The 70,726-nt window shown below is 45.0% G+C and overlaps 2 protein-coding genes and 2 pseudogenes across 3 annotated transcripts; all 4 read right to left on the minus strand.

The window, feature by feature from the left end:
- Positions 1-330: 330 nt before the first annotated feature.
- Positions 331-5,170, minus strand: LOC119259890 (T-cell surface glycoprotein CD8 alpha chain-like). Of its 2 annotated transcripts, XM_037528870.2 has the most exons (6): positions 5,128-5,170; positions 4,688-5,041; positions 4,110-4,223; positions 3,776-3,886; positions 3,153-3,183; positions 331-794 (listed from the first exon to the last, which is right to left on the minus strand). In XM_037528870.2, exons 1-6 carry the CDS (start codon positions 5,168-5,170, stop codon positions 743-745), a joined length of 705 nt encoding a protein of 234 aa, XP_037384767.2. In that variant the 3' UTR covers positions 331-742. The 2 variants fall into 2 exon arrangements, with proteins under 2 accessions (XP_037384767.2, XP_037384766.1); XM_037528869.2 differs by lacking the exon at positions 5,128-5,170 and having other exon boundaries at positions 4,098-4,223; positions 4,688-5,035.
- A 17,047-nt stretch (positions 5,171-22,217) lies between these two features.
- LOC119259891 (RNA transcription, translation and transport factor protein-like) lies at positions 22,218-22,932 on the minus strand (annotated as a pseudogene).
- A 12,003-nt stretch (positions 22,933-34,935) lies between these two features.
- On the minus strand, positions 34,936-36,226 carry LOC119258599 (heterogeneous nuclear ribonucleoproteins C1/C2-like; annotated as a pseudogene).
- A 7,084-nt stretch (positions 36,227-43,310) lies between these two features.
- Positions 43,311-57,140, minus strand: CD8B (CD8 subunit beta). The gene is made up of 6 exons (XM_037527785.1): positions 57,060-57,140; positions 54,729-55,070; positions 50,929-51,012; positions 47,890-47,979; positions 45,904-45,940; positions 43,311-44,067 (listed from the first exon to the last, which is right to left on the minus strand). The coding sequence occupies exons 1-6, from the start codon at positions 57,100-57,102 to the stop codon at positions 44,055-44,057; spliced, it is 609 nt and encodes a 202-aa protein (XP_037383682.1). The 5' UTR covers positions 57,103-57,140; the 3' UTR covers positions 43,311-44,054.
- Between the last annotated feature and the right edge of the window lie 13,586 nt (positions 57,141-70,726).

Genomic DNA, 70,726 nt, shown 5'->3' on the forward strand with positions numbered 1-70,726 from the left:
CAGAGGCTTTTTTTGAGGTGGAATGATTCCTTTTCCAAGAGTTCACCTACTCCGGTTTATTTGAGGAATTCCCGCTGTCTATATAATTTTATGCTTTATTATGTAAAAGTCTGATACTATTTGGTTACATCACAGAACTCTGGGAAAGGCAGAAGATCTCTTGCCTATTTCATTCCCTCCTCAGAGCTCTGAGCACAGAAAATGTCTATCATAGGTGCTGGAGAAGTTGCTTGTTCACCTGCAGTCTGAGACACAGTGCCCCAAGAGGTCACAGAGGCCTCTGTGAGAAAGATCCCCCACCCAATGCTGTGGAGGACCCCCCCCCCCAGCCTTGCTGTGACCCTGATCAAGCTGCTCCCCAGAGCTGGAACTCGGTCTCTCTTGCAAAATGGGTGGGGTAGAGGTTTGGACTGAGTGGGTGCACAGGCCCCCTCTAGCTCTAGCAGTCTGGTTCTGAGAACATGGCTTGCGGTTGCCCACCTTCACCCTGGTTGATGTGTGCAGAACGGAATGATAGCTCTTGTGGTATATGTAGACATTGTATGGTCTTGTTTTGTGTCAATTAAAGGAAACACATAAAGAAAAGGTAGTCTTCCCACCCCACCCCCATGAAAAAAATAATGAGAATGACACATAAGGAAGGAGGCCGGGAAAAACCAGAAGAGAAGGATAGTTGCTCTCCTCAAAGGAGAGTTCTCAGTTGAAGTCTTGTAGTGGCTGCGGCATGGGGCCTGTCGCCATGTTAGACAAGTCTCTGAGAAGGAATGGGCTTGCCCCCCTGTCTCAGTTGCGGCCTGAAAGAGAGGCAAGCGAGCATCACTGCTACAAGGGGCCATGGCAGGTGCTGCAGCATCCATCCAAGCCCATCCTCACCCCCAACCTCCCAGTCTCTAAAGGCTGGAAGGCTTGTCCCGGGGGGGCCAGCATGGGACTGGGTGAGTGACCTGCCAAGTACCTTATTAATACTCACAACAACCCTGGGGGTAGACACTGAAAATGAGAGCTTAGAGGACATCTCCAAGGTTAACTCTCTAGGTGATGGAGTAACCATCTGAAGCCACTTAATCTAGCTTCTTGAGGACTTTGTCAAGGTCCCCAGGAGGTGGAGAGGAGGCTGATAATTAAAGTTCTCAGTTGACCTGATTTTCAGCCCCAGGAGAGGATCACAGGAGACGGGGAGGATGTGAGCAAACCACCACCATCAGCCAAGTGGAGCTACTTTATCTAAAAGTGCCTTTGACAACCTAAGTGTGATGTTACACTAAGACTGTGCACTTATTCAGCACTGGGCTACCTCCTCCTAAATGTGCTAATTTGCACCCGATCTGCACCCGCTGTCCTCCAAAACCTCTCTGTTGAATCTGCTCTTGACCATCTCTGTGTCTACTAACTAACGCTGCAGAGTCTTCACATATGTTTAATCTGCAGAGTTCTGAATTTCAGGGCAGAGCTTTATTCGCATTCATTTAAAAATGAGGATTTTTAGTGAAGTAAGGGATGATTCTCCTCCCAAAACTTCCAACTGCACCTGTTTTGAAAAGGCTAAAAATCCTGTGTTTAAAGAGTCTTGGCATATCACCTGCATCAAGGCATGGAAATTCTTTACATTGGAAATTCTTTACATTTTTGCTGCTAAAAATAATGATGTATAACATGTATTTGGATTCCTGCAGAAAATATCAAGGACTGTGAAATACAAACCCTTGGTATAAGGTTTGAAATATTTTCATTGACTGAAAGGAACTAGTGAACACAGCTGTTTATCCTTAACACCCCCACCCCCACTCACTCTGCCCCCATCATAGAAGGAGCCTGCAGCTCTGCTCGTCAGGCAAGTCACTAAATGTCCTAAGCTTCGGTTTTCTCATCTGTAAATTGGTTGTCGCAGTAATTAAAGATTGCTGTAAAACTTGAAATTAAAAAAAAAAAACACCAAAAAACTACATATCCTTCCACTGCAGCAGCCATCGCTGTGTGCTACCCAATAGCCATGGTCTCAACAAGGGCCATAAGGTGACCCAAGAACCCAGCAAGCCGAGACATAGCCACTGCTGCAGGCGGGTGCCTCACCAAGGTCTTGGGGAACATGCACGAGGAGGTGTGTGACCTGCCATGGAGTCACTCAAGGTCTCCAAAGACAAGTGGGAAACAAATTCACCAAGAAAAGTTTTAGGTCACAAATTCATGCCAAGAGGAAGAGAAGGCAGTTGAGCAAGGCAGCTGCCAAGATAGGCTGGACCCCTCCCTGTTCCATATGCACACATAAAATCTTTAAAAAATATACATATGGCAAGTCACTGGTATTCTGCCAGCTTTCATCAAAGGGTGGTGGTTTGTATCTGTAATCTGATATCCTGCCCTCTGTGCCTCCCTGTCTGATGTCAGAGCCAGTGATCTATGATGTCATGGTCCATGGTGTCTACCACTGTGTTGCTATAAGGATTAGACATCCTGAGTGCGACCCCACACACACACACATTAGTGTGGGGCTAGCATAGGACTGTTAGATGTGAATATCTAACAAGGTTAGATGCCTCTCCCTAAGTACCCCAGAGAGGAGACTGAGAATGTGGTGACTCTTCCAGATACCTTTTTTCCCCCTGATCCATGAGGATGGTTTTTCCAGAACAATCATAGGCTGGATTGGATGAAGGAGTTACTAGAGCTACCTGACCCTGCCTCTGGTTCCCTTTCTTCCACTCTGCTCCTTGGCAGCAATTCAAGGCCCTGCCAATGCAGGGAAATGAGGGACTGAGCCACTACTTTTTTAGGCGATAAAAGATCATCTTTCTAGGCTAAACAGGGAAAAAAAAAAGTTCTCTTAAGAAAACACCAAAACCTAGCTGGAATCATCCAGATAAAGAGACCTCAGGTCTTTTGAGGAGCTACAACGAATTGGGGGAATCCTTCAGATGGGTTTTTTTGTTATGAGGCCAAATAAAATGGAGATTTACTGAAGTCACATGGCTCCCCCATCAGCCAGGCTGGGCATTCATTTTCTCCACGTGGCCAACCTTCGTCTTCTCTTGTCTCCGGCCCTATGCTGACTTCCACCCCCAGGACTCTGCTGCCATGTCTTTCTCAGGGGAAGGTCCCCAATATTTGTTGCTGGGGAAGCCAGGATCTGTGCCCAGGGCTTATAAGAGACTCACCTGGGACATTTGCAAACACGTTTTCGATTCCCTGAATAAGGAAAAACAGAGGGGGTAAGTTGACTGCTTCCAATACCCTATAGTTCACATGTGGGATTTTTTTCCTCCCCCTTCCCTACTTCTTTAGGATTATAACTCTTGAGACCCCAACTAAGGGCTTCTTTTCCATTCTTCTCATCAATTTAAGAAACACTGCAAATGCAGTTGTGGGTGAAGGTGGGTTAGTGCACCTCCCGCATGGTACCCCAGCAGGGTTTTCTGGAAGGTGACTCTCTCCCTTGGAGGCTTCGACTCAACCCTTCACCCTATGGGGAATGTTCCCAGGCCCACGATGGCCCCCTCTCCCTGGGGGAGTTTGTGATAAGACTGGACCTGTGTGCTTGCTTAGAGCTTCCTCTGCTGCAGCTCCTGGAATAGGGAGCTGTCGTCCTAAAAACCTCCCAGAGAATGGAAAGAGGGGCAGGGAGAATTTTTCTCAGTTTTATCTCTTGGAAAGAAATGGCCTGTACCTAGCCCTGCCGTGCAGCTCAACATCCCATCACCCCACCTCTGCTGCCTGGAGTCAGCAGCTGAAAGGACAGTCGAGGGGCAAATGGTGCCCAGAGTGATTTCCTAGGACTTACTGTTGTTACAGATGATGGCGGCGATCAGTGACAGGAGAAGGAGCCCACAAGCCCCAGCCAGGGGCGCCCAGATGTAGATATCACAGGAGAAGTCCAGCCCCTTTGTATTCACTGAAGAAACCCGAAGAGGCCAACATTCAGGAGCTGATGGGGGATCCCCTCACCCTATCCCGCCAGGCCAGCCCCGTCAGGTCTCCTGGCTCAGGGTCTTACTTGCCCCACCACTAGGAGAGCCCTCCACTCCATGTCCATATTAGAGGTGGCCCTGGCTGGGGCTCTCCCAAGGTCCCTACCGTCCCTGGCTTCCCCCATCCAGGCCCACCTCGTTTCTCACCATGGTCCCCCGCAGACGGCCGGCACCCCTCTGGACGCAGAGTCACGGGTTGAGACGCGTTGGTGGGCGCCTGCGTGGGTGGTGGAGGCCGCACCGTGGTGGTGGTGGGCTTAGCTGCGGGAGCAACAAGAGCGCGCGCTTGGGGACTGGACAGGGCGGCGGACGCGCCTTTGCCCGAGTGGCGGCTTCTGGGCTTTCCATCTGCGCCCGGGGCGGGGGAGACGGGGCGGACACGCAATGGCCTCTCCAGGCGGAGGAAGGCGTCGCGTGCGCCCTGGGCTGTGCAGAGCGCACCCGCGCCTCCCACCCAAAAGCAGATCCATCTCCCCCCACTCACCCCTCCCCCCGGGCTCGACCTGCAAGCTTGTCTCAGGTCCACGTTTTACTGGTAGGAAACCCCGAGGCTCAGAGAATGGAGCCATTCACCCAGGGCCTCACAAGCCCTGGACGTGCCAATCGCATCTAGGCTTCCCGCGGGGCGCTGAGGCTGGAAAGCAGCGCGTGCGTGTGATAAATGGTTTGAGGTGACCCCCAACCCCACGCCGAGCAGTCCCACACCATGGGTCCCGGGCCCGCACCTGGCAGGAAAACCGGCACGAAGGGACTGAAGTGTATTATCGAGTTCTGAATGGCCGCGCAGAAGTAGTAGCCTTGGTCCTTCTCCTGGAAGCGCTTCAGGGTGAGGGTGTAGCGGCTGCTACTGTCCTTTTTGCCGGATATCTGCTCGCGATCCACATCCTCCGCCCACTTGGGCGACATGCCAATGTACATTAGGAAGCGCGGACGGGAGGCGACTCCGCGTGCCTGGAAGAGCCAAGAGCAGCCAGACGGCGCGGACGGCAGCAGCACTTCGCAGCTCAGCTCCACGGTCTCCCCCGGGCTCGGGTGCACCTCCTGCTTCGACATTCGGAACACCTCTGCCGCGGCGGCGTCTGAGGGGGCCGGGCAGGAGACTGAGCCGGGAGTGCCGCGCCCCGCGCGCCCCCACCCTCAGCTTCCCCCAGAAGGGCGAACTCACGGAGCAGCAGGGCCAGGAGCAGGGCGGTGGCCGGGGGTGCCATGGCGCGCGCCCGGGGAGGCGGGTCGGACGCCCGCGGAGCGCTCCGGAGTCGGTGGCACCGGGAGGCTGGGCCCTTGGCGTCCTGGCGGTGGAGCCCGATTTCGGGTTTGAGGATGTGATGTCACTTCAACTGGCGAGAAGAGAGTCCCCTCCTTCCGCGGTTGCCGTCTTCCCATCTACATGGTTTAGGGGATGGGGCCCCTGAGTGGGGGCCCTGGAGCAGCCTTGCCGGGCTGTGGGGGAAGCTGAGATGGGCGGGCTTGAGGAGGAGGGAGACAGACTTGGAAATGACCCCTGGAAATGTCTCCCAGAGAGTGGAGATTTCAAGAAGAGGGGGTGAGAGCCGGCAGGAAAGCAGAGGGGAATGTCCACCTGCTGTGCCTTCACTCAGTGTCTCTAGCATTGTCGCCTGGCTTTTTGTCTGCAAAATGGCATGAGGACTGAGCAGGAAGAGGAGTTGGTGACTTTCCCACTTCTTGGGACCCAGGACAGGGTAGTTGGAGGTGTTCACCCAAGAAAAATCTTCTGTCCTCACTGAGAACTCTTCAGAGGGGCAGCAGCGTCCCAAGCCTGGTAGGGGACAGGCTAACCTCTGCTGACTGCGTGCTTGGGGCCTGCTCCTACTGGCTAAGCCTGAGCACACAGCCTCATTCTTTTTTGGGGACCTTGCAACAACCTCCACCTGTCTCTCCAATGACCCAGTCCTGGAGCTTTCCTGCTGTGATCATTATTCTTGTAAAGGGGGCCTGAGGTGTCACTCCTGCATGCCCCCTAGACCAGCAGGACCAGATGCAAGCTCAACTCTGGCTTGACTCAGAGGCTTTATGTGCTGGCTCCTTCCAGTCTCTGTCCACCCCCTTCCCCGCCTGTACCCCAGCCTGCATCCACACAAGGCTTGAGGTTATCTAAACTCTGGGTTCCTGCTGCTTCTGCGCTCCCTTTGTCTGGATGCCATTCTGTTAACCCAGAGGCCAGCTCTGGTGCCATGGGACTTGGAACTCATTTCTCTGTATTCTCAGCTCTGGGTGCCTAGCAGGGACATGTGCATGGACTGGGTGAATGCTTGGGTAGAGACAGTTTTTCCTCCCCTTCCTTTAAAAATAAAAGATTTATTTATTTTTATGTGTATAAGAACGGTGGTACAGGCCAGAGGTGCAGGGGTGAGAGGATTCACCAGAGACAGAGTGGGGAACAGAACAGGCAGATCTGCTGACATACACTGCTGAGGGGAGCAGAAGGCAAGACAGGAGAGGTCTGCTGGGACATGTGTGTAGCTCCCTGGACAGGGATCGAACTTGTGCTGCAGAGGCTGAGGATAGCCTCACAGTACTGTGCTTACCCGCTTGCGCCACCCTTCACTCCGCTTCCTTTTTGCCTATTGCTGTCCTGAAACCTTCCAGCCCCAGCAGATGCCCTTCTCCTACTTCTTTGAATCATAGTGGGTGTACCTCATGTTGCTGCTTGATTCTAGAGTCACATGGCATTATTAGTTCTAGGTGCCTGCCCCACCGGTGAGTTCCCCCAGGTGAAGACTGTGTCTTAGACTCCCCTCCACCTGCCACGACCCCATCACATCACATCCTGCTGAGCTGTGTTGAAGAGTTGTACCCTGATCCTGAGGTTCAAACTTAAGTGTTGGACTTTTTATTATTACCACTTTGAATTCAATGCTCTTCTTCCTTCAAGGACTCCCAAAGTGCTTATGCTAAGGTGGAATATTTAACATTTTATCTTTTTAAAATTATTTTTATTAATAAATTTTATTTTTATATTCCCCATACAATTGCAACCCCCTTATTTTGATCCTAATCCCTCCCTTCCCCGCCCCCCACCCCTCATAGAGTGTCTCTGGTTCATAGTTGTTGATTTTGATTTTCACTTTCTTATAATTATTCATTTTCCTGGTCCCTTATTTAAGTTTTCTAGATTCCTGCTATGAGTGAGACCATCCGGTGTTTTTCTTTTTCTTTCTGGCTTATTTCGCTGAGCATGATCCCTTCCAGCGCCATCCATGTTGCTGCAAATTGTATGTGTTTATCTTTTTTGAATGCTGAGTAATATTCCATGGTGTATATGTACCACATCTTCTTGATCCAGTCATCTATTTTTGGGCATTTGGGTTGTTTCCAAAGCTTAGCTATTGTAAACAGTGCTGCTATGAACATAGGGGTGCAGGTGCTCTTTGGAACTGATGTTTCTGTGTCCTTTGGGTAAATACCTAGGAGTGGAATTGCTGGATCCTGTGGAAGCTCTATGTTTAGTAGGTCCAGAAATCTCCACACAGCTCTCCATAGTGGTTGGACCAGTTTGCACTCACACCAGCAGTGCAGGAGAGTTCCTTTTTCTTCACACCCTCGCCAACATTTGTTTAACATTTTATCTTTAGAAGTGGTTCTTAAAATATCTTTTAAATGAGTTGTACTTTCTTGAAAAACTTCAGACATTATGAGAATAATAGAATATAGGGAAAGTTCCCTGCCTCAACTCTCCTCACCATTACCACTGTCGCACGGGAATGTGTCCTTCACAAGGTAGCTGTGCACAGAGGTTTATATGTATTTTAGACACATGCAGATATGCTCTGTATATTTTTTTGCAACTTACCTTTTTTATCTAACAGAAGGAAAGCTTTTCATGTCATCACATGTGGCTATTTTAGAGGGGTGCATTTTATATGGGTGTCCCATATTTTAGGTTTCCTATTAATAGACATTTAAGCAGTTTCTCATTTTTTTGTAGTTACTAGCAGGGCTGAAGTACATGCAGTATCTGTACTGTACATGGAACATTTTCAAATGGGAGATGAGGGAGGTTTTCCTTAAAACCCTTTGTAAAAATGGTTATGACCAAAGTACACAGAAATGCATCCCCCGGCATACAGAAGTGTGCATGTGTGTGTTTGCATGTGCCTGTGTGCCAGCCTGTGTAGACACAGTGCTGTCTCTTAATTCACATGAGTGAGGGTGACAAGAAGTAGCCAAGTCCAGATAGGCCACTGATGTGGCAATCATCGTTCCAGACAGCAGTTCCCTGTTCTGCTTTGTCTCTGCTCCCACTGCGGAAGGAGTGGCAAATGACCTTGCTGGCCCTGGGTGCAGTTAGGGGATGTGGTAGAGAGAATGACTGGTTAGGAAAGTATACCTTGCTGGTGGAGGAGCCATTGGAGTGGAACCTGAGCCAACCTGCAGATATCTGGATCTTGGGAATCAGACCCCTGAGTATGATGATGCTCAGATTCTGGGATGCAATGCTTGAAAATAGAGTAGTCCCCCCTCAGTCTCCTGGGAGTGAGCTGCAGCTGGCTTGGAGGTCTTCCAGTCTTGCAGCTAAGAAAAGTGTCACCCATGGGGGTGGCAGCCCTTTTGTACAGATCATGAAAGAGAGTAGAGGGGGGATGCCAAGGCAACATGTCAAACCCACCAAGGAGGCTCTGTGACCCCAATGATGTTTTTCTCAAAAGGTGGTGATTCTCAATGTAACCACAAAGACATCCGCCCTGCAGCAGGCAGGAGAGCAGATGCAATTGCGCAAATTCTGGGGATGCTTGCATGCTTGAGGGCCAGGTGTACAGAAGGCTGGGTGGGGCCTGTCCATCACTGCCAGGTAAGATCCCACACTCCACAGTGTGGTACTCATATGGCATGGCATGAAGAAATGGGAGCAATTGCATGCCATCAAGCAAGCCCTTTGTTTTTAAAATATCCAGATAGACAGGAAAGAAAGAGTAACTAGTTTTCATGTTAGATTTAAACAGGGCTGCCTTTCCCTCAAGGCCTTTGTTCTTAAAACATGGAAATAGGGCCTCCCCGGTGGCGCAGCGGTTGAGCACTGGGTTGCAAAGCTGCCCGCAGCCTCTGTGGCACCAGTTCGATCCCCGGCTGCTCCCCGGCCACCAGAGGAGGGTCCCGCATGACGCGCAGACCTCTCCTGCCGCCCGCTGCTCCCCTCAGCAGTGTACTTCGGTCCTTCTGCCTGCTCTGCTCCCCACTCTGGCTCTGGTGAATTCTCTCACCCTCCCGTGCTTCTGACTGTACCCAGTGCTTGTATAAATAAATAAATAAATAAATAAATCTTTAAAAAAAAAAAAAAAAAAACCATGGAAATAAATACCTTTAATTCAGAGTGCATAAGAGGCAAGGCAGTGGTAGAAAACCAACCAGGGCTCTGTGCCCTAGCTTCTAAGATGCTGACTTCAGGGGCAACCTAGAATCCTGCCCAGAAGTAGCCGGTGTCATTGTTCACTTGGACTATTGCAATGGTGTCCTAACGTTTTCAATGTGACTGGTGCTCCTAGTCTCTTACAGTGAGAATCTCATCCTGCCAACATGCAGCTTCATCTCATGAGGGCATCCCAGGGTCCTAATGTTGGTCCCAAGTACCAGCACTGGGTAATCTGGAATTTCGCCCTCCACACTTGGCCTTGTGGCCCCATGCCCTTCCTCTCCTGCCTGTCTTTCACTCCTCTTAGGCTTGGCTTCTCTCTGTTTTTCAAAGGGGCTCTGCTCCTTTCCTCCTCTGTTCCCTATTTAGTAAACTCCTCTTCTTCAAGACTCAGCTCAAGTATCTCATTGTTCAGAGCTCAGTCCCTTGCCCAGTCCCGCCCCCAGGCGGTATAGACATCTTCCTTTTTGGAGTCATTTAGACCTTGGACTTCTCTGGACTGGAACATTTATTCTGTACAGCAATGATTTGTTTGCTCATCCAGTTTGATGACCCAACCTTTGGTCCCTTGAGGAAGCGACCTTGTCTGGCTCCTGTTTATACTGGGGAGTCTAACAGAAGGTGTCACACACTTGGCCTTCAAGAAATCCTTGTTTAGGGCCTCCCCGGTGGCGCAGCGGTTGAGCGCTGGGTTGTGAAGCTGCCCGCTGCCTCTGCAGCACCAGTTCAATCCCCGGCTACTCCCTGGCCACCGGAGGAGGGTCCCACATGGTGCGCAGACCTCTCCTGCCGCCCGCTGCTCCCCTCAGCAGTGTACTTCGGTCCTTCTGCCTGCTCTGCTCCCTGCTCTGGCTCTGGTGAATTCTCTCACCCTCCTGCGCTTCTGACTGTACCCAGTGCTTGTATAAATAATTAAATGTTTAAAAAAAAAAAAAAGAGTAACTACTAACCCCTGGGGTACAAGATTTAAAAAAAAAAAAAAGAAATCCTTGTTTATAAAAGCTAAATGAAGGCAAAGCAGAGCACAGCAGGCCAGGGGAGGTAGAGATAGTCAAGTTCTGATAAGAATGTCTCTTTCAGGAAAAGCTTTACGGAGATTGGTTTGGCGATAAGGTAAACATTAGAGAGAATGTTGCATTTCACTTCTGGTCACTATGGTGCAGATACCATGCTTTACCACGTAGTAATAGTATATGACTGAAAGTAAAAGGAGGAGGAAGAGGAGCAGGTGTATGTACTCACAAGCAAGGGAAACATTCCTGTGACTGTAGTGGCAGAACCAGGGCAAAATCATGGCTTGGACTTGCTGGGGTGTGTTCTTGGGTCTGGGTTTGAGGGTGCTTTCTCATAGCAAAAGCACTGAGAGTTTGATTTCTTTGACTAACAGGTGCCTAAAACATTACACCCATGGAGAGGCTGGAGTCAGGCTGTTTCAATGAGGGCTGAGGTCAGGATTTCAATTGGTGAAAGGGCGGAGAAAGCAGTGCACACCCCCAGAGTCATGGGTCATATGAGGCTGCTTCCCTATAATGATGGGAGAGCAGGTCAGAAATGGAAGCTGCCTGATTCCCAGTGTCACCACTGGTTGGGAGCCCACAGCCACCAGTATAAGTCCTAGTTCTGACGGGGGACTCTGGAGAGTATGAAGCTCCCATAAAACCCAGGAGGATAGAGTATAAAGAGAAGGAAAGGTTGGGCCTCCCTAGTGGTGTAAGCGGTTAAGCGCAGCACTATGAAGCAGCCCGCAGCCTCTGCAGTGCCTGTTCCATCCCCGCTAGCAACGGAGCAACCCACATGGCACAGCAGAACATCTCCTGTCTCGCCTGTTGCTTCCCTCAGCAGTGTATTTCAGTGAGTCTGCCTGTTCTGCTCCCCACTCTGTCTCTGGTGGATCCTCTCACCTTCCCGCACATCTGGCCTGTATTTCGTTTCTTGTATAAATAAATAAATCTTTAAAAGAGAGAGAGAGAGAGAAGGAGGGTTTAAAAACTTCCATTCAGGATGATCCAATGCACATGTCCAAAATACCCAAACTATATATATGGATATTTAACTCAAATTAGAATGTGAATTCACTCTAAAAGAGAGGCCGATTATGGCACAATCTTAAAAGAGTTTATTAAATAAAGAGAACAAAGACATACAGAAAATGCAGACTTTAAACAAATGTAGTTGAATAAGACAAACACTAAATATTCTGGAAATGAGATGTAAACTAGAATATACTCTATATTGGACATCATAGAAGGGATAATTAGTAAGCTGGAAGCTAGCATTGAGGAATTCACAGAGACTGCAATGTAGAGAGCTAAAGACACAAGCAGGTTGAATGGCTGTTGAGAGGAGGCTGAGCACTGTGGAATGTTTAGTAGAATTTCAGAAAGAGGAGAATAAAGGGTATGTGAGAAAGAATCTTGGAAGCTATCATGGCTGAAGATTTCCCAAGATTAAAGACATTAGCTGCTCAGATTAAAATGCTCTCAGTGCCAATAGAATAAATATAAATCTCCATCTACATATATGTCAAAGTGAATCCCAAGTCAACAAGTACAAAGAGAGAAAGGCCTTCCAGGGTGTCAGCAGAAGCTGGGACTGTGTTTGAAATATGTTTGGGGATCCTTAGTCAAAACTTGGATGGGGCAGAGAGAGAGTAAGAAACTGATCTGTGATGGGGAAAACCCACCCATCTGTTGACAACTTGTGCCATCCTCCTCCCTCCATGCAGACACGAGCTTGCTGGGAAGTTGGGTTGGGTTAAACTGCGACAGATCTTGAATGCCAAGAACCAGCAAACAGCAATGTCCCCAATGCAACCAGAGTGCCAGGATTTGAGTTCAGGAGAGGGGTGGGGCTGGGGATGCAGTCCTGTGAGAAGGTGATGATGATGTCTGCAGAGTATGACTACAGAGGGGGTCAGTGAGGCAGCGGGGAATGGAAAAGTTTGGTGAACTCTTAGAGAGAACCCACATTTATGGAGAGGGAGGAAAATGTCAGCACAGAATCCAAGTGCTTCTAGAAGGGGACTTTCTGAGGGGGCTTGAGTGGGTGAAAAAGTGTCAACGGAAGGTGGGGCTGCAGGTTGGGGCTCTCAGGTCATTTTGGGAGGGCGAGGAACTTGGGGCTGGTAGCCTGTGGCAGGAAGAGGTTGTGAGCCTTCGGCTGCTTCAGGCCCACTTCAGGACACCCACTCCCACGTGTTTGTTATTGATAGATGACAAAATGAGGACTTCTGGGTAAGGAGGAAGGCCAGGGAGGGAGGATAGAGTGGGCGGGTGGAGAGTTGTAGAGATAATGCTGGAAGAAATGTTTCTGATGGGCACCCCCTTTTAAGTTGTGAAAATATTTGAACACAATCAAATACAGCAAATAATGAAAATTGTCCATAATCTCCTCAGAAAACACCCCTCAGAACGGATGTGGTGGCATTTTATCATATTTGTTTCAGATGAATGTTACAGATATAATCATACTCTCCCAAACTCCCTGCCTTCTCCCCAGAAACAAAATTTGGGGTTTTATTTCTCAAGCATGAAAGAAGGATGTTGAATTAATAACTGTGATTCTGGATTTGTCTATTTCCTCCTTTAATTCTGTCCATTTTTTTGCCTTGTGTATTTGAAGCTTTGTTACTGGATACAGATACATTTAGGATTGTTCTGTCTCCCTGCATTGATGCTTTTATCATCATAAAAGGTGCCTCTTTGTCTCTGCTAGATTTGACATTATTGCGGGCACTCCAGCTTTCTTATGCTTTTAGCTTGCACAATGCATTTTTACGCTATTATTTTCAATTTATCCTTCTTTGTTTCAATACCTTTATTCTAGATGTATATTTCAATATACAGAAATGTTGTCATATTATCTCTTTCAGTATAAGTATACTAATACAAATAGATTTAATCCCCTAATTTTATTTATTTATTTATTTATTTTTAAGATTTATTTTTGTTTATTTATACAAGCACTGGGTACAGTCAGAAGCGTGGGAGGGTGAGAGAATTCACCAGAGCCAGAGTGGGGAGCAGAGCAGGCAGAAGGACCGAAGTACACTGCTGAGGGGAGCAGCAGGCGGCAGGAGAGGTCTGCGTGCCATGTGGGACCCTCCTCCGGGGTCTGGGGAGCAGCCGGGGATTGAACCGGCGCTGCAGAGGCGGGCAGCTTTGCAACTCAGCTCTGAACCGCTGTGCTACCTGGGAGGCCCTAATCCCTTCATTTTAAATGCCAAACAGTAGTATTATGAATAAAGCATAGTTCAGTGGTCCAAGTCAGTTATTCATACATATGAGGGTACATGGAGTCTGTTTTGGGGACTCATATAATTTTAAGGGTTTTTTTTTCTAGATCTTTAGCTCCCACTGGTCCTCTGTCCTAAAGCAGGGTGCCCAGGGGCAAATACATCTGATTAGCCTTCTGGCTGTTTCCCCTTCTCTACCTCCACTGCCAGGATTGCTCTTTTCCTGCTAAAACAAAAAGTCAGAATTCCCACCTTTTACTGTGGTGTAAAACCCTTTGGGGCAGCAATCACAGGAAACCATCCAAATATTATTCATTATTCGGTTCTTAGGAATTTCCCAAAGTGCATTTCTCCTGAGGGCAGTTCCTGTGATCCTGGTGAAGGGGTGTCTAGGAGAGATGTGGGGGTGAAGCTCCTCGTGGTTGTCTCCTAGGCCTCATCATCGTACCCAATCCCCATAATAAAGCAGAAATTCAGAAGTAAGATAGTTATTATTGGATGTGCATGTACATGTTCATGAGGATTGCAAAAGGAATCAGAGCTATTTTTAAAACAGAAAATAACTGAATTGTTAATTAGACAATGAAGACTGGCTCTGCCATTGAGGTTACTTGACAGTATTTTTATTTTCTGGAAATCAAATGGGGCAAACCTTTAGCTCCAAATTTTTCATGAAAATAAGGTGTAAAACCTACGATAAAATAAAAAAAGATAATCAAAATATCATTTTGGTAAATTTGTAATGAAAATTAAAATAATTCCATTTCCCTAACTCTTCCTAAGTTTATCAGTGCAGGCAACTGCTTTTAGGTGACAGAGTAACAGCTACTTCTTTGGCTTCATAGTTGACTTCTAGAAACTGAGAAATGAAGAACTTTAAGGCTGGTAGCCAATTCATCTGCAGGTCGGTGGTTCCCAGATGTTGTCAACAAAACTGGAAGGTCTACTAGAGTTGGCAACTGTGCTGGGTTGAATTGTGTCCACCTCAAATTTATATGTTGAAGTCTTTATAGAGACAATCAACTTAAAATGAGGTCATTGGTGTGGGTCCTCATCCACATAACTAGCATCCTTATAAAAGTGGAAATTTGGATACAGGCACACACACACACAGGAAGAACATTGTATGAAAATAAAGGTAGGGCCTCCACTGGTGGCGCAGCGGTTGAGCGCTGGACTGTGGAGCTGCCTGCAGTCTCTGCAGCGCATATTTGATCCCTGGCCACTGGGCGAGGGTCCCACATGGCATGCAGACCTCTCCTGCTGCGCCTACTGACCCCTCGGCAGTGTGTTTCATCGGTCTGCCTGTTCTGTTCCCCGCTCTGGCTCTGGTGAATTCTCTCAACCTCCCGCACTTCTGACTGTACCCAGTGCTTGTATAAATAAATAAATAAATCTTTAGGAAAAAAAAAAGAAAATAAAGGCAGCGATTGGGGTGATGCTTCTACAAGCTAAGAAACACTAAAGATGGCAGGCAAACCATCAGAAGCAAAGGAACAGATTCTTCCTCAAGCCCTCAGAAGGAACAAACTCAGTCAACACCTTGATCTTGGATGATGAATGGATAAGCAAATGTGAAATAGCCCTACAATGGAATGACATTCAGCATGAAAAAGGAAGAGAATTTTGATATACACCACAACATGGATGAACCTTGAACACCTTATCCTAAGTGAAATAAGTCAGCTACAAAAAGACGCTGTATGATTCTCCTATGAGGTAGGCTGAGTAGATAACGTCATAGAGAGAGAAGGTAGAAGGGTGTTGGCCAGAGCTGAGGGGAGGAAAAGGGGGTATAGGGACTCAGTTTCACAAGAGGTAGAGACTTCTGGCGATGGTTGCAGAACAATGTGAATGTACGTAATGCCACGGAACTACTGTACACTTCAAAATGGTTAAAATGATAAACATTAGGCTTTTTGTATTTTAACACAATAAAAATTTTAAAAAATGGCTGAAGGATTGCGTAGTCTCTCATATTTTGGGTGAATACAAGAGCAGTAAGATTAGATGACAACTGCCATGTTTATGTATTTTGCAGACACATAAACAGTGTTACAGTGAACAGCCTTGCACATATCCTCTGGAGTTTGTGTGCAAGATTTTCTTTAAGGTGTTGGCTTAGAAGAGGACGGACTTGAAGAGGATATTGACTTGCGCGCAATGACTGACTTGCTACTCTTTAACCCCGGGTAAACTATGATTCTCTCCAAAGTGATGGTAACAGTTTATATTCACACCAGGGGGAGTTTGTATTTATCTGTGTGCTTTATACTCTGGTTCTGTCAGTCTTTTCAATGCTGCCAATCTGAGAGGTGATACCTCATTGTTGTTTAAACTTGCATCTCCCTAGTTAAGGATGAGATGATTTGTTTTGCGTTGGCCATTCAGCCACCCCCCTCTGCAAAGTGACTACATTCTTTGCTCATTGCCCCAGTGGGCATCAACAATGAAAATTTCCCCACACCAGGTATTGGCCCAACCTTCCAGAACTCACAAGTCTTTAATGTTTTGCTGGTGTTTAGAGAATCTGATGTCTCTTCCACCAATTGTGTTCTACTAATTTCAACAACCAAATAAACTGTGATTTTTTTTTTTTTTTGCAGACCATTCTGAGTCCTTTGTATTCACAGTTTAGACCGGCAAAAAAAAAAAAAAAAAAAATCAACACCAAAAAAAAAAAAAAAAAAAACCCCAAAACCCAAACCTAGCATGAAGGAAAATAAACCTACTAAAAGGCCCTGCTCATTTCCTTTTTCTTCCTTTTTTTTTTCTTTTTGTTGAGACATGTTCTCTTGAAACAGTTTACCCAAAATAGAAACTTTAAAAAGTCAGTGGAAATTTTTCTTTTTACACAAGATGGTTACTTTTTTTTTTTTTTTTTAAGATTTATTTATTTATTTATACAAGAACCTGGGTACAGGCAAGATGCGCGCGGGAGGGTGAGAGGATTCACCAGAGACAGAATGGGGAACAGAACAGGCAGACTGATGAGGGGAGCAGCGGCGAGACAGAAGAGGTCTGCGGCGCCATGTGGGACCCTCGCAGGCCGGCCAGTATCGAACCCGCGCTGCAGAGACTGTGGACAGCTGGGCAGCTTCACAGAGCAGCACTCAAACCGCCTGCGCCACCAGGGGAGGCCCCAAGATGGTTACTTCTTTATTTGGGTATTGTGGAGGATCTGTTACCGAATGCCAGCCTCAGTTTCCCTCAGCCAATAAAAGGAAACTGAGTTTGAGGTAAAGGAAACAAGTGTTGACTCAATCATGAAGTTTTTCACTCCCACATTTTATAAACCGTGACCTCACAGGTAGAACTCCACCTTTGCAGCTTTTGAGGGAATGGGATCAGTTCTGTTACCTGCCAAGTGAGCTGTGGAAGTCAGAGGACACCACAATGGAAATGCTGCAAGAGAGGAGGGTGATGGTTTCCAGTGTTAACTACCAGGCTTGACACAGCTGGAAAGGTTCAGACTCTTCTACAGGGTGACCCCCTTCAGGGAGCTTTGTCCTCAGGAAGAGGAGGGAGGAGATCTGAAGAGGGGAGGGAGAAGAGGTGGAGTTTCCAAAGGACAGAATAGAAGCTGGAGAAACCATGGGCCTTTCCCTCTAGCCTCCTCCTTTTTGTTCTCCAGCTCCTCCTCCCTCTCCTTTGGATAATGCTGAGTCGAAGTTGCTTTTCGAAGAAGTTTTTTTCTCTTGGAACTGGTTGTTCTTTCAACGCTGCTTATCAGGGCCTTTGCAAATTGGGCCGAGCCAGCTCCGGGGATGCAGGTGGCAACAGCTTCAAGTTGCCCCACTCTGCACCCCATCTCTGCCCCAGCCTAGACCTTAAGTGTACAGATTCCTGTTCTGCAGCTCCACTGCTGAGGGACACTCTGGGAATGAGGACAGACAAGGGAAAACAAGATGCCACAGTGGGGTTGGGGTGGGGGAGTGCCAGGATGTTGTGATGCAGCTGGGGACAGGAGCTGGAACACAGTGGGTTCCCACAGCAAGGGGGTGAGGGCAATTAGAACCAGCTATGCCTGAACTCTGTCTTAGAAGAGGCAAAGGAGCCAGGTGGTGGGAGTAGAATGGCTGGCGACATATGATCAGAGGCAGGGTTGTGTGTTTGGGGAGGCAAACACCCACCAGGCCTGTACAGGCAGGGTTGATGGCAGAGAGGAGGCTGCCAATTCACATCAGCTTTCGGAGTCTGCATTCCCTTCCCTTCTCAGTTGCTCATTCTGGACATCCCTCTGGGCCAGCCTGGACAGAGGTCAAATTAGCCACCTTAGTTGATCCAGGGCCTGATCCCTCCCACCGCCCAACATTACTTACAGGAATTTATTTTTCTGAGTACTGCAGGCCTCTGATCAGAGGTGGCAACACATTTCTCACTCTCACCCCAGGAAACAGTGACCCCTAAGGAAGGTCAGTCCTGACTCACCCTGGTTTTGCAGTGAGCCCAGCGCTGTACATCACTGAGGAAGTGGGGGTTTCCACAGTGGGGGGCTGGACCCAGGGCAGGGGAGCAAAGAGGAGGAAGACCTACTAAATGCCCCTCCCAGGGGGAAGAAAGAGGGAGAATCTAGAATCCAGAGATGGAAGTGACCTACCTCAGAGAAGATGCAGTCCCACACAGTCTTTTGACAGAATGGAGGCCCGAGGAGAGTGAGCATGTGACAGCAAGGAGCTCAGGTCGCCCTCATTAAACCGGGACTGGGAGCCCAGGACACTCCCCACCACCTGGCGGGTTGTCCCCTAAAGTAAAGTCTAACGCCACTTGGGTCCAGGCGGGGGCGATGTCACCTTAGTTTTGGTTTGGCTGGGGCGGGGCAGGTAGGAAGGGAATCGGCATTCAGACCCTGGGGTCCGCCTGCAGAAGTGCCCCAGGCGCACACCCCCTGCCCCCCGGAGCCCCGCGTCGCCGCCTGCCCCCGTCTCCCCGCGCTCCCCTTGCTTCTCAGGAACTGCACGGTAACTCCCAGGAGTTACCTCTTAAAATTGTACTTTTTCTATGTACTCGGCTGAGGTTACCGGGGTTCGGGGTGGGGGTGGGGTGGGGGCGGCGGCGGAGAACTACAAGAAGGCTAGGACCCGATTTGCATTTTGACAGGGGATCGGATGACAGGTGCCAGGGGGGACTCTGGCGCGAGTTGGGGCGTGGAGATATTTCGTGCGCAGCCCTCGCCCACTCCCTCGGCAGCTACCAGTTAGCCCCAGGCCACCTGCAATTCATCGTCCGTGGAAAGAGCTAGAAGGTCAACGCTATCATGGTGGTTAGGAGTCCCCCGTTTGAGAAGCTGTTCCTGGGCCAAGCTAGGGGTCCCCACAAATCTCCCTCCCTCCCTGGTCAGACTGGAGAAGGAGCCGGCCTGGAGAGCTCCGGCGGGCCCGGCGCGGGCGCCCCTCCCGGGACTGCTCTGTCTCCGGGTCTCCCCGCGGGCCGGGCGCAGGGGGCCGCGGGGGTGGGGGGTACCCCACTGGAAGAGGCCCCCCGCCGGGTCGTTTAGGGGGTTGGGGGGCAGGTCCCACGCCAGGGTCGCTGTGCAGAGAAGGGGCAGCGGCTGTTCTCCGGGCTTGGGCGGTCTGGGGGCCTGGACAGCCCCGAGCCCCCCAGCAGGTCACAGAAGTCTTGGCCGCGCCGACGCTCCGCCAGTTCCATTGCGCTCGGGATCGTCGTTTACTCGACAGGCGCGGAGGGTCTGACAGTGCCGGGATCCAGAGTCCCTTGGTCAAAAGGCGTCCTGCTGCTGGCGACTGTGCAGTTGTCAGGCCCGGCCTGTTCCCTCCAGTTCCAGAACTGGTCGCTCCGGGAATTCTGGGCGGTTTCGGCACAGCCGTGGGAGTGGGGGGCGGAGGATGGATGCGTGCTGCGTCTGTGATTTTAGGGAATCCTTACTTTTCTCTTTGCTTGACATGTGCACAGTTAATATTTAATCTAAGCAAGTGTTCCTTTTTTAGGTTAAAAAATTTGGGGAGGGCCTCCCCGGGGGCGCAGCGGGTTGAGCGCCGCGCTGTGAAGCTGTCCACAGCCTCTGCAGCGCGGTTTAGATTCCTGGCCAGCCAGGGAGAAGCCCACATGGCGCGCAGACCTCCCCTGTCGCGCCCTCTGCGCCCCTCAGCAGTGCATTTTAGTCAGTCTGGCTGCTCTGCTCCCCGCTCTGTCTCTGGTGAATCCTCTCATCCTCCCGCACATCTGACCTGTACCCCGGTTCATGTATAAAAATAAATAAATCTTTAAAGAATATTCTGGGAAATATAAAATATAAAAAAAGAAGAAAAATTACAGCTCCAATATCGAACTACAATCACTCTTAACATTTTGGTTTTTTTATTTTGTATTTTTGTTTGGATGCTATACTTGTATTTTTATTATTAAATCTTTATCGTCATATTTCCTATTCAGGTTTAAAATTATGCTTTTAAATTTCTTATAACATGTCCTTCACTCTCACTTGCTGTCTGCATAATATTCTGCTCATTTTGCCCAATTTGTTCTCAATTAGTTGCGCATTTAGGTCTACTTTTTCATCTACATGGTGATTTCTAAATGGTATATAATTTCAATTTTTATTTCTTTGTTACTCTAACAGTTCTGAAAAAATGGTACAGTTTTTAAAGTAGACAGATTTTCACCATTTGCTTATAATTGTATAGCCCTGTGGTCTGAGAATGTAGCCTGTATTTATGCTTTTGGAAATTCATTGAGCTTTTTTGGTTAATGTTTAATTTTTAAATAACTTTAGGCATAGTAGAATGAATGATTGAATATAAAATTCTATTATAGTAGATCAAGTTTGGTAACATATACTATCCATACCTGCTATTGATCTGTTCATTTCCGAAAAATCTGTAAGCTTTCAAATTTGTTTAATATTTGACAATTTGTGTTTTACATATGTTATTTATTTTTAGATTTTTAAAAAACTTTATTGAGATACAGTGGACATATATATTGTGTAAGGTCAAGATCTACATCATGATTTGATATTTACACATACTGGGAAATGATTACTTTGATAGTTAACACATCCATCACCTCACATAGTTACACCTATGTGTATGTATTGAGAACATTTAAGATCTACTCTTTTAGCAACTTTGAGATAATATAACGCAGTATTATTATTATTTTAAAGATTTACTTATTTATGCATACAAGAACTGGGGTGTAAGCCAGAGGTGGGGGTGTTGAGAGGATTCACCAGAGAGAATGGGAAACAGAACAGAAACACACAGCTGAGGAGAGCAGCAGGCAAGGCAGGAGAGGTCTGCCGCTCCCTGTGGGTTGCTCCCTGGCCTGCCAGGATCCAACTTGTGCTGCAGTGGCTGGCTATAGCTTGTTAGTGTTGTCTTTAACCCCTGTGCCACCAGGGAGACCCAATATAATGCAGTATTATTAACTGTAGTCACCATGCTGGTGAATATATGCTGTCCTAGATCCCCAGAATTTATTTATTTTATAAATCGAGTTTGTACCCTTTGAGATTTTTATTTTCATATATTTTTTAAAGATTTATATATTTATGCACACAAGAGCTGGGGTACAGGCCAGAGGTGTTGGGGGGTGAGAGGATTCATCAGAGACAGAGTGGAAAACAGAACAGACTGATTGACTGAAATACACTGCTGAGGGGAGCAGCAGGCTAATCAGGAGAGATCTCCTGCGCCATGTGGGTCACCTCCCTGGCTGGGGATCAAACTTGTGCTGCAGTGGCTGCAGATAGCTTCATAGTGCTGAGTCTTAACCCCTTGCACCAACAGGGAGCCCCCTGTTAAGATAACTTAAAAATACACATTGGCATATACATGTCTTTATACATTTTGAAGCACTCCTTTGGTTTGGATTTTCAGAAGGAATTGGCCTTGAAAGCACATTGACCTTTTGAGGAGTTGATAAATGCACTTTTGGCTGCTGCATAGAGATGTTTGCTTCCCTGAACCCTGGTCCAAAGTAGGTATAAAAAGAACAAAAGCAAAAACAAGACAGGATAATTTAGAGAGAAGTAAGAAATGGGGATAATTTAAAATTTGCCGTGATTTTTTTTGACATTGACTTGACCTTTTCTATGTGATAATTAGTTGAAGATTTTGTTTTTGTATGAGATTCTGTTCTTCTATTTCTGACTTTTAACTTGAGGAATCTGATCTCTTTCAGCTCTTCTATTCTAGGAATTATATTTGTTTGTTTTACCAAAAAATACCTCATTGAAAAAGAAACCAAATCCAGCCCGCCAAACCGACTCCCTAGTGCTGCCCCAGACATTGAGCAGGCACAAAATTCTGTGGGGATTTTGGGCAGAGTGGTTCTTCTTCAACTTTTTTTCTTTTTGAGTGATTTTAGAGCAATTGGGCTGAAGGGCAGAGAAAAGTGACGTCTGTTGAGGTAGCATGATGTTCCTGGGATCCAAAGTTTCCCATTTTCATGTCCCTCCGATGAAGTGAGTGTGGTGGGGAGCAAGCGTAAGGTGTGGAGAGTTGGAATTCTTAGCTGTTTTTCTCACTTTCCCCAATTTGTTAGAGAAAAAGCAACGATGATAAATCTCAAGAACATATATCTGGGTTTCCTCCCTCGAAAATGTGACATTTGATTTTCAGATACATGCCAGAGTATACACAATTCCCACTGGTGCTAAGTAGGTGAGAAGCTGAAATTCAAAAAATGTTCATCTTCCAACTTCTTCCAGTCCATGGTTTGTTTTTGGGCGGGCAATACTTGCCTGAACAGCTAGTAGGGCTTGAATAATTTTTTGTCTGTAGTGCTCTGAGTTCTCTGTATGCAGTAGTTGTAGAATTTGAGCAACTTCAGCAAGAACTTTGTCAATGCCAAGAATATGCTCATCTAAAGCAACAGGTAAAGCCCTCTTTTGTTTGATTTGTTTTAGCAACGCATCTTGTGTCAAGTGCTCCTGGACCAAAATGCCAGTTGCCTTAATCATTACCAGATAATCATCCTGGCATTGGGTCTGAAGAAGGTTAGCCAAAACCATGACATCACCTTTAATATCAGGATTAGTTATATCCAAGTTGCTCAGTGGTTCTGCATTTTTAGCTGCATTGTTGACATTTTTTTGTATTATCAGATGCTGAGTCCTTGTATTTTTCAGCATTATTTCTACACTAACCGCTAAACCAAGAAGCCAGTCAATTGCTTCTTGTCAATCTTGAATCTTAAAAGGACAGTTAAATCTCTTAGCTACTCTTCAAAGAACTTGGGCGAGTCACCGCAGTGGATGTTTCTTATTACCTTTATCTTCAATCTTGTAGTGTCTGATTTTCTGGTCTTCAAGACAAACAGTTAAGTCTAAATTCTGATTCATCTTTGCAATTGAAGTTGGCAGCGTTGTGGTAGTTGAGGGTTGTCAGTTTATGTGGGAACATGGTCCCTGCTTCTTGCTCTGGTCTCCTGGGCTTTGACCAGGAGAGGGGAGGACAGAAGGAGCTAGTGGCACAGGCAGCCATAATTTGGCGAGGGCCCTTTGCTTTTTATCAGGATTAAGAAAGAAAAATGAGCCAGTTTGTCATAAGAAAGTGGTTCCATTCATTTAGAATGTTCCTTCAGTGCCCTTTTAATGTCGATTTTATCAGTAGAGATGATCCTTTCATTCTATTTTTAATTCGTGTCTTTTCTCTTTTTTTTCTTAGTTAACTTGATTTTAAATAAAAGGATATCTTCTAGTTTTATTGATTTTTAATTGTTTTAACTTTTATTGGTTTCTACTCTCTGATTTATTCCCTTCTGCTGCTTTGATTTTAAGTTGTTCTTCTTTCCCTCATTTCACAAGGTAGAAACTTAGCTTATTGGTTTAAAAATCTTCCTTAAAAAATACATGTATTTAATGCTGGAGGACCCATGTTGAGAAAGGGAAGGACTCTGTGAAAGCATGAAAGATGCACTCTTGTGGACCTGCACTTCCTGCCTGAGGGGCCCAGGGACCCACATACCAAGCGGTTTTGTTGAGGTCACAACATTGTTGTGCATTCCAGGGCTCCCTGGGCCCTGAGAAAGACAAAAGGGACTCCATAGATGCACAGGTCAGTCGCAATATGCATGGTACTTGCTAAGGAATGAGGGGTGATTTCTCTGTGATTCAACTGACTAATCGGATAATGTGTTAAGTTAAACTTAGGAAGAACTAGGATCATAGCGCTCAACAGAACTAAGATCACAATGGGACCCAAACTCATTTAATTCAGGACCTGGAAGCCAGAAATCTCTATTTCTTTTTCTTCTGAATTCTTCTCAGAAACAGGAAATTAAACGGAGAGAATGGCCTATTGTAATGATGCCCCAAAGCAATCAAGTTAATGAACAACACAAGAGCAAGAGAATAAATAATCTTATTTAACAATAAGTTCTTCTACAGTGTAGAAGAACTGAATAGATAGTTTTTCAAAGATGACATACAGAGGGCCAACAGGTACCTAAAAAGGTGCTCAGTATCACTGATCATCAGGGAAACACAAATCAAAACCTTAGTGAGCTGTCACCTCACACCTGTATGAATGGCTGTTATCAAGAAAGAAAAGAAACAAGAGTTGGCCCTTGTGCACTGTGGGTGGGACTGTAAATATGCAGCTAATATGGGAAAACAATATGTTGGTCCCCTAAGAAATTAAAAACAGAACCACCATATGATTCAGCAACTCCATTTCTGGATGTAAATCCCAAAGAAATGAAATCCTTATCTTGAAGTGATATCTGATTCCATGTTCATTGAAGCATTACTCACAGTAGTCAAGATATGGCTATGTGTTCATTAACTGATAAAGAAAATGTGATGTATGTGTGAGTCACATCATCTATACAGGTATATGCATAGCTATATAATTCAACCATAGAAAAGAAGAACATGCTGCTATTTGTGACAACATGAACTGACCCTGAGGACGTGAAAGTGAAACAAGTCAAAAGAGAAAGACATTCTAATATGTCACTAACATGTATCTAAAACAATGAACTCACTGATACAGATAACAGATTGTGGTTGCCAGAGTTGAGGGTGTGGGGGGTGGGGAAAATGCATAAAGGGGGTCAAAAGATATAAATTTCTAGTTGTAAGATAAATAAGTCCTGGGGATATTATGTACCACATGGTGACTGAAGTTAATAATATTGCATTGCATATTTGAAAGTTGCTAAGAAAGTATACCTACAAAATTCTCATCACAAGAAAAAAATTTAAGTATGTGAAATGATGAATGTTAACTAAATTTATTGTGGTGATTATTTTGCAATATATACGTGTATCAAATTATTATGTTCTATACTTTGACCTAAAACAATGTTACATGACAGGGCCTCCCCGGGTGGCACAGCGGTTGAGTGCTGGGCTGCTAAGCTGCCCGCAGCCTCTGCAGCACCGGTTTGATCCCCAGCTACCGGCGAGGGTCCCACATGGCGCACAGACCTCTCCTGTTGCCCGCTGCTCCACCCTGCAGTGTATTTTGTCAGTCTGCCTGCTCTGTTCTCCGCTCTAGCTCTGGTGAATTCTCTCACCTTCTTGCGCTTCTGACTGTACCCAGTGCTTGTATAAATAAATAAATAAATAAATAAATAAATAAATAATTAAAAAAAAAGTTACATGACAATTATATCTCAATAAAACTGGGAGGAGGGATACATAGGGTCACTAGCCCAGCATGACCCAGGCAGTCCAGATCTGCCACATGCCAGCTTCTACCCTAACTTTACTGGGCAACCTGCCCCGCAGCCTCTGAGTCTCCTCCACTCCAGGCTCACTTCTTCTCCACAACCAGTCTTTTTAACTGGTTCCTTTTTTTTTTTTTTTTTTTAAAGATTTATTTATTTATGCATTCAAGAGCTGTGGTACAGGCCAGAGATTTGGGGAGTGAGAGGATCCACCAGAGACCTAGTGGGGAACAGAACAGGTAGATTGACTGAAATACACTGCTGAGCAGAGCGCAGCAGGCTGGTGAGACAGGAGAGGTCTGCTGCACCATGTGGTCTGCTCCCTGGGGATCAAACTTGTGCTGCAGAGGCTGCGGATTGCTTCAGAGTGCAGTGCTTAACCCCTTTGCTCCACCAAGGAGGCCCTGTAACTGGTTCCTTTGACTTGGTTTGAAAGGATGATGAGCTTTTTTCTTTTTTTCCCAAATAATCATTTTTATCCAACTACACATATGGACATACGGATGGCAAATAAGTATATGAAAAGATGCTCCACATAATAAATATGCCATCAGGAAATGCAAATTAAAACAATGTGGAGATGCCCACTACACACCTTCTGCTGTTTTTCTCCAAACTCACATGTTTGTGGTGCTCTAAGATTTCAAGAAATGGCTGGGCTCTTTCTGGTGCTTGTGGAGAGTAGGGAAGGCATTGGAACCACCTGGGATGGAATCCTAGTTCTCTATTTCATTACATGCTGTGTGATTTCTATCATACCCCAGAGCCTCTCTGGACTTCAATTTCCTCACCTGTCAAAGAGGTCACAACGTTAGGTTTTTAGAAAGTGGATGAAAAGGAACACACTGCTCCCAGCATGGTGCTGGAGCCTGGGAAACACTCAACAAATGAGCTTTATCATTCTCATTCATCTTGTGGTGAGGAAATATGTGGGGTCTTGTCATACTAGGTGCAGGATGGGATGCAAGACAAGTTGGGGCCCCCTGCAGTGTGGCTGAAAGCAGGTGGAGGGATTGTTTTTAAGCCAAAGTAGACCCCAAAGTGGAACATCTCTTCGGGGCAAACCCCATCAGGACCCTTGGAAAATCACAGTTTCACTTTTAGCAAGAGCCTGCCAAAGTGGGGGAAAGCCCCACAGCAACCAAGCCCTTCCACAGGGAGAGCCCTCTTGAGAGGCCTGTGCCTGTTCTGTGCCCCTGCTTCCTACACCCTTCCCTTCCTAGTGCTTAATTCCTTAGCTCCATCCCATCTTGCCTTTTTTATTCTTTTGCTTTCCCCAGCTCTGCTGCTCTCTCATTTCAGAGGGCTGGTGCTGTCTTGGCCACGGCTTTCAGGTTCTGGATTGCCTGTTGGCCCCTGATCTGCTGAGGAGGAGCTTATGCCCAACAAACCCCAGAGGAGCTTCTCTTGCTGTTTCCCTGGTCAACTCTATGCAGTTCTCTGATTTCAAATCAGCAAGTCCTGATCAGTCCCCAGGTAGATGGCACAGTAAACCAGATACCCTACATAGGGTTTTGAGCTCCTGCCATGTTTCTGGCATAAGCTGTGTGTTTTAGTTTATGTATAAACACAGCAGGCAGATCTCTGTACCTCAAAGAAAGATGTTCCACTTGGGAAACAGTTGTGCATGCTGCATTCTTCCAAACCTCGATCCATGAAAGAAATATTTGATGAACTAGGCTTGATTAAAATTAAAAGCTTCTGCTCTACTAAGACACTGTCAAGAAATGAGAAGTTAAGCTATGACTGGGAGAAAATATTTGTAAAGACATGTGATAAAGGACAGTTATCCAAAGTAAACAAAGAGCGCTTAAAACTCAACAATAAGAAAATAAGCAACCTAATTTAAAAAATGGGCCAAAAATCTCAACAGATAGCTTATCAAAGGAGACATATGGATGGCAAATAAGCATATGAAAAGGTGCTCCACATAATAAATAAAAATGCAAATTAAAACAACGGTGGAGATGCCCGCTACACACCAATTAGAAAGACCAACATCCAAAACACTGACAACACCAAATGCTGATGAGGATCTGGAGCAAAGGAATGCTCATTGCTCACAAAAAATGGTACAACCACTTTGGAAAACAGTTTGCTGCTTTCTGCTATAGTAAATGTACTCTTCTCATATGACCCAGCAATCACACTCCATAGTATTTACCCAAACAAGTTGAAAACTTATGTCCATATAAACCTGCATACAGATGTTTATAGCAGTTTTATTCATAATCCCAAAGTGAAAGTAACCAAAATATCCTTCAGTAGGTGAAGGTATAAATCAACTAACTATAGTACATCCAAACAATGGCATATTATTCAGTAAAAAGAAATGGACTATCAAGCCATGAAGAGATACGGAGGAACCTCAAGCGTATATTACTGCGTGAAACAAGCCAATCCGAAGACTATGTACTGTGTAATTCCATGATATGACATTCTAGAAACGGTTCAACTACGGAGACAGTAAAATGATCAGTGTTTGCTAGGAGTTAGGATGGGAAGAATGAACAGGTGAGCACAGAGGCTGGTTAGGGCAGTGAAACCACTTTATGATACTGTAATTATTGTATCACCACACATCCATCCAAACCCATAGAATGTACAACACCAAGAATGAGCCTGTAATGCAAACTACAGATGTTGGGTAATAATAATTTGTCAGTGTACTTTTTTCGGTTGTAACAAACATACCACTCTGTTTGGGGACTTTGACAATCAGGGAGGTTACCCATGTGTGGGGGCAGTGAGTTTATGGGAAATCCCTCTACCTTCCTTTCAATTTTGCTATGAATCTCAAATCGCTCTTTGAAAACTGTCTTTTAAAAAATGTGGAAATCTTCCGTGATGAAATTATATCAACACTGAAAAAGTATTTCCCACCTTTAACCTAGCAGGGTAGAAAAGCAGTGATCCTAACGTGGGTAGTGAAAGTTGGGTAAACCTGCATGCTGCTGGCCCAGGAGGGCAGCAGCCTCTGAAATAAAAGAGCAGCAGGGGGGAAGGCAAAGAATAAAGAAGGCAAGATGGGATGGAGCCTGGTGGCTCAAGGGGTTAGGAAGCAACCTATGAAGCTGTCCGCAGCCACTGCAGCACGAATTTGATCCCAACTGGGCCAGGGAGCAACCCACATGGTGCAACAGGCCTCTCCTCACACTCCCTCTGCTCCCCTCAGCAGTGTATTTCAGTCAATCTGCCTGTTCTGTTCCCCACTCTGTCTCTGGTGAATCCTCTCACCACCCATACCTCTGGCCTGTACCCCAGCTCTTGTATGTATAAATAAATCTTAAAAAAAAAGAAAGAATTAAGCAATGGGAAGGGAAGAGTGTAGGAGACATGAGCACTGGGCAGGCATATTTGATATCAAATATTAAGAGCTATAAATGCATATACCCTTATGCTCAGTAATTACAATTTAAAAAATTTCTCCAGTGGGTATAGTCTTAGACTGGCATGATAGGAAATGAAAACAGAATTGTACTACCCTATACAGCGATGGAAATAACCAAAATGATCAGAAATAAAGGATTCCTTAAGTAAACTATGATCATGCATTCAATAAATGTTTAAGCATTAACATTATTAAGTGTTAAAATTTCAGAACAGTTGGGACAAGGAGAATGCTGATGGTGAACTTTATAAAGACAACACTCAGCATGATCAAAACTATGTAAAAATGTGTGAAAACATTAGAATAAAATACATCAAGATGCCTTTCCTTTTCTAGTTTCAAATTTCTCCACCATATATTACCACAACTTCTTACTTTTGCAGATGGAAGACTTAAAAATAATTTACTTCTCTTCTAGGGGAGCAATGCTTAGGCAAAACTTCCCTCTGCCCCAGAACCCACCTTCAGAACTGGACTTTTTTGTTTTGGGGAAGCAGAATCTAGCAGTGTGTGTTTCACTTTTTAGCCCACATTGTCTGTGCCGTTATTTTGTGTTGTCTCATAATTCTCCAGTTTAGTGTGCTTATATCTTTCTCCAAAACTACTTAAAATTAAAAAAAAATTGTGGTGAAATATACTAAACATAAAATTTACCATTTTAACTATTTTTTAAGGACAATTCAGTGGCATAAAGTACACTCACACTGCTGTTGTTGTAACTGTCACCCTCATCCATCTCCAGAACTTTTTTATCTTCCCAAACTGAAACTCTGTCCCCATGAAGCACACTCCCCACTGCGCTCTCCCCCTAAGTTCTGGGAACCACCATTCTATTTCCTGTTTGTGAATTTGACTACTCTTTCTATCTCATTTAAGTAGAAATCATATAAAATTTCTTCTTTTCCCACAACCTTTTATAAAGTTCTCTGGGGGTAAGGATCATGTCCCTGAATTGTTTTCATTTTAAATGTCATGAGCAAATGTAATTGCTCATTTATTTAATACTTAATACACGACTAAGCGGAGGGATGGGCATGTGGTGTGGGGACTGACAACGCAGTGGGGCTGAGCAAACAAGGAGGACACAAAGAAGGAACGACTCAGGGTGAGACGTGCATGTGTGTGGCCACGGAGAACCCATGGACCGTGGCTGAGTCTCCGTGTTTGTAGGATGTGTGGGGGCATGGTCCTGGAGGGAGGTGAGCAGGAACTCTGGAGTTGTCTAAGCACAGTAAGGGAGGGTCTTCTGTGTGTGTGTCTTTGTGTGTGTGTGCTCACACCAAGGGGTCTTGGGGGATATGGCAAGCCTGAGGTGACTGGGAGAACTGGAGCTTATTCCAGGTACAACGGGGAGCTGTGGGGGAGCCTCTTCTGGCTTGAGTGGAGGGAAGGAGGCCTGGGTGCACATGGGTGCACATGGGCTGGTGCTGGGCTCTGACTCTGTTGCACTCTGTACCTACAAGACTTCCTGGGCCAGGGCCAGGAGGGGCCCTGAATGTAAGACACCAAGGCCAAAGTGCAGATGGATGCAGCCTGTCATGTAGCTAAGTGGGCACAGCCCAGACTCAGAGCCCTCTTAGTTCTGTGTCTTTGTGCATAGTGCCTGGTATAGGCAGGGAGCTGATGGTTATCTCCAATTTGCAGGAGAGGAAATTGAAGCTCAGGGGTGAGAACAGCATACCCAAGGTCAAGGAGTAAGTCAGCGAATGAAGAGTGAATAGATGATTAGATGAAAGCGCAAATGAAAAGAGTAAAAGGGTCTGATGCTACCCCTACTCCCACCAGGATTTACTATCACTGGTGCAGGGAAGTGAGTGGGGGGCCGATGGGTGGGGAATGGGAGTAGAGGGGAAGCAAAGTCACCAGATAAGATGAAAAGTGCTTCTTTCTGAAAGTCTCCTGTTGATCTTACTTACGGTAAATGCAATGTCATATCCTATTTTTCTTTTACTTATTGGCATCAGCATTCTCTGAATCTCTTACAAAATCTTGATAACCACAATTTTTGAGTTATGTAGCAAACAAGACCACAATTTGTTAAAGTTCCCTTTTATTGTTGCTTAGGTTGTTTTTGACATTTCTAAGTATATAAGCGATGCCCCTCAGTAATGCTAAGAACATTTCTGGAGGACTGACCTCTAGATTGGGTTTCAAATAACTGAGCCAGTTCTTTGGTCCCTGTTGCTTTGAAGCCTCCACAGTGCCTGAGGCAGGTGTGCACATGCTAAGGAGGTCAGGACAGTACAGGGATGACATCGCAACTGCATTTGTAGTGAACTTGTTTGCCCTGTCCCAAGGGCAGGATAAAAGTGGGGGGCACTCCTGGAGAGGGGAGGGGCTGCCCTACATAACATCCCCACATGAAAGGGGCAGGTGTGCAGGGGGAGCCCACGGAGGCAGCACTTCAGCCTGACTCCCCCTGTTCATGGGGAGTCAATGCCTGCCTCTCAAGACCCCCAACCCTTCGTTGGCAGGTCAGCTTAATTTCCCTTTGACTGGACCTTGCCCAGGGCCCAAGGATTCTTGCAATGACCCCATCTGAGGTGCAACCCCAGAGCCTATAACTGTTGAAGCAAACCCCAGGCACGCAAAGACAGAGGCTTACAGTTGGCTTTAAGTCACTGATCATACTGGAATCAGAGAACAGCTGCCCTGGCAGGGCCATTCGGCATGTCCCAGGTGGGAGAGCCAGCACTGGGCAGGGCAGGGGATGTCCTAGGACCCCAGGAGCCCGGACTCCAGCCAGCTCCACCTCCTATGGCTGATGCCCACAGGTCATACACTTCTTGGAAGTAACTAACAGAGCATAGGTGTGGAAGCCATGCAGGGGATAAGAAAAGTGCCATAACTTTTTTGCTGCCAACTCCCAAGACCACAAGCGAAGTGTGGGAGCTTCTTAGAAAGAGCACATCCTACCCAGCTGCTGGCCTCTCGCCCATCCACCCTGCCCTGTATTGCTATTGCCCTTACCTGACTGAATCAGGCTGCGTGACTCAGCATATGTCTGTCAGTCACCCCCAAAGACACACAGTGGAGAGCAGCTGCCCTCAGGGAGAGGAGACGAACACAATGAAGGAACACATACCTGAGTGTGTGGACATCGACGCTGGACCTCTCAGAGGAAATCATCTAAGACAGTCCACTCCAGCTTTGATAAATCTGTTGACCAAGCAGGCTGAGGCACGGTGTTTTTTTGGAAAGTCTCATTTATCTTATATTGATGTGCCTTTAAGAACCTGAAAGGAAGTGTGGCCTTGTGGGGAAGCTCTGTGCAGGCAGTGGGGCCAGTGTTGTCTTCTTAGCTCTAACCCTGTCTGTCAGAGGCGTCCATCTGGCCAGAGCATGAGGAGGCGGTCAACCTGCCCCCTGTTAACCTCAAGTACCACCCCAGTTGTGTGGCAGGGTGATGGAGCTACAAGGCTAAAGTTCTCCCCCCAGTAATGAAACCAAATAAAGAGCAACTCTGAAAAAACAAGACTTTTTTTTTTTTAAATAATGGAATATTTTGGGGCCTCCCCTGGTGGTGCAGCTGGTTGAGCGCCTTGCTGCGAAGCTGCCCGCAGCCTCTGCAGCTCCGGTTCCATTCCCAGCCGGCCAGGGAGAGTCCCATATGGCACGGCAGACCTCTCCCGTCTCGCCCACTGCTCCCCTCAGCAGTGTTTTTGGTCCATCTGCCTGTTCTGCTCCCTGCTCTGTCTCTGGTGAATCCTCTCACCCTCCCGCACCTCTGGTCTCTACCCCAGTTCTTGTATAAATAAATAAATCTTAAAAAAAAAAATGGAATATCTTGAGAATCCGTATCTTGTAAGGGTTTATAAATGAAGAGGAAGTATCATAATGATACTTTTGGAAGCTGCAGTGGTTCTGGGCCAGGAGGCAGATGCGTTGGAAAGAGCAGAGAGGGACAGGACACATCGCCCAGCCCAGTCATGTGGAAAGAGCCCCAACTCTTAACCTTCTGTATCTGGGTACCTAACCATGTCACTACTGGGTGTGAATTGTGGCAATTAGACATACCTGTTTCCTTAAAGACAAACAAAAAGCAGGGTCAGGGTTATTTTTATGAAGTACAGGGGTGTCATTTGCTAACTGGCACTGCAATGGGCTTCCTTGAATGGGCAGGAAAGGGGTGGGCTGATGGTCGACACACTGGAATTTGGCCACAGAAATGGCCACACATGGATTTTTCATCAACAAAAAGATGATTTTGGTGCTTTAGTGATTTAAAATGCATTAATGACTCAAAACTATAGTCAAATGTAAGCCATTGAGTACATTTGCTTTGGAGGGGTTCTTGGAAGCTTGCCTTGGCTTCCTTTGAGAAAAGAGCTTTCTGGTATAATTAGTTAAACATGAAGTGGTTTCTAAGTCACAGGAGATATTTAAACATGGGGCGGGAAAGCACTTGGCAAGGGTGTCATCAAGGGTGTTCCAGATTATGTTAGAAGCTGAATTAGACAGACTTTAATTGCTAACTTTACCAGTTGCAAAGATTTTTGAATTTTAGATGCAGTTTGCTGCAACTTCAGCCACACCTAGAGAAGAGAAATGGCCCACAGGATGGTTATGCAGGGATCATGAGCTTTGGAAATTTATATAGTGATAAGAATAAGTTAATACGTGCAGCACCCAAGATTATAAACTGTTTTGGCTCTTGTCCCTATGAGTTGGGTGGGGGGACAGCACATCACAATTAGCATTATTGGAGTATCTAGGTGAAGTCCTCTCCTGCTTGCTGCTTTCTGGCTTAATGTCTTGCTTGTTAAATGTCAAAGATGTATCACTGCATAAGGGGTTAACTAAGAGAATGTAGATAAATCAGTATGGTACCAAGCAGACACAGAGTCTTTAATAAATGGAGATGGGACTGTGTCTGTTTTGGTTATGGCTATATTCTGGTTCTCATGGTATTTTACACTCTGTTAACCAGATATAGACATTTAAAAAAAAAATTCTTCCTGCATTTACACCCAAGCACCTCTAATCACATCTTTAAAAAAGATGGGGCAAATGTCAACAATGTGTGAAGACATGGGTCATTTTTGACATTAGATGTGGTCAGCCATCCTCTGAAAACAAGCCGTGTGTGTGTGTGTGTGTGTGTGTGTGTGTGTGTTCGGACCTACAGCCAGCTTTTGAAATATATATAAAAAATAGATAATCTCAATTATTTTTTTTTATAATCTCAATCTCAATTATTTTGGACATTTTGAATTTTTTTTTAATGTTTGCTACTTGTGGTTATTTTTTTCCTCTAAAAGGAGATTTTCCAGTTACAGAAGATGTTGTGGTTGAGTTCACTTTCGAGTGGCCGTGGAGAGAGACGTGAGATTTCAGAGCAGCAGTGGTGGTGAGCCTGTGCTATTCGGGGTCACATGTAAGTGTGAAGTTCTATTTTAAATAATTGCAGATATTATTCTTTATTATCAAAAATCAAATGTCTTTTTAGAGAAATGCTAGGATATGGTAAAGCAAAGATGAGAGGAAAAGAAATTATTCATATAGTCCTAGCCTCAAAGATACAACTGGCAACCTCTGGTATTATCACATTTCAGGTTCTCATGTTCTTAAAAATTGGGCCATACTCTAGTTGCTCAATAATATTTCCTAACTTTTAAGCAGAAATTATTTTCTTGTGATTTTTTTCCTCCAAAATTGAATGCTTTTTTTTTTTAGCCTGACATAAATGTAATAACAGATAGAAGTAAGACAGAAACAAAAACATGAAGGCAAAATCACCTGTTAATCTGCTATTTCGCACACTCCCGCAAGAAACAGCTTTTACATTCTGGTTTATACGCTTTCTAACTACTTTTTCTTAATGCGTGTTTCTTTTTTTACTCCAAATTCCTGGTTTAATAAGGACTCGATAGAAATAGAGGCCCAAACATCAGGCTGTTGACAAAAATAACCCATAGCATCAACTTTAGAAGACCAATCTTAAGACTATTGCACTATTTTCCTAGAGGATATATTTGATATGCAATTCCCACTCATAAAATACATTGTGACATTTGTGTGCAATGTATTTACACACATTTGTGTGCAATGTAGCACTCTTATGTGGGGTATGGCACACATATCTCTATCTCAAAGCTGCTGTCAGCTGCTCCTCAACTAATGAGGTTGCTTTGCAGCGAGGGAAGAGACTACAGAACACTTGTATGAATGTAGAGAACTCTACTCCTTGCATAGCCAGAGATTATCTTGGAGACAGTTGATAAAAACCATAACGCACTTTTTATTGTTAAGCCATAAAGAGGTATAAAAATTAAAAACAAAAAGTAAAACCTAAAACTAACTACTGAGAGTATCAAAGAAAGTGAAAATGGGACTAGATACAGGGCAGTAAGAATTTATGAACAAGGGAAAGACAAAGGTGGGGAGAACAGCGAGCACGTGCTGAAGATGCTGGGGGAGAGGATCTGGTGACAATTTTGATCTTAGACAACTGCCAGGGCAAGCAATAATGGGGCAGGTCTTGTAAACCCCACTATGTACTTAAGAGTCATCCTCACTGTTGGCTCTGTCTTTGTCATCCTCTCCTTCCTCAGCCTGTTTTTCTCAACCTGAATCAACTCCAGCTGGTCACCCCGATCTTCATTCTCATCGTTCTTTAGATCCCCTTCCTCGGTAGAGTCATCTGCAACTCCCTCTGCCCCCACCCAACTCCATCTTCACATTAGTCTCCTCTTTCTTCCTCTCTGACTTACCATTCTCCATCTCTCCCTGTTTGCTCTGTTCCGCTTCAGTTTTTCCAGGCTTTCCAGTAGAGAAGCCACTTTTTGTTTTATCTGGGTCAACTTCTTCCTAATACTTTCAAGGTCATCACCCTTCAAATGTCCAGATTTGGAGGCCTCCCTGGTGGCGCAAGGGGTTAAGCACCACACTATGGAGCAATCGCAGTCTCTGCAGCATAAGTTCGATCCCCGGCCATCCAGGGAGCAACCCACATGGCAAAGCAGACCTCTCCTGTCTTACCTGCTGCTCCCCTCAGCAGTGTATTTCGGTCAGTCTGCCTGTTCTGTTCCCCACTCTGTCTCTGGTGAGTCCTCTCACTCCCCGCATCTCTGGCCTGTACCCCAGCTCTTGTATGCATAAATAAATAAATATTTAAAACAAAAACCAAAAAAAAAATGTCCAGATTTGGAAGAAGATCCTCTCTGTCCACTAAGAATTGAAGCCACTTTTGCCCATTCGTGAGGTGTTTCCTGACACACGTGGCCTTTCAAGGGCACTCCAGCCTGAGCATTGGAGGGAGCGGGAATGCATGCTGCCTGACTGTTCATCCTGTCACCACCCTGTGGAAAGTCACAGCATCAGTCAAAAGAGGAGTCTGACATCGCCACTGTGATTGTTCCACCCAAGTTTTCCTCACTTCGCTTTTGTTCTATAACCACATCAACATCTAAAACCTGGCCAGCAATCATGCTGCTGCCCTCCCCTGCCCCAGCAACAGGGGCGTTTCTCTCATTGACATATTGAACGAAGGTAAAACCCTGTGAACAGTGACACACAATTTTGCCATATTTTGAGATTGCCTCTGCATCAGACTTCTTGATTTGATTCCCAGTGAATATGCAGGAGTTTGTGGAGTCAAGGTCTGTCTTGTTGGTGACATTGGCAGTCATTGTCTTTGGAGATAAGGCTCCTCACAAAGCTGAAAATTGTAGCTGAAAATAAAAAAATGTGATGTAGCAGAGTTTTGCTAATAGGTTGCAAGTGATTGCTAATCAGGAGAGGGGAGGGAGAGGAGATTTGGTTCTGAATCTCTCGCTTCCAATTTCTACAGTTTCCACATGGAGAAGCCAACTTGCCATACTGTTCCAGGGACCTGATGGGACAGCAGCTGCTCAGTCTTCATTTCTCCACCAAATGGCCTCTCCTGCGAGTTTCTTAAACAGGAAATTCTCCCCCTCCAAGAATGGGTTCATATAATATTTAATGTTTTATATTCTGTTTTTTAATTTTAAGAATACATTGTGAGTATTCTAGCACAGCATCGTTTTGATGGCACTCATTACATCGTATGGAAATATTGTCATTTATATCACTTGTGGATACTTAGATTTTTAGCACATTTTCAATATGCTCATGAAAACACGATGCATGTCTTTGCTATCAATAATCTTCATACATAATGATAATAACGTTTTCATGATGAATCTGTAGAGGTGGAATCACTGGGTCAAAGAAATAGATACACTTTAAAGCTCTTGATAACATGTGCCAGATTGCCCTTCACATAAATGGCACCAGAGTGCACTTCCAGCAGCAGAATATTTTGGTATAATTGGGTAGATGCACTTTAAAAATGCATTCCTTTTTTGTTGTTTGTTTACTTGCTGTTTTAACAACTATATTAGAAGCAGTTTTGCATTTAATTTTCCTTAGAGTTTATTATTCATTAAATTAGTGACCTTCTGGTTTCTTTCAATATGTAGTTCTAAAAACATTCACTTATTTAAGCCACCTGAAATTTCTTTTCCTGTAAGATGTAAAGGTCTAAATTTTATTTTTTTTCCAAATAGTTAACTAATTATCTCAGCATTATTTATTATGTAATTCATTCTTTCCCTCTCTATGTGATGCTACTTATATCAAGTAATCTGTATGGGGTCTATTATATCACTTTAGTTTAATTGTTGGGATAAGTCTTTTTTTTTTAAAAGATTTATTTATTTATATAAGAACTGGGGTACAGGCCAGAGGTGCGGGAGGGTGAGAGAATTCACCAGAGACAGAGCGGGGAGTAGAACAGGCAGACGGACTGAAAGCACTGCTGAGGGGAGTGAGACAGGAGAGGTCTGCCACGCCATGTGGGAATCTCCCTGGCCGGAATCTCCCTCCCGAGCCCACGCTGCAGAGGCTGAGGACAGCTTCACAGCGCTGCACTCAACCTGCTGTGCCATCAGGGAGGCCCTGGGATAAGTCATTTTAGATTGATCAGGATGTATCTTGTAGCTGATAATCTTATTGGCAAAGAGAAGGCTCTTTTTGTCTCTAAGAAAGAAAATCTTTCCCTTCAAGCCTTTTGATTCTGAGAAGATAAGGAAATCATATTCCTCCATCTCTGCAATTTCTCCCTCTGCCATGACCCAAGGATGGAAAAAGCAGGACAGCACGGTGAGGAGCCAGGAACTCAGAATCCAGAACACAGCACGCCAGTAATGAAGCTTATGTGAAAACTTATACTCCCTTTTTCCCAGGGGGGTCATGGTATAAACGGAAGCTGGGACTCAAGAATTCTGAGACTTTGAGAAGTCAGCCAAATCTGGGACCCTGATAAGAAATTAGTAAGTAGGAGTTTGGGGAGGAGAAAGAAGTGCTGCTCTTAAGTTTTTAGGGGAAAAAAATCAAAGAAATATTCCATATGTTGTTATACCTCACTGAGTCAGTAACTTTGTTGAACCTCTACATGGTATGCCATCTTTTTAATTGTAGGAACTAGTAATATGCTTAGTTACTATAATAATAATTTCTGTTTCTGTGGGGAAAAAAGCATAAATGAGTGGAACCCCCTGGATGTTAGGCATACTTTACAACGCAAGCATGTCCTGCCCCACTTCCCCTGCTCCACATAAGAGCATGTCCTCTGAAATGTAGGAAAAACCCCATTAGTATAGTCCTCTTCCAGTGGTAAGCTTCTTATGAGCCAGGTAGGCTGACAGAAAGAAAGTGAAAAGAAGCCTTAGAATAAGCACTTGACTACCATCTAAACCCTGGCAAGCCTTTATCTCCCCTCCTTTACCCTTCAGGGTCTAGACAGACGACTTTGAGCAGGACCCAGGCAAGGACTTGCACAAAGTCCTGGCGAAGTTTCAACATGGCTGTGGGGAAGATGATGCAACAGAAGGAAGGGACAACTCAGACCAGGCTACCTTCTCTTGCCCACCCAGAGGCTTGTGATCTCAAGTCAGTCCCATATTCTGTGCTCTCTTCTCCCCAGGGCCCCCCAGACTTGGCTGAGGCCTGGAGTGGGGTGAGGGTGGAGGAACAGGAGTCATTGCCTGCCTTTCGGCTGCCCTGGTCCTCCCCAGCCAGAGGTGTAGCCAAGCAGCCACTTTTCAGCCTACAGGATACTAAAGGGGCCCTAAGGAAGGGGAGGGGAGGGTGGGCCTCCGCCTTCCCACCAACACTTCAAATCTTCCCCTCTTAACATTGCCCCCACCCAACCGCATAGACCTCCACAAAATCTTCTGTGAAAAACTCTTCTGTCAGCTGAACACAATTTTTTGTGAGGAGGCAATTCGTGCTTTCTGCCTGTGTTAAAAATCTGGGTATTTATCTGCTCACTGCCTTGTTGTCTGTCCAAAGCTGGCACTGGGGTGAGGGAGGGAGGCAATAAGGGTACTTACTCGTTGCAGTCTCTCAAGCGCTGCCCAAGGGGTAAAGGACAGTCTACGTTGAACACGCACCAGTGCCAAAAGCATGTTCAGTGCTCAGATAATTTGTGGTGTTCTCCCAGGAACTCAACGACAGTACATGGCAGAGTAAACTTTCAGAAGTGAAGTTTCAGAAGTGGAGAAGTCAAGTCTTTACAGCTTTGAAGATCCCAAAAGGGGTGGGTGGGGGAACCAGCATTGAGGGTGGGCAGCACTCCCAGCTCACTGTCCTGGGGAGCCTTTCTGCTTTGTTGGTGTATTAATTTTGATTCTGGCCCTGTGGCTTGGCAATGCCAGCCATTCACACAGTGGCAGGCAGGATAGGAGTAGAGGCTTCCAGATGTATTGGGCCCTCTCGCCCTCTCTCCCCCAATGAGAGAACTGAGGCCTAGAAGTCTCTTTAAGTTCATGCACCAGACCATGCAGCCTGGAGGGCAGGCTCTCTGTCCCACCACCCGTAATCCCAGCACAGGGCTGTTCAGGCACATAGGAGGTATCTCAAAATATATTTGAACTGGCAGCAAGAAACGTAAGGAACAGGAACAATAACTGCAGATGGGCAGGCTAATTTGCCCTCATAAAGAGGGACAGAACAGGGCCTCCCTGGTGGCGCAGGCGGTTGAGCGCAGCACTGTGGAGCTGTCCGCAGCCTCTGCAGTGCTGGTTCGATCCCCATCGGCCACAGAGATACCCACATGGCGCAGCAGACCTCTCCTGTCTCACCTGCTGCTCCCCTCAGCAGTGTATTTCAGTCATTCTGCCTGTTCTGTTCCCCACTCTGTCTCTGGTGAATCCTCTTACCCTTCCTCACCTCTGGCCTGTACCCTGGTTCTTGTATAAATAAAATAAAATCTTAAAAAAAAAAAGAGGGACAGAACAGATTTGTACAACTGAAAACGCACACAAAGTGTAGATGATGTTGATGGTGTCTTTCAAATTTAGAAGCCTGAGCTAAGCTCTTGGTAACACAGGCAGAAGGGGATTTGCATATAAATGTCAGCAAATTAATGGAGAAAGAAACCTCTCCCAGATAGCAAGGAGACCTTGCAGGAACAGAAGTTCCTTTGTAGCACTGATGCGTTCAGCTTGAAGCACAGGTGTCTGCCTGTTTCTGTGACTCCCAAACTGAGGCAGTGGTGGGGAGCAGGGTTCCCTTCTGGCTGAGTCAACACACTGAGTTATGTGGCTGGAGGACTCTAGGAAGAGTGACTCATGGTCACTGAGGAGAGTCGGTGACGTACCTGGGGAGGTTTCCTAAGAGGCGACAGAGGAACTCTGTCTGGTCCTCGACCCCTGGAGAAACCTCTGAAGACAGGGCTCTTTCCCTTTGAATGGGTGACAGATTCGGATGGGCTTTGCAGCCCACAGGGGTCGGGGATCACTTTCTGAAAACAAGTTGCCCACTTCCTACAGGTAGAGACACAGCGGCTGGGCGGGGGTGGGGATGAGTAAGGATGAAAGGAAGGGGGTGGTGTAGAAGCCCCCTTTCTCCTTTGAACTAGGTGCTGCTGAGGCCACACCTGCAAACTGGTAGAATTCTCTGCCCTTGCTTCTCGAAGAGAGGAGGGAGGGAGGCAACCCGCACTGCTCCCAAACCCTCCTCTCTGTGGTCATTCAATACCCATGACGCAGAGGGCGATACTAGTGATGCCCCCATTTCAGAGAAGGGAAGCCAGGTGTGAAGAGGTCAAGGTCACACAGCTGCTGTCCCGCACCCTCAGCTTGTGCCACAATGATTCCCACTGTACAAATTTTTAAGATCAGAATTTATAAATAAATCTCTTGCAGATGAATATTTGAGTAGATTCCCTCATTTAATATTGCACCACTAGAGCCTCTTTGAAAGGAGACTGTTTCTTCTTTCTACACTTTTGTTTTTTTCCCTCCAATTACAAAAGTAACATGTTTGTTGTGAAAATTCACACAACACGGAAATACACAAAGTGGAAATGGAAATTCCTAGAGGAGCTGCTATTAACAATATATCCTTCCAGATCTTTTCTAGGCATGTACAAACGAGCATGCCCAGAAGCTTTGATCTATTACTAGAGGGGAAAAAAAGTCAAACTTGAAGAATAGGATTCAATTTTTTATATTCTGTATTTTGTGTATTATTTATATTATAATACTTTGATTTTCTGCTTTAAAAAGTACATGCAGAAAAAATCTGGACAAACAGGAAATTATCAAATATCTATTTTAGACATTTCTATAATGTTCTATATTTGGGTCTTTAAAATATCTCTTTACTGGGCCTCCCCAGTGGCACAGCGGTTGAGCGCTGGGTTGCGAGGCTGCCCGCAGCCTCTGCAGCGCCAGTTTGATCCCCGCCACTAGGTGAGGGTCCCACATGGCGCACAGACCTCTCCTGCCACCCACTGCCCCCTCAGCAGTGTACTTTGTTGGTCTGCCTGTTCTGTTCCCCACTCTGGCTCTGGTGGATTCTCTCACCCTCCCACGCTTCTGACTGTGTCCAGTGCGTGTATAAATAAATAAATCTTAAAAAAAAAACCAAAACTCTTTACTGAAGTATAATCTGGGTCTATGTCCATATCTACATATGAAAATTGACATATTGTGAGCATACTTTTCACAATGACTTTTCACAAAGTAACCAGCTCCCTGATGGACAGACAGAATACACCCCAAAACCTTGTGCTCCCTTCTAGATGATCACATCCTGACATCTAATGTATATTTATTTGGCCTGGTTTCATCTTGCTTGAATTTTAACATTGACGATATATTGCATTTAAAATGAGGATAGTCAATACAGGTGTTGTTAAAATGTGTGCAGGTGTAGTTGCCATCATTTGATGCTAGCATTTATGGACCTAACTTACTCCTTAACAGCTGCACGAACTTCCTTATAAGGCTGTATTACAGTTGATCTGACTTCTCTTGATAGACATTTGGACTATTTCCAATTTTTGGCTAACTAGCAGCACTAAAAGGAATACTCTGATATGTATTTCTTTACGCATGTTCTTTAGGATGTGTTTCTTTAAGACAAGTGCCTATGAGTGGAATTGCTAGTCAAAAGACAAGTAGATTAAAATTTTTTTAAATTAGTATTTTTTTTTTTCCATAATGGCCCCCTAGAAAGAAGTAACAACTCAGTTTCTTCTTCAAAACAAAAGTCAGGTGCTTGGTGCAGACCTCCTCACCGCAGCCCCCATGGCTGGCAGCCAAGCCTGCTCCTGCTCCCTGGGCAGGCCATGCAGAGCCTGCCTTGGCAGGTGCGCATTACCCAGAAAACAGGCCGAGGAGCATACTCCCCAGCCCCCCAATCTCACCCCATGAGAACTTGCAAATAACAAAACACACTCTCAACAACAGCAGCGGGGAGATGCTGGTAAATAGCAGACCTGTAGTGGGATGAGGGGCCTTGAGGCCTGTTCTTACTTCCGTTGCGGACGGAGTGTGAGCCTTCAGTAAGGGCCTTGGTTTCTTATCACGTACATGGGGTACTCAGAGCAAGGAGTCCACCTTAAAAGAGAACCCCAGAGGAGTCTAGTACAGGCTATTTTGGGTCTTTCCTCTCTTCCCTCAGCCTTGGGAGGCAATTTGTCCTGTTGTCCTTGTAAGTTGATGGCAGAAAATGTTTACTTCTCTTGAGTACCTACTGCATCTACATCTGTCCAAGTCCTACCCACTACACCATTGGTGCCTACCAGAAGCCTCTGAATAGAACCTGTTTGCCAATGTCTCACCAAATTGTGCTTCCCAGCCCTGAACTGGTCAGGAAAAGCAGGTGGGACTTTATTCTCCTTTGAGCTGGGCATCTTGCTTCTGTAATGCAGCCTAAAGGGGCATTCTCCTTTGGCTCTTAGCTCCTATGCCGCTAAAGCCCAGGATGGGAAGCTAAGAAAGATCTAGGGGCTTTTTTAAAAGATACCAAACATTCATCTTAATTTTCCTCTCCAGCTCAGCATTTTCTCCTTGCTTTTTCCTTCTCTGACCATCAAAGCTGAGCGACAGTAAAAAAAAGAAAAAAAAAATTAATGGGCCATGTTATAGACCAGGATGCTTCTCACTGCCTCTTCATCAGGTCATCAGCCTTGAAGTCAGGAATCCTGGGTTCCATCCTCAATAAAGATGAATGGGTGTGAGAGAAGACAGCTCAGGAGTGGTCCAGAGGAGTTAGACCTCTGAGGTACTACTGCCAGGTTCTGGGTACCCTGGAGCTCCCCATCCTCCTCAGGCCTTCACTACACACAACATGGACGGCATGTTTTGGGGCAAATGATGAACTTGGACACAAAATGAAGACATATGCATGTTATCCTTGTATTTCTTTTCAACTGAGCATAAGTGTCTCTGCTATAGAGACAGGTTTTCATGCTTTCGCATCACAGGAGCCATTGTCTCTTTTACTCAGGACTTTATTTTTACAACCAAGGCAGTTTCACAAAAAGAACAGAAAGTGAGAGAAGAAATATACAAGCCATGGGAAGGCAGACGAGAAGCCCAGAATGTTAATGGGAGATGAAGTGACCTCTTGTTCCAAAAACCACTGGTTCTGGGTCCCACAGGAGGTGCTCACAGACTGAAATGACTGTGGGAGCTGGTCAACCCCTCTTCAGAAGCCTGATTCCCAACTGGGGTGTCTCTTAAATAGGCTCTTGGTGCGCACTAACCCCATCCTGGGGAGATGGAGGTGGGGAGGGGGAAGCCACCTAGCACCATCCCCTGAGGGGTTCAGGACTCAAGGATACTGTCCTACTGAGACAAAGCAACTTGTAAGATGTGAGCCGGACAGCCACCACCAAAAAGCCCCTGCCTGGCCTGGGGTGAGTACAGGAGCCGGAAGTGGTGTCACGGGCAGCATTTCTTGTAGGAAGTGCTCTGAGGTTCTGAGACTTTCTCTCTGAGATTCCGGGTGATCAACTAAAAAGTTCCTCCCATGTAGAAGGCCCACAGAAAGAACTGTGCAGTAGTTAAAAGCAGGCAGTTTCAGCAGATCAATGGAATTTCCATGGTTGAATATATCCCATCTCTCATTTTTCCAGATCACTTTCATAACACTGACCAACGCTTTTTTGTAGCAAGACACCAAAAACACAGTCTTTGCTCATTTACAAAACCTGGAAACAACAGAAAGTTATAAAACCACTTATTTTCAGGCAAATTATATTGAATTTTCTGTAATAGAGACAAATGACAGATGAGGGTGCAGGATGACACTCCCAGTAACCTGGGACCAACAGTTCTGGGTTAGTATGATTTTAGGACCCATCTTAGTTACTTAAAAAAAAAAAAAATGAACACCTGCCTCCCCCCACCCCCCAAAAAAAACAAACCAAAAAACAGTCCAAAGAACTCTAGCTTTGAATAGTGTTACTTCCTGCAGTGCCTTCTAAACTCTTCAAAAATGCACATTGAAGGGCGAGAAGATGGCAGGCTGATGGGATTATTTTCTAAGGTCAGTTAGAGGCTGGGGACAGCAGATTTGTGAGGCCGTGGACTATTTCATCCACACCTGGATCACCATCACAAAAGCAGACATAGTTTTCAAATGAAATTTTTTCAGCCACAAATCCTTCTGTTCAAGTGGTATCTTACAGGTAAAATGTAATAGATGAACGTGGAGCAGTTAGGAATGAAGAGGGCCTACTCATGAGCACCCCCAGCACTTCCTCATTTCAGGTGATTCTCAGAACCCCTGGGATTGCCAAAACATAAAGTACTGTATCAAGTTCCTTCAAAACTGGCATCAAATTACTGGGGAACACGGGCATGTAGGGAACAGAACCACACATGGCACACCAAAGGGTCTCATTCTCTATAAAATGTCACCATAGGGAAGATTTTGAATGGAACATTCTGGAGGTCTAGGCTTAGATGATAAATATATTCAAGTTGCTGCTTCATAGATAAAGGGTAGTTTCCAAATCCAACACACAAGGTGGAAATTGCACATCAGCAAAATTATTGAAAACTGCATAAAATACAGCAGGTGTGTGTCAGCAATTATCTAATGCAGAACACATAGAGACTTGATATGGAAATGACAATTTTCAAGATTTAGAAATGCATTTTGTTCCTTTGTTGTTGCATTTATAGAGTTGACGTTCTTATGTTACATGAACTGTGCTTCAACTCTATTGGATCAGAGGGAGAACATTTTAGGGGATTAGCCTAGGAAGTCTGCACAATAGCCATGAGGTTGTTACTACTGTTCCATTATACACCAGAGGGAGCAGAGGCCCACAGAGATGAAGTGACTTGCCTACAGTCACATGGCTGGTGAGGGACAGGTAGGGTTCAAACCCAGATCTGCTCCATGCCAGAGCCAGAGCTGCTCTGGAGAGCAGGATCCTGATGCCTCTTCATTCTAGAGGTCTGGACTTTCTTTTTTCCCAAACACCTCTACGTGGAAGGGATAGGTATATGCAACACAGTCTCTATTTTGAGGAAGAAAAAAACAATCCAAGAAAACAGGCCATGGCACATTGGGGGCCTCGGGGTAGGGGAGCAGCTCTGGCCTCTTACAGCTTCTTGGCTCTACGTGGGCTTACCCCATCAGTAGATTTAAAGGGCAAGTACTTTTTAGCCACTGCATTTATGTGATTTTGTGGGTTTGCCAATTCCTGGACCAGATGAGGGTCCAGGGTGGAAGATGAGAGCAAGACATCCCATAGCCAACACCAGCAGGAAGGAAAGGACAGTTGATGGAGGATGTGACCTCGGGGTGAACTGAATTGTCTCCAGTTGGATTCTCTTTACTGTGAGCAAATCTTTCAAGTTATCTGTAAAAATAAACCTATGTCTCACAAGCCCAAGTCCAATGAAGTGATGGGCAGGACAGTTTAGATATCCTGCCATATTCTATTCATATAAGAGTAGATTATTACCATCAGGATAGCTGAGAGCTAAATTCACCGTATTTGAAATCAACATAAATGAGTGCTAGCACTTACTGTTTTATGTAACGAAGCCGGGCTCTCCTCCTCCGGCCTGGAGGAAGAAAATAAAAATACCAGTTGGCATAGGCTGTGGGTCACTGACACCAAACCCAAGAAATAGAGGAAGGTAATGAGGACAGTTAACACCTCAGACCACTTCCCAGGTCTCTGGCTCTGCTCCAAACACTTCACACAATTTATTTAATTCCTTTGATATTCATAGCAGACCTAGAGTTGAGTATCACTCCTATTATTTTAATTTTGTATCTGGGGAAACTGAGGCAGAATGTGAGTTAACCATAACTTGCCCAAAGTCAAGCAGTTAATAAGTAGTAAAGCCAGGATTAAACTCAGTTAATCTACCCTAGTCTGCTGTCCTTAAACAAGTTGTCCTGTCCTTCCCAGCACGTCAGGAATGAGAGATTGTACAGAGAGGTGGCCTTAAACTAGAGTATGAGTATTCCGGAATGCACAAGATTTCCCACTGTGATGTAGGAAAGAAATATGAGCATGTCTAATTTCATGTTTATCTCATTCTTTATTACATTTTATTTTTAAGTCATTTTAATGGCTTGCATATTATGTGAATAATACATATTATGTTAAATAAATAAGTACAAGTAGTCACAGTTAGTGTTTATAATTTAAAAATGTTTTGCCAGTGAAGTTCTTGATCAAAAAAGTTTGCAGAAGACCTCCCAGGTGGCTTAGGGGCTGTGTCTCTGTGCTACCACCGAGATGGCCCTCTTGCAGCAAAGCAGCCTGAGTTGGATCCCAACCAGGGAGCTAAACCACATATAGCACAGCAGACCTCTCTTGTCTCATACGCTGCTCCCCTTGGCAGTGTATTTCAGTGGATCTGCCTGTTCTGCTACTCTCTGGTGAACCCTCTCACCCCCACTTCTGGTCTACATCCCAGTTCTCCTACGCAAAAATAAATTTAAAAAAATAATAAAAATCTTGTAAAGGAATAATTCTTTTTTTTAAAAAAAAAGATTTATTTATTTTTGCATACAAGAGCTGGGTTGTAGGCCAGAGGTGCGGGGAGGTGAGAGGATTCACCAGAGACAGAGTGGGGAGCAGAACAGGCAGACTGACTGAAATACACTGCTGAGGGGAGCAGCAGGGGAGACAGGAGAGGTTTGCCTTGTGGGTTAACTCCCTGGCCAGGGATCCAAAGGAACAATTCTTAAAAAAAAAGTTTGCAGACCACCGAATATTAATGGGGTAAATGCCACTCAATTGTGGGTGGTAATTGTATGCAAAAATGTGCTAAGGATGCAAAGCTCCTGGGAGAGGGTCCATAATTGCAATTACACTTCAATGGGGTCTGTGACATAACAAAGAGGTCCCCTCCCTCCCATTTTAATGAAGCCTAGACAGGGTAAGTTTCTTGCTTGAGGTGGTACAGGTGAACAGAGGTACCAGTGGTAGGTAGAGCCTGGGGCTCTCCGGAACTGTGAGGGGTTCCCCTCTTTACTATGAACCCAGTAGAGCAGAGCCTGAAAAGCCTACAGAAGGGGATGATCCCATCTCTGAGTTTCCCTACAGCCTCACAGCAGGGTAGGAGTTTTAGCTTCTGGGGAAAAAACTCAAACCCTACCACAATCTCTCTGTGCACTGGCTTCCATTCTGACAGCTGGTGGAGACACTAAGCAAATGCCTGGGTGGGCCATTTTGGGCAGGAGTTTATAAACTACAACCCTGGGAGATAGGTAACGGTTACCCTTGAGCTGAGCCTCAGAGGGACCAGGATGCACAGCCAAGGTCACCCAATATTGGGGGCAACCGGGTTAGATTGAGACTCCTGAGATAGGGTGCTCTCAGGCATGACCTGCAGCATGACCTCAGGCCAAGAAACACTTCTGAAGCCCCACAGGTTTTGGGGGTGGGGGACAGACTTCAACCAGGCTGCACTACTCCCCTAGAGAAGGAAGAACTTTCAGGGAAACACTTAACTGCAAAAAGGATTGGCATGATAGCACCAAAGGGACAACTTACAGTGCTGGTGTATGGCCACTCCCAAGGACACCAGCAGGATCAGGAAGCCGGCTACCAGCAGGCCAAGGATGATGGGGCCACAAGGCGGGCCTGGGAGAGATACACATTGAATGTTTGAGACACGCAGACACATAAGATACAACTGGAAGCCCTGTCTCCCAAAGCATACCACGGTTTGCCTATTTCCTTCTAGTCTTTTTTTCTATATTTCTGACACACTGAGATAATTTTACATATAAAATTTCATGCCCCACATTCAAATTTAAAAGTAATTCATTAAACTCAGTATCTATTTATATCCAAAGGAGATTGACCATTTCCAGCTGCTAACAGGGTGTTTACTCTTTCTTTAAAGTTTTATTTCAACGTCCCAAGAAAGAGCTGAATATATTTTCATTGCAAAAAGTTCAAGTACATGAGTGCCCCTTGACATCCTACAGAAATAACTGCCATCATTAATTTGGTAACTATCTCTTTGTATTTACATATATATAATTGATACAGACACATTATTTTTTTTACAGTATAATCCATAAAGTGGATTATACTGTACGTATTGTTTTCCAACCATTTTTTCCCTGTATTTAAACTCGTCAGCACATTCTTTTCTCAAACAGAGTAACATCTGACAGTATGGATGGTTCACGGATTATTTAGGCACCAATGGACATTTTGGTTGTTTCCAGTGTTTGACTTTCAACAAATATCCTTGATATTATCAATGCTCACTTATTCACTAACATATATTAAGTGCATACTGTGTGTTATTTCCCCTGTTAAGCATCAAAATTGGAAATATTTAAAGCTTTGGTTTTTGTTTTCATAACATCTTTACTGATATATAATTTACATACAGCAAAAATCACCTCTTTAAAGTGCATAATTTAGTGTCACCACAATCTAACTTTAAGAATATTTCCCCGGGCCTCCCCGGTGGCGCAGTGGTTTAGCGCTGGGTTGCGAAGCTGCCGGCAGCCTCTGCAGCACCAGTTCGATTCCTGGCCGCCGTGCGAGGGTCCCACATGGCAAGCAGACCTCTCCTGCCGCCCGCTGCTCCCCTCGGCAGTGTACTTTGTCACTCTGCCTGTTCTGCTCTCCGCTCTGACTCTGGTGAATTCTCTTGCCCTCCCATGCTTCTGACTGTACCCAGTGCTTGTATAAATAAAGAAATAAATCTTTAATTAAAAAAAAAAAAAGAAAAAAGGGAGGGGAAAAAAAAAGAACATTTCACCCTCCAAGAAATCCTGTACCCATTAACAGCGACTCCCTAGTTCTTCCCCCAAACCTTGGGCAACCACTAATCAACATTGTCTCCATGGCATGCTATATTTTGAACATTTTATATCAATGGGATCAGACAATATATGATCTTTTGTGACTAGCTTCTTTTACTGCCTAATATTTTCAATACTCATTCACATTGAAACAGCTTGGAGTTTCCTCAAAAAAATTAAGAATAAAACTCTCATATGATTCATCCACTTAGTATTTACCTGAAGAAAATGAAAACACTAATTCAAAAAGATATCTGCACCCCCATGTTTACTGCAGCATTATTTGTAATAGCAAATATGTGAAATAATCTAAGTGTCCATAGGTGGAGGACTGCATAAAGGGGTGTGTGTGTGTGTGTATGTGTGTGTGTATGTGTGTGTGTGTGTGTGTGTGTGTGTAATAGAATTCAGTCATCAAACAAAAGAAATCCTGCCTTTCAACAACATGGATGGACTGCTTCAAGGGTATTATGTTAAGTAAAATAAATGAAAAAAAACCCCACCAAATACTATAATCTTATTTATATATAAAATCTAAAAAACAAATCTACACAAACAAACAAAAACCAAGCTCATAGATACACAGAACAGATTAGTGGTTGTCAGAGACAGGAAGTAGGAGAAGTGGATGGAGTCAAAGGCACATATTTTCAGTTATAAAGTGAATAAATCCTGGGGAATATAATGTACAGCATGATGATGAGCATTAATGGTACTGTATTGCATATTTGGAAATTCTTCAGAGTATAGATCTTAAAAGTTCTCACAATAAAATAATAATAAAAATAATTTTATAACTGTGAATAGATGGATATTGACTAGACTCACTAAACTGGTCACTCAAGGTATATACAAATATGGAATCACTATGTTGTATACCTGAAACTAATATAATATTATTTGTCAATTATACCTCAATAACAAATGATAAAAGATCTGTGGTACAGCATCTATCATTACTTCACTCCTTATGGGCAAAAAATATTCCATTGTAGGGATAGTCTCTATTTTGTAAATTCATTCATTCACTAGTGTACTTTGAGTTTTGTTGACGTTTTGGCTATGAAGAATAAGGCTGCTAGCAACATTTGTGCACAAGTTTTTTGGGTGAATGTATCCTCCATTAAATTTTGTCCTGTGATGATATATGAGTTGGTCCCCCACTGTGAGGGTAGAGTTGCTGTGATACTCAGCTTCCCTTCTGACCCCAGCTTGGGGTCAGAGAAATAGACTAGACAATCCACACTTGGGAAAGGGTTGGGGAAGGAAGAAAAGTAGGATGGGAGAGAGGGAGGGTAAGAGTAAAGGTAGAGAGGGCCTCCCCGGTGACGCAGCGGTTGAGCACTGGGTTGCGAAGCTGCCCGCAGCTTCTGCAGCGCTGGTTCAATCCCCGGCTGCTCCCCGGCCACTGGAAGAGGGTCCCACATGGCGCGCAGACCTCTCCTGCTGCCCACTGCTCCCCTCAGCAGTGTACTTCGGTCCTTCTGCCTGCTCTGCTTCCCGCTCTGGTGAATTCTCTCACCCTCCTGCACTTCTGACTGTACCCAGTGGTTGCATAAATAAATAAATAAATAAATAAATAAATAAATCTTTAAAAAAATAAAATAAAATAAAGAGTGAACTATACTATGTGCATGGAGGATTTGCTATAATAATAATAATAAAAAAAAGAGTAAAGGTAGAGAGGTAGATTTTCCTTCTCAGATGTCTTCAAAGGAAGGAAGGGAGTGTTTGCTGTCTTTCTGAGGGTTCAGCGAAAACTCACCTTTCTGGATTTTTGGCGGCTTGCATGGTATCTTCTTGGTTATGGGCTTCTTGGTGGGCCGGGCAGTGGTGGGGAGGACGTCAACTACAGAAAGAGAACGAGACACATACCTGAGCCAGGTAGCAGCAGGTGCCCACAGAGACAAAACTTAAAGCAGGACATCTTAGAATTCAGATATGAAAGTCCTCAACACTATTCCCTCAGCACCTTACAGGGCTTTAGAATTTTTGATCTGCTTTCCAATTCTCAGATCTATCTGGGGACTTAGGTAGGGGGGTCAGCTTGTTGTGCTGGAGAGAGGGGTTTCGAGCCACACAGACCCAAACAGAACCTGAGAAACTATTTGCATGACTTGGGGCAAGTCCTATCACTTTTCTGTCCTTCAGTTTCCACACTGCTGAATTAAAAATGATTCCCACCGCTTTCTCCACGTTGTGAGAATTCCAGGGGGCAGCATGCCCAACAAAGCATGTAGTAGATGTCGCTCCCACCAGCTAAAGACCTTGAGCTGAAGTCAGAGTCCCTGAGCCCTCGCATGGCCGGCTCCTCAGCTCACCCTGCCAATTCCTGGGTGAGTGGACGAAGTGAAAGGAGGTGGGGCCCTTTTCTGCACATTACTGTACAACAGCATAATTGGGGATTTGTTTTCCTTTCAAGTATCTTTAAAATGGCATACTATCAGGCTGGAGAGACGCTGGTCTAGTCTCAACCTTTCATCTCAAAGGTGGATGCCAGCAACGTGGGGCTGAAGCTCCCTACAAAGTGGAGACTGCTCTGCCTGAAACCCTGTAGTGGAAAGTGTGGGCTACAACGTCCAAAACCCCTCTCCTGACTTCTGGGGGGTTGCTCTTCTCTTCCGATCTAATTCAGGGTCACATGAGGAAGACTGGAGCAGGGCAACGGGACAATTGCACGGAGCAAACAGAGACACGTGGGGCTCCAAGGGGCTGAAGAAGGTGTGAGCTGCGGTGGCCGAGCGCAACCCTTGCTTTTGTGAGCTGAGGAAAGACATTTCACTGAAATGATTTTTGTGAAATGGAGGCGAGGGAATAGGGGGACATTGTGAACTTAAATTGCCATATCATGGCGCAGCAGACCTCTCCTGTCTCACCCGCTGCTCCCCTCAGCAGTGTATTTCAGTCAGCCTGCCTGTTCTGTTCCCCACTGTCTCTGGTGAAGCCTCTCACCTGCCCGCACATCTGGCCTGTACCCCGGTTCTTATATAATAAATAAATCTTTAAAAAAAATAAACTGCCATGTCAAGAGGAGTAGGGAGGGCTAGCCAAGGAACCGGTCATTTTGAGGCTGGCATCTTCCATATAAAAAGTGGACACGCAGATCTCACTACCCTGAACCTCCCTAGAAAGTGGAGACTGCTCTGCCTGCTTCATGAGGTTTCTGGAAGAAACAACTAACTAGAATCAACACTTACTAAGCTCCGCCATGTGTTAATGACTGTACCATGCACTGCAGCTTAAGCTGACTGACCGTCTGAGGCAGGAACTATTTTCCATCTCATCCCTGAGGAAGCCTGCACTCAGCTGCCCAAAGTTGGAGAGGCCGTAAACAGTAGAGGTGAGGCCTGAGCCCAAAGACTGATTTCTAGATTCTCATTCCACCACACTGCCTCAGGTGCAAATGTTTTTTGACAAAAAATTAAGGAAAAAAGGTTGACCTAAGGCTCCAAGGTCATCAGAGTGCTGAGGGAAACCATATAAAGGGCAAAGGACACCAGCTCCAGAGCTGTGAGGGGCCAGGCCCTCTGCCAGTGGTGCCACCGCCTTCTGGTATCTCCTTTAATCTTCACGGCCCGAGAACTGTCCATCCCATCATGTATACACGGGGAGGCACTCATGCTTTCAGTTGGACAGTGGTGAGCCCGCCAGAGAACCTGCTCAGTGCCTAGCTGGGCACAGGGCCCTGGGTCTGATGGCGGATGGTGTGGAGACTTTAAGTTCTACTTTCTGATCACCTGGTCCCCAGTTAAAACCTCCCCCTTCTCTCCTTAAAAAAAGGCTGGCCTTTAGAGACCAGGCTTAGGGAATGGGAAAGGCCCCATCTCTCCCTGATGCTTTCTGTATCATCTGGGCTTCCTTCTTTAAAACGTGTTGACCTTGCCTCGGGCAGGAGGGGGGGCTCCTGTGGTGGGTACCCTGGCTCAGGGGAGACAGATGATCTGGTTGCAAGCACAAGCTTTGAGAGGGATTGCCGCTCTGGGAGCTGTGCAGAGGGAGACATTTGGAATTACCAATGCCAGAAGAGAATGGGTGGTGGCAGAAGTGGGGAGTTTTTGCAAACCAGTTTTGCTTATACCACTATTCACTTTCCTTGGACCCTGAAATCTTGTGAGTGGGAAGATGTGGGTCTTTTAGATACAAAAACAGTAAGCCAAACCGAAACCCTAACCCTCCAAAACCCAATTCTCAGTACAGGAATCAATTGACTACTACCCCGCCCCCCAAGGATGCCTTAGCTTCTTGCCTAAAGATCTTACCCTCCACCTGCATCCCCTACCTCCTGATTTAAGACGGGAGACTGACAAGAAGTGACAAGGTTATCATTTTGGGTTTTGTCTTCCTAATTGTACTGCTATTCCCAGCTGTCTTTGCCTCTCACCATGCTTAGTGGTCTCATTCCTGGAGAGTCCCACTGTCTCTCTCTGTGTCCCAATCTGAGAAGAACCCAGGTGATCAGGGAGCAGGAGAGTGAGGCCTGCAGGGGGTCAACAGTGGCTCTGACCATGGGCTAACCTGGGAGCATGGCTAATGCCAGGTATGGCCTTTGAGAATTTCTCCCATGAGTCCTCTGCATCCTTGATAGCTTAATCCTCATTGTCCCAAATGGCAGCCACTTGCCATATGTGTTACCGAGCTTGCGAAATACAGCCAGTCTGTGTCGAGATGTGCAGTATGTGTAAAATAGACATAAAACAGTGTGGAAAAGGAATGGAAAATATTTTAGTAATAATTTTTAAATTGACATGTTGAAATGATAATATTGATACATTGGGTTTGATAGAATATATTACTTCAATTAACTTTTTTTTTTAATGTGGTCATTAGAAAAAAATAATTGCATTTGTGGCTCACAATATATATTTACCAGATCTGCTGCCTCATTCATGAGGAACTGCAGTTTGTAAGGGCTGGAGAGGGTCCTAGTGGCCATCAACAGCCCCATAAGACAGATGAGAAAACTGAGGCCAGGGAGTGAAGCAACCTGACGAACATGGAGATGTGCAGGAGGCTTGGAGTCTCCTTACTCCCTGCAATTCTTGGTGTGGGTTCTATTCATGCAGAATAAGAGGGCACCTGACCTCCACTGGCCCTAGAAATGCTCTCGTTGTGTATGTTCAGGAACTGAGGACCTTCTTACCCTGTGCACACTCAATGGAGACCCCTGAGGTTACCATCAGGCCTGAGTACTCAGCCCATCCAGCCATTGACATAGGACTATCTGTTGTGGCTGGAGGACAAAGCTGCCTCTCCCAAGAGCAGCCACACTTCTAAGTATCCCCTCTACTATAAAATCATATTATTATAGCATAGCACTAGTATAATACCTCCCAGGGTGCTTGGCAGCATTAGTGAGATAATTCTGTAGAACACTCATATGTGTTTGGCCCTGGGTAAGGGCTTATATTCTTGATACATATTGTAACCATTAGTCACAGGGCTATAGCTCATGGGTGTCATCCCCTCCTGCACAGTGGGGCTCACTGAGACCTCCCCAGTGCCCCTGTGTGCTGGGCACATAGTCGGTGGTCAATGTTTATGGTTGGCACTAACCCAGATTCTTACCCACAGTCAGCTGAATTCTGTTCCCAAAGATCAGTTCGGGGTTCCCGACCATCATGCAGAAGTAGACACCACTGTCAGCAGGTGTCGCACTTGTAAACGTGAGAGTGTGTGAATTCCCAGTCCAAGACATATTCAGGCTTCCTGTCTCATACTTCTGGCCATTCCCAGTATTTTTTGAGGCTTCATATGAGGCCAGGAACTCTAGACGACTGGCGGCATTCAGGGCCTGGGGCTGTCTCAGCCAGTAGATGCGGATGTTAGCAGAGGCGTCTCTGATGTCACACTTCAGTGTGGCTGTTTGACTTGTCTGAATTATTAGGGACCCAGCAACCTGATGGAGAGCTATGAGAAGAGAGGAGTAGAGACCATCAGAAAGAGAACTGGCCACAGGATTGCTAGGGCATCATTTTGGTCTTAGGCGGGCAGCACCAGCTGTTCATGGACAACTAGAACTGAGCACCCAGACTTGGCCTTGAACGCAGCCTCTGCCTTACAACAGTTGTGGCACCGCAAAATGGTTAGCCTTTCTCTTCTCTGCAAAAGGAGGGCGGCTTAGTGCCGTGTCCTGCCTGCCTCCGAGGGTTAGAATGTTCGAGACAGCACACTCAAACTTTAAAGCACTCCACAGGGGTAAATCATGGGCCATGGGGCTCACATATTGGGGGTTGTTATGGCAGCAAATAAGCTCTTAGGGAGAGGACTAGATTTCGGCCTTCACGGCCATGCCACAAAAGCTCTGGCAGATGGAATCTGTGTGGCAGAGGGAAACTTTGCAGATGAGGACAGTGGCTCAGAGGCAGCAAGGCCCAGGGAGGGACAGACCTGAATGGGCACAGGAGGCCGGAGTGCGTGTATTTCTCCAAGAAGAGTCAACTCATGAAGTCAAGGTCCATTTTCACCATGTGCCTGTACCTGTATCTCAGGCTCCTGGGCCCCACAATGGCCTTCTCTAGCACTGATAGAAAGAACTTGACTTTTTGACTCCACTCATAGGCCACTATGGGCTTTTGCTTGTGTCAAAGCTTATTTTTCCCCAAACATTATACTGACTTTTGAGAGGATCTTTACCTACCACTTAGGAAAGAGATGATTAGAATTGAAAATGCCAGTATTTATGGAGCCCTGCTGAGCTTCCCCTATGCATCATCTCACTTGATCCTCTCCAAATCCTGGGTTGGCGGGGGAGGATACTATTTCATGTCCATTTTACACAGCAACAGTGTTTCTGGAAGGTTAAGGACATGCTGCAGGTCACACAGCCTGTATGTGGTGGATCTAGATTCAAACCTAGGTCTAAGACTCCAGAAAGTGATCTTTGAGTTACTCCCTGAATTGAGGGACTGAGCCTTGGAATTCACCCGTGGAGTCATGACAGTGTGCTCATGTGCACAAAGTGGGGCCAAATATACAGACTTCTAAGCCCAGAAGTGACTCGTTGGGGGGACCTTGGCTAGACGCAGGCCCAGAGGCAGGCCTTGCTACACAGTAGTCTTATTCCATCTTCTCAGCAACCCAGCGTTTCTATTCTCAGAAGGACCTGCTGTTTCTAAAATGATCACCAATAAATCTAGTAGATCTGCGCGGCCTAGACTAGCTTCTACTTAAGATGTTGAACTCATCAGGTGAGTCTTGGTTTGGCAGAACTTTTGATCCCTGACAGAATCAACAGCTTTGTGCTTTGTGAGTAAGAGAGCAATCCACCACAGGCTAGTGGGCACTTTCGGGTGTGGAAGGGCTTCTTTCACAAAGCACTCTGGCTGGGCTTAGGCAGAGGGCCAGCCTAGACTCCCCACTATACCCCAACACCACTTGTTCCTGGAGCCACACACCACACACCCCTCCCAACCACAGGGAACTGGGGGGAGTACTCTGCCATACCTATCCAAGAATTGGCAACACCTTGGTGTTTGCGGACTTACCCGGAAGTAATAGAAATGTATCCACAGGACCCTGGGCCAAGTGCGGGGTATTAAAGCCAGAACTAGTCCCGCACCTTCCTGGGGGAACATCCCTGAAGGAACCCTGGAAAGGGCTTTTCCCTTCCTCCCTGGGCCCCCTTCCCTCCCTCCCTTCCTCTCGCCCACCATGCCTCCTCTTTCCCTGCCTCCCCTACTCCTCGGTCCAAGATTTGGGCCGAGGTGGCCTCAGTCCCGGGGTGCCTGGGCGAGCGAGCTCCCTGGGAGGTGTTTTCTTTCCAGTGTCCCCAAACTCCGGGCTCCGGGCCGTGTATCTTCTCCCCTCAGCCCTTCCTAGCCGCCCCCTAAGGCTCCCCTCGGGTCCAGCACAGAAGCCAGCCGGACCGCGGGTACCCAGCGGGTCTCCCCATCCTACCTGTGAGCTGCGCGGCTAGGAGGAGCCAGAGCCGCGGCTGCATGTTGGCGCGCCACACACCGGGTGCCGGCCGGGCTCCGCGGGGCGCCTCCCGCTCGGGGTGGGAGGGGAGCTGGACGGGCGGGCGGGGCGTCCGGATGGGGGTGGAGGGGGCAGCTGGGGAGCGGGGAGGGGCCGGTGGGATAGGGGCGGGAGTCTGGTGTGCCCAGGGCCACATCTGCGCGCTCACCCTCCTCGCATTTCAAAGGTCTGGGCTCCATTTCCTAAGAGCCACTAGGAACCCCCGCCTTGCAGAAAGGAGGTGACAGCGCTGACCTGTGCCAAGCAATTAAATTGAACATGTCGTCCCTCGGGAGGCGGTCAGGACAGGGGTACGACTCCTTGTGACCCCGAGGCTTAGAGAGATCAGGATGTGCAAGGTCGTGCAGGAGAGCGTGGCGCAGCCGGACCCTAACTATGTTCACTTTTCTTTAGGAGTAGTTGTTGGGCCTCCTGCGTGCCCCGGGCTCGGCAGGCCTGGAGTGGCCACGACCTGCGCTCCACCCTCAACGACTGTACACCTGTGAGGGATAAAAGGGAGTTAAGTGACTGGTACTCAGTTTAAAGTCCGAGGAAGGTGAGCTGCGGGCTGGGTCACAAGAGGGGGCCCCCCAACATCCGCCTGGGTATGGGGCAGAGCCAGACCTAAGCCGGTTGGAGACCCAGAGAGCTGAGGAGATTATGGTGCTCCCTCTAGCCTCCACAAGTCTGTAACTCCTGTTAAATAACACGAAAACGGCAAGTTGCCTCCTGTCTGTTGTGCAATCGCCAGCGTCAGGGACACTTGTCCAGTAGTCGAGTTCAAATCCAGTTAACGAAGGCAGGGGGTCTGCGGGTTGGGGGAGGGGTACAGAGGAGAGGGAGCTTGGAGAGGTATATGGGGGAGGACCGGTAGGACACCCTAAGAACTTGGAGTTTATCTACTGGGATGGGGGTGTGGGGTGTAGGGGGCTGATGGCTGTCCTGAGGTTTAAAGCAGGCCATGGGGCTGGGACACTGTCACCTTCAGTGCCCAAAGCCAAGATCCTTTCCCTCTCATTCAGCTCCAGTTCCTTTGCCTATTGCTGGTGACAGGTCCTGAACCGCCTGCGGAGAGTTCAAAGCCTCTAAAGGGGAAGGAGCATGTGCTGGTGGTGGGACTGCCCTGGCAGCCCAGCCAAAGCCTGTCTGATATTTTCTTTGTTTCCAGGAGCAACTGCTGAGGCCTGAGATATAAAGACAGACAGCCTGGGGAGACCATACAGTAGGGTGCTTTTTCTTTCTTTCTTTTTTTTTTTTAAGACATATTTATTTATGCACACAAGAACTGGGGTGTAAGCCTGAGGTGGTGTGTGTGTGTGTGTGTGTGTGTGTGTGTGTGAGAGAGAGAGAGAGAGAGAGAGAGAGAGAGAGAGAGAGAAAGAAAGGATTCACCAGAGACAGAGTGGGGAGCAGAGCAGGGAGGATCTACTGAAATACACTGCTGAGGGAGCAGGGGGTGGGTGAGACAGGAGAGGTCTGCTGCACCATGTGGGTTGCTCCCTAACTTGTGCTGCAGTGGCTAGCGATGGTCTGATAGTGCTGTCTTTAATCCTTATGCCATCAGGGAGGTCCTGCTTTTTCTTTTTTAGCTGAAATGAAATACACAAAATTAACTGTTTTAAAAGTGTACAATTCAGTGGTATTTAGTGCCTTCACAATGTCATGGAAAGACTACCTCCGTCTAGTGCTACCTCCGCAAAGGAAATCCTTATGCACACTAAGCAGTTACTTCTTATCAGCCCAGCCCCCAAGTCCCAGCAGCTGCTAATTTTCATTCTGTCTCTTTGGATTTACCTATTCTAACATTTAATATAGATAGAATCATACAGTTTGTGGTTTCCTTCCACTTAGCTTAACGTTTGTTGTTTATCCCTGTGGTAAAATGTGTCAGCACTTCATTCCTCTTTAAGACTGAGTCATATGCATTTTTTTCTGAGTGTTTGTATAACATTTTTTCTTTATAAGAGACATTGGGTTACTTCTATCTTTTGGCTGTTGTGAATAAAACCACTATAAACATTCTTATACGAGTATGTTTTTGAGTAACTGTATTCGGTTCTTTTGGTTCTATTTCAAGGAATGTAATTTTATGTTTGACCTTTGAGGAACTGCACAACTATTTTCCATGACAGCTGTACCTCTAAAATTCCCACCAATAGCATATAAGGCTTCCAGTTTTCCCACATCCTTGCCATCATTTGCTCTTTTCTTTTTTAAAAAAGTGGCTGTGAAATGATAGCTCTCTTTTTTTTTCCTGAAAGTAATGTTTCACTTTAATGTGACTTTAAACCTTAATGTTTTTGCTTGAGCAAGAGTTAATACTGGACTGAATACGAACATAACATTATGGAGTTCAAATTTCATCAGAAAAAATCTTTCTCCTTAAATATTATTGAATGAAAACTATTTTTTTGAAACTTTAAAAGAAGCAAAGTGAAGGTTTATGAAATGATATCTCATTGTGGATTTTATTTTTTTCCCTGGTGGCTAATGATGTGAAACATCTTTTTATCTGCTTGTTGGTCATATGTATTTTTTTCTTTATATGTCTATTCAAATCCCTTGCCCATTAAAAAACTGGGGTTTTGTCTTTTTGTTGTTGAGTTATAAGAAGTCTTTATATATTCTGGATACTAGACCCTTTTAAGATATATGATTTGTAATATTTTTTCTCATATTGCCAATTGTGTTTTCATTTTGTTGATAATGTTCTTTTATGTACAAAACTTTTTAATTTGAGGAAGTCTAATATCTATTCTGTTGTTGTTGTTGCTTGTGCTTTTGGTGTCATACCTCAGAACCTATTGTTATGGATTAGGGTTGCTGTGGATTAACCCTTTATTTTTTCCCTAAGAGTCTTTTTCTTTCACCTGTTGATCCATTTGGAGTTCATTTTTATATAAGGTGTGAAGTAGGAGCTCGATTTTATGCATTTGCATGTGGATATCAAGTTGTCCAGACATCATATGTGTAATATTTTTTTTTTTTTTTTTTTTTAAGGTTTTTTATTTGTTTATTTATCTATACAAGCACAAGGGTATAGTCAGAAGCGCAGGTGGGTGAGAGAATTCACCAGAGCCAGAGTGGGGAACAGAACAGGCAAACTGATGAAGTACACTGCTGAGGGGAGCAGTGGGCACCAAGAGAGGTCTGTGCGCCATGTGGGACCCAATTGAACCGGTGCTGCAGAGGCTGCGGGCAGCTTCACAACCCAGAGCTCAACCGCTGTACCACCAGGGAGGCCCCTAAATCTCTTTCATTCTAAAGTTTCTCCTGCGACTCTTCCATTTCCTTTTAATTCAGGTTTCCATTTCTTGTTTTTTTTTTCCCTTTTTTTTTTAATTTTTAAAAAATTTTTTTAATTATAAATTTTATTTTTATATTCCCCATACAATTGCGACCCCATTATTTTGACCCCAATCCCTCCCCTCCCTGCCCCCCACACCCCCATAGAGTGTCTCTGGTTCATAGTTGTTTGTTGATTTTGATTTTTACTTTCTTATAGTTGTTCTTTTTCCTGGTCCCTTATTTAAGATTTCTAGATTCCTGCTATGAGTGATACCATCCGGTATTTTTCTTTTTCTTTCTGGCTTATTTCACTGAGCATGATCCCTTCCAGCGCCATCCATGTTGCTGCAAATTGCATGTGTTTATCTTTTTTGAATGCTGAGTAATAGTCTATGGTGTATATGTACCACATCTTCTTGATCCAGTCATCTATTTTTGGGCATTTGGGCTGTTTCCAAAGCTTAGCTATTGTAAATAGTGCTGCTATAAACATAGGGGTGCAGGTGCTCTTTGGAATTGATGTTTCTGTGTCCTTTGGGTAAATACCTAGGAGTGGAATTGCTGGATCATATGGAAGCTCTATGTTTAGTAGGCCAAGAAATCTCCACATATGTGTAATATTTTTAATATGTAGTTGGTTTTGGTTTGCTAGTATTTTGTTGAGGATTTATGCATCTGCAATCATAAGTGATATTGGTCTCTAGTATGACCTTTATACAAAATCAACCAAAAAGCTGTTTTGGCCTGTGAATTCCTTTAGATCTGTAGCCATTCCTGTGCTGCCGTCCATAATGCAGAAACATTAACTGTGAATCATCTAAACTGCACTGCTTTCCTGGTTTTACTCTCCAAGTGGTGCTGGTTTTACTCTCCAAGTGGTACTCTCCAAGTGGTGCTGGAGTGGTGCTGGAGTGGTGCTTCTACAAGTGGTGCTGCATCTAGAAATTTTCTTGTCCCTAGTGCCATTCATTCAACAATCATGCAAGAGCCTTCTAAGCCTGTGCTCAGCTCTGGGACACCAAGACGCATGAAGACCAGTCCCTGCCATTGAGGAGCTGACTCTCATGACTGATACTGATGGGTTGTTAATTACAGTTAGTTTAGGTATAACATTACCCATTAACACCAATGCTAAAACTTGATAATCCTGATGCTTGCATGACCTGTCCTTGCTTCTCTACCCCTCTTTCTCAGCAGGTAGTCACAGGTGAGGAAGGCAAGTGTGGTGCTGGGAAAGAGTAGGGGTTCTTTCCCACCCTATCCCTCACTGTATATATGGGTGACTTTGGGCAATTTCCTCATCTCTCTGAGCCCATTTTTCTCACTGGTAAACTGACACAATGATCCTAACATCATAGGAATACAGCAGAATAGACACATGAACTTTGCAGTGACGATCTATCAGTTGAGTTGGGGAGCTCCGATAATGTGAGATATATCTGAAACAGTCACATAAACCAAGGAATTATTGTTTCCTGATTCAACAAAAAGAAACTTTATACCATTAGCCAAAAAACTTTCTCAACCTCCATATACTGCTTTAGGTAGAGAGTTTTATTTTTATAAATTCATCCCAGATTTCTCCCCAAATTACTCCTTATTTAAACCTGTTTGCCTGCATTTGAAATAAGTCATGGTGTAGGCTGGTGTTCCCACCCTCTAGCCATTCAAGCCTCACCTTTATTTTTCTAAAGCAGCATTCCAATGCTGCATTTTCTTTAGATTGACTTAAAAAATTGGGTAAATTTATTTTAAAAATCTAATAACATAGGCCATAAATAGAAGGTAGGTTAAAATCAGCAGGGGAAAGAAACAATTCTAGAGAATGATGTAAAGGCACATTAGCAATGGGTGATTTCTCCTAGCAGAGCACAAAGAAAGGACTGAAAACGGAAGTGAGAAACTTCTCTTCTGTATCATTTAGTGTGTCCCTACATTGCCCGAAATCAACACTTGGAAACAAAGGGGGCTGGAAAGAGCAATGGCCCAGGTTCCAGAGGAGCTTGGTGGCAATAATTACTTGGCTCTTCCAACCTCTGAGATCTTGATTTCTTCATTTGATAAACAGGGACAAGGTACCAGGCTTGCCTGTCTTGCAAGACTCCAAGCCTTTCCAGAAACCAGTTCCCTGTTACACAGGAACAAAGCCTCCTTCCCTCCTAAATCCCTTCCTTTTCTTCCTTCACCTCCTTTGTATTCTGTTCTGTTTTAGCACCTAAAACCATGACTGAAATCTGATATTTGCAGACAAAATGAATAAGTAAATGTTTATTTCCTATTGGGCTGTGTATTTCTTATTTAGTAGTAGAAACTCTTCCATTTATTACAGGCCAAATCACAAATAAACCATACCAGTAATTTAAACACAGAAAATTAACTATAAAGAATTTTTAGCTAATAAAAGATGGTGGGCAAATGACCACTCTGGTGCTTGTAGGACCTTTAGTGCACAGATCATGGACATTTATTTATTTATTTATTTCAAATTGAACATTTATTTAAAAAATCATGTATTCAAATTGATGTTTCTTATATAACTGCATTATAGTCTCCCCTTCAACTTTCTTGGTCTATAGTTGTATCTCATTTTCTTTTATTCTGAAAGTTTTTGTTCATTACAACATTAAAATACTCGTGTTATCCATAATATAGTTTCAAAACCTCAACAACAGTTTTATCATTACTTATAAACTACTGAGTTAAGCTGAAGATCCGTTCTTTTTCATTGCTAGGATATATATATGTCACATCAGAGATTTTCTTATGAGTCCTATGCTTAAAAGGAAAAAAAAATTTTTTTAAGATTTATTTATTTATACAAGCACTGGGTACAGTCAGAAGGGCAGAGGGTGAGAGAATTCACCAGAGCCAGAGCAGGGAGCAGAGCAGGCAGTAGGACATAAGTACACTGCTGAGGGGAGCAGCGGGCGGCAGGAGAGGTCTCGCACCATGTGGGACCCTCCTCCAATGGCCAGGGAGTAGCTGGGGATCAAACCGGTGCCGCAGAGGCTGTGGGCAGCTTCGCAACCCAGCGCTCAACCGCTGCACCACTGGGGAGGCCCAGGAAAAATTTTTTACTCTATGTAACAACACAATTATCTTACCTAGAGTGAAGGTCATTTGTTTCAACATTTTCTGTCAAAATTACTTCCTTTCCTTTCTTATTTTTTACTTTTTCAGCTATGTGAAGTCTTAGAAATTAAAAAATCAGAGATATCTTGCTTCTATTTCTATCCCCTCCCCTCTCCCCCATCACCTTCTACGTGTTATCACTTCTTTTTAGTTTCTTGGATATTCTTCCAATTTTCTACATCAATGAGTTCCAAGTTTCCATAATCTGGAATTGATTCCAAAGCAAGACATACAGACAGATCCTCATTTCTTTTATGTAGTCTGTGTGTGGATGTACCATGTTCAACCAATTCCCAATTAATGGGCATTTCCAAACTTTTGTTATGACAAATAACACTGCCAGAGATCAGCCTCGGCAAACTGGGTGTCAGGGGTTCCTGAAAGGATAGCGCTGTGAAACAGAGGGATGAGGTACACACACACAATGTCTTTTGTTAGTATCTCCTGCTGAGGGACTCAGCGGGTCTTTATTTATTCATTTTTTGCAAGCAGTGAGATTACACCAACATATGCATGGAAGCAAAGCACAAACAATTAGTTCATTCTTTTCTCATGGACATCTGGCTCCTATGGGTCTCAGCAAGACGGTAGCCTTCAAGGTTAATAGATAAAAAAACTAAGCCTTACACTAAAACTCATTATTTCAGTTTAGACAATTACCTAAGACAGCCGATATCCGTCAGTACACCCCTATCAGCAAAGCCTAAGCATCAAAAGACTCTTCTTATTATATGGCCTACAGCCGGAGACCAGCTGCTTTCTGGTTATCAACCAACGGGGTTTTCTACATAGAAACTTCTTAACACAGTTAGCTTCATTAAAAAACTTTCCTAAGCTACTTCAAAAAAGCAAAAGAAGGAATTACTATAGTCGTTCTGGATTGCTTGTCAAGCATGTATAACAAATTATTTCCCATTGTCAAGTGGGCCAAATTGTTTAGTGATTAATTTTTAAGCAGGTAATTTTCCGTGCCATGTGCTTATAATATTCTTATACATATACTCTATTGCCCAATGTATTTTCTGAGAGGTTTTCTCTTTTTATGACCAAGAACAAAAAAACAAAGGGATGTTTATAGGTTATAGATTAATCTTCAGCCCCAAGGTGTGAGGCACAAGGAATCTTCAGCCCCAAGGTGTGAGGCTCTTTGAAAGTCTTGGGCCCCATGTGAGGCCTTTTTCTTAACTGCTTACCAGCGTCTTATCTGGCTGAGGCAGCAAGGCCCCCTGCACCAGTGCAACTATTAACTTTGCCTACATGCTGCTTCTTGTTGTGGGGGTGTATTTCCAGAAAAAGTGTAGCGTTAGAAGTGGAATTACAAGATATAAGAATGAACACATAATTTTTGTGTGTGTGGTGGGAAAGGTAGTTACTACAAAAGGGGTTGTATAGAGACTCTGAAGCAAGGACTGGCAAGCTTTTTTGGCTTAGTGGCATAAGAGGCACAGTCAAGGATATGCTGTAGGTATATACATAACAGTAAATCCCCACAATGTTTGAATTGAGAAAATTAAAAATACAATAATTGAGTACAAACTTTGGAATCAAATTCTTTATGAAAAGAATGAGATCAATTTTGTTGCATTACTATCTAGCTTAGAGGAGGTTCAAAAGGAAAAACCATTCTTAGGTGGAGAGCAGTACAAAAACAGGAAGAGGGCTTATTTCATGAGCATGATCCCTTCCAGCTCCATCCATGTTGCTGCAAATTGTATGAGTTTATCTTTTTTGATTGCTGAGTAATATTCCATTGTGTATATGTACCACATCTTCTTGATCCAGTCATCTATTTGGAGGCATTTGGGTTGTTTCCATAGCTTACCTATTGTAAATAGTGCTGCTATACACAAAGGGGTGCAGGTACCCTTTTGAATTAATGTTTCTGTTTCCTTTACATGAGGTGGGGGTGGAGAAGGGAGTAGCGTCAAAACAAGGGTGGTGGGAATTGTATGGGGACTATAACCAAGATGAAAATGCATACATTGTGCAAAAATGAAAAATGATGTAAAAAATATATAAAATAAAAAAAAAATTAAAAAAACCAAAGCAAAACAGGAAGAGGGCAGGACCGGGCGTGCAGACCGCTCTTTAGAACTGGGGACACTTGAGGAGGGCAAACGGAAGGAACTGAGTACACCTGGGAGAGGGGTCTCCAGCATTTCCGAGGTGCAGACTTTGTAGAGAGAATGTGACTGCCACAGGTCACACAGCCACTAGCTAGCTACAAACTGGCCAACATGGGATAAATGTAGAATGGGGTTTCCTCCTGCTCCCAGTTTACCGTGTCCCTCCTGCGCCCCCTACTGGCCGAGACTAACATGAAGACAGCTGGCATGGTCGTTTACCCAAAGCAAAGTCAAGGAGCTGCTTTGAGCTAACAGGGTGGCACAAGGGATTTTAATACGAATTATTGAAAACATTTTCACAATCTGTTGCTTGCTTTAAAAAATATTTACTCATTGAAAAGATTAATAGTCTCATATAGTACACAATTAAACACAGAGAAAAATGCTACTTTGCATATTTAGTCCATCCTTCATTCTGTTAGCCACCCACTTAGTTCTTGCATCCAGAACCCAATTCTCAATAGATTGTGCATATTTCTGGGGCTGTTCTATGTATCTATACAATCCTTGTGTTTTAATTTGCTTTTTAAAAACTTACAACAAAATTTTGTTATGCAGATTTTTATTGTTTCTGTAATAATAAATTACATTTATTATTTTTTCTATGACCCTGGTTAATGTGTCATATTTATGAAAGCCATTCATACACTGATTAAAAATTATTTTCCTAATTGTCTTCTAGTACTTTTATATTTTAGTTTTTACATGTATATGTTTAAACTATCTATATCTGAACAGTCTGAGGTAGGATACGATTTCATTTTCTGTGAAGTGGTGGCCACTGAATTTTTTCAGTGCTCAACCTTTCCAATAGAGTCAGGTGATTTAATATCAAGGCTTCAAATCTCCATATCATTAACAACTTCCTAAGATAGCTTCATCCCACAAGTCCCTCTCCTGCATGATTTCTTTGCCAGGTTGCCTCTTCTCTCTATGGGACCGTCTTCTCTTTGTGCAGTGCTGATCCTGGTTGCTCTTCTTTCTGTGTTTGGGTTTGTCTGAGTTGTTTGGCTCTGCCTTGTGCTTTTTCCTGTTCTCTTTGTGAGAATCTCCATCTGCCAGGAGCTTCCTCTTGAATTCAACCTGCCCCTCCTGGAGAGGTCCTCTAACTCCCTCTTCTCTTGACCTTCTCCTCTGGCTTTGACCTTGATCTCCTGCCTGGTGGACGCTGGTGTGGTCCTCCAAAAGGCAGCTGGCATTTTCACTATGTGGTGGTGCTGGGGAGCCAGTGTTCTTTCCTTGCACAGTGGGGCTTGGATGCCGAGGGTTCTTGGAGAAATGGCTGTGCCTTTTCTGACAGTAGTATAGAGATCCCAGTCTTTGCCTGGAGTGATGAATTTTGGACCAAGTAGGTAACTGGCTCTCCACTGTTGTCAATCTTTCGTAGGAACTGGGGAAACTGTAGAAGCTCTTGAAGGAACAACTTTGCTCCGGCATTAGAGGTATGAACCCAGTGTGGCCCATTTCTCTGCACAAAGTGTTTTTGGTCACTTTTCTAAAGCAAACTTCCGGTTGTAGTCCTCTGGCTTTTTGCTTTCTGATATAATCCTGAAGTTCACGTTGAAAAGAGTCATAAATCTTAGAATTTTCCATTGTATTGAGTGTGGATGAAGCTCTGCTAAGGAAGAGGGAGGAAAAACTTTCTGTTAAATATATTATTATGCTATTAATGTATTACTTGTCTTTGAAAAGGTCAGGCCCTCAAATTTCTAGCCAACAATATATTATGTTCGTATACTGTAAATACAGGGTAATCACTGATGTTGAAAATGTATATTTTGGGTGCCAAAAACTAAGAATTATAAAATATAATGGAATAAAAAATGAGACATCCAGCAATGCAGATTTGAGGATCTAGAAATACACAATAATATATGACATTTATCATAGGTTATCCATAGGTTTGGAAACTTATTACTTAATTGTACTTTGTGATTTTTTTTGCCATAAGTGCTATTACTTGTATAATAAAAATAAAAGAATTATTTTAGAAAAACAGGGAACATTAAGCAACTAAATTAAACAAAAATCATTTATAAATTCTATAGGACAGAATTGGCTAGTTTCTGTTCTTATGCACTGAAAAGAAATAACAGATCATCAAATATTCTTTCACTTACATTACCATATGTGTATAAATTTCATAGGTGGGGTGAAAGAAGAGCAGGGGATACCATTTATTGTGCTAAAATATGAACCTACTATGGTCCCTCTTTACAAAGGAAACTGAATTACAGAGAGTTCAAGTAATTTACTTGAGGTCACACAGTAAGAAAGTGGAAGAGGGCCTCCCGGGTGGCGCAGCTGTTGAGCGCCCGGTTGCGAAGCTGCCTGCGGCCTCTGCGGCGCCGGTTCGATCCCCGGCTGCTCCCCGGCTACCAGAGGAGGGTCCCACATGGCGCGCAGACCTCTCCTGCTGCCCGCTGCTCCCCTCAGCAGTGTGCTTCGGTCCTTCTGCCTGCTCTGCTCCCCGCTCTGGCTCTGGTGAATTCGCTCACCTTCCCATGCTTCTGACTGTACCCAGTGCTTGTATAAATAAAATAAATAAAATCTTAAAAAAAAAAAAAAAAAAAAAAAAAAAAAGTGGAAGAGCCAAGATTTGAACCCAGGCAGAAAGGGTCCAGAGTCTGCTTCTTTACCACCCCAATATTGGTACCAACCTTCTGGGTTTTGTGAGAATTAAAAAGAATGTTTACCAATGAAGAGCTTGGAAGGGGTCTGAGTACAGTACAGTTAGTCAGTGATTAATGTTCTCCTTATGATGCTGGATTAAAGGCCAGTGCATTTAATATGTTACTGGTGGTCTATTCTGAGACCTTGTCTCCAAAAATGTTCGTTGCTTTATCTTCCCATTTATTTATTTATTTATTTATTTTTAAGATTCATTTTTTATTTATACAAGAACCGGGGTACAGGCCAGATGCATGGGAGGGTGAGAGGATCACCAGAGACAGAGTGGGGAACAGAACAGGCAGACTGATGAAATATATTGCTGAGGGGGGCAGTGGGCGAGACAGGAGAGGTCTGCTCGCCATGTGGGTTGCATCGAACCGGCACTGCAGAGACTGCGGACAGCTCCACAGCACTGAGCTCAACCGCCTGCGCCACCAGGGAGGCCCCTATCTTCCCATTTAATCAAAATAGATACATGTTTGTGTTAAAAATAAATAACAAATCACAGCCTCGGTACACACTGTAAAATCAAATTCCCCTGTTCCCACACTTCAGAGAGCTACTGGGCATAATACTATATTACTGCAGAATTTGACCTAACTGATGCAGCAGGTATGAGGTCAAATCTACCTCATTTTTAAGAGGTCATCTTGGTGTGCCAAACAGGCATGGGTCATGCTTTCAATGAAAATCAAATCTCGGGCCTCCCCAGTGGCGCAGCGGTTACACGCTGGGTTGCGAGGCTGCCCGCAGCCTCTTCAGAGCCGGTTCGATTCCTGGTTGCTCCCCGGCCACCAGAGGAGGGTCCCACATGGCGCCGCAGACCTCTCCTGCCGCCCGCTGCTCCCCTCAGCAGTGTACTTCTGTCCTTCTGCCTATTCTGCTCCCCGCTCTGGCTCTGGTGAATTCTTTCACCCTCCCGCACTTCTGACTGTACACAGTGCATGTATAAATAAATAAATAAAAATAAATAAATCTTAAAAAAAAAGAAAAAGAAAGAAAATCAAATCTCTGCAAATTCAATTGGCTTCTAATTTTTAGCTCTGGCCAGCAAAGCAGGTGCCATTGGGGTCTGTGGGGCCAGTGCCTCTTTCTTGGAAGTTCAGATCCTAAACGGATATTGTTTAGGAGGAAAGCCTCATCCCCTAGATGAACCGGAGTTCCAGTTTTACTTGTGGAAGATCACAAATTGATCCCGGGTTCTGGTAAGAGGAAACAGAATTTTAGAGAGGTCTTGGGTCAGTTTCTCAATATGGAAGGATAAGGAATTGCGAAAAAACAGAAAACAAAGGGTTTGTTCAGGTGGAATGGTGGTTAAGAGCCCAGGTCCAGGCTGAGAGGGAGGGTAAGACAGTCCTCCAGGAGACTCGCCCACAAACACATGGCGGGTCATAGTGCCTTTGGGCAGGTCATAACGGTGGGCATATGTGCATCGGTGCCAGGCTAGTCACTTACTCAGTTGTTGACTTGTGTCACTGTCTTATTTTCTCAGGGTCTCATTGTGTCAGGTGCAGTGGTGAGATGGTGCGCTCTCTGCCCGCCCATGACACTGGTTAAGTTTACTGAGCCAGGTGCTATGCTTGGCACTGGAACTAAACAGACATGTTCTCTGCTGCAGGGGAAGCTTGCAGTCTCCTGGGATGGCCAGAAAACAAACAACCCCCTCCCCTACCAAATTCAAAAACAGCCCTGGGAAGTGCCAGCAAGGGAGGAGATCAGGTCCAGGCTGTCTTATTGGGAGGCGGATGGGAGGAGAATAGAGGCATCCGTGCTTCTTCCTCATTCCCATCCTGCAGGTTCTGCTTAAAAAGGACTCAGATGTAAATGAAAAATGCATTTCCCTGAGATTCATCAAGTCTGGCCTATTTTATTTACAAAACACATCAGGAGTTTATGCACTGCCTTCCATCCTCACTGCCACCTCCCAGACCAAGCATGGTCTGCTGAACAACAAAGCCGCTCCTCACTCTGAGCCATGCTCCAGGGAGCAGTCAGGAGAATCCTTTTAATGACAACCTGATTAAGTCTCCTCCACCCAAATCCCTGTTTCCTATTGTTCTGAGATAGTCCTTAATTCCCCCCTCCCCCACCCCCCACGATTCATGTGTGGCCTCTACCCCCTTATTCCTCAGTCTCCAAATACCAGCCCCACTGCCTTTGCCCATGTTTCCCCCCAGCCTCTCTATAAAATCCATATTCCCAAAAGCCATAGAACCTCGGCTCAGGCCATCCCAGGGTCCCTACCCTTAACCCTTTACTTTACAAGGTTAATTTTTGTATTTAAGTGATAAACTATACCAATGTACAATATAAATGAACTTCAACCCTTTCTTCAAGCATCTGCTAGGCTGTTACTTCGCTGCCTGCTTCCTTAGCCTGGGTTCATGC

This window comes from Talpa occidentalis, unplaced genomic scaffold (genome assembly GCF_014898055.3).
Source record: "Talpa occidentalis isolate TD23 unplaced genomic scaffold, MPIMG_talOcc4v2.1 talOcc4.5, whole genome shotgun sequence".
NCBI classification, from domain to species: Eukaryota; Metazoa; Chordata; class Mammalia; order Eulipotyphla; family Talpidae; genus Talpa; species Talpa occidentalis.

What these genes read in the sequence shown, in the direction of transcription:
- LOC119259890 (XM_037528870.2), bottom strand. Translation starts at nt 5,170, where the DNA reads ATGGCACCCCCGGCCACCGCCCTGCTCCTGGCCCTGCTGCTCC. An exon ending in GCTCCTGGCCCTGCTGCTCC is followed by an intron (nt 5,042 to 5,127) that starts GTGAGTTCGCCC and finishes CGGCCCCCTCAG; the next exon opens with ACGCCGCCGCGGCAGAGGTG. An exon ending in CGTGTTTGCAAATGTCCCAG is followed by an intron (nt 795 to 3,152) that starts GTGAGTCTCTTA and finishes CCTCTCTTTCAG; the next exon opens with GCCGCAACTGAGACAGGGGG.
- CD8B (XM_037527785.1), bottom strand. Translation starts at nt 57,102, where the DNA reads ATGCAGCCGCGGCTCTGGCTCCTCCTAGCCGCGCAGCTCACAG. An exon ending in CCTAGCCGCGCAGCTCACAG is followed by an intron (nt 55,071 to 57,059) that starts GTAGGATGGGGA and finishes CTCTTCTCATAG; the next exon opens with CTCTCCATCAGGTTGCTGGG. An exon ending in GCCGCCAAAAATCCAGAAAG is followed by an intron (nt 47,980 to 50,928) that starts GTGAGTTTTCGC and finishes TATCTCTCCCAG; the next exon opens with GCCCGCCTTGTGGCCCCATC.